Source organism: Emys orbicularis, chromosome 14 (assembly GCF_028017835.1).
Source record: "Emys orbicularis isolate rEmyOrb1 chromosome 14, rEmyOrb1.hap1, whole genome shotgun sequence".
NCBI lineage: Eukaryota > Metazoa > Chordata > Testudines > Emydidae > Emys > Emys orbicularis.
The window spans coordinates 23,374,444-23,446,532 of record NC_088696.1 but is presented as its reverse complement, the minus strand read 5'-3'; the positions used below and the strand labels follow the sequence as shown (position 1 = coordinate 23,446,532).

The 72,089-nt window shown below is 45.0% G+C and overlaps 2 protein-coding genes across 4 annotated transcripts; one reads left to right on the top strand and one right to left on the bottom strand.

The window, feature by feature from the left end:
• Positions 1-29,689: 29,689 nt before the first annotated feature.
• PLEKHF1 (pleckstrin homology and FYVE domain containing 1) lies at positions 29,690-30,511 on the top strand. Its single transcript, XM_065416843.1, has one exon. The coding sequence runs from the start codon at positions 29,690-29,692 to the stop codon at positions 30,509-30,511; it is 822 nt and encodes a 273-aa protein (XP_065272915.1).
• A 14,136-nt stretch (positions 30,512-44,647) lies between these two features.
• Positions 44,648-71,825, bottom strand: C14H19orf12 (chromosome 14 C19orf12 homolog). 3 transcript variants are annotated; one of them, XM_065416630.1, is made up of 4 exons: positions 71,767-71,825; positions 58,091-58,267; positions 55,042-55,294; positions 44,648-44,849 (listed from the first exon to the last, which is right to left on the bottom strand). In XM_065416630.1, exons 2-4 carry the CDS (start codon positions 58,248-58,250, stop codon positions 44,798-44,800), a joined length of 465 nt encoding a protein of 154 aa, XP_065272702.1. In that variant the 5' UTR covers positions 58,251-58,267; positions 71,767-71,825; the 3' UTR covers positions 44,648-44,797. The 3 variants fall into 3 exon arrangements, with proteins under 3 accessions (XP_065272702.1, XP_065272701.1, XP_065272704.1); XM_065416629.1 differs by lacking the exon at positions 44,648-44,849 and adding an exon at positions 48,112-48,192; XM_065416632.1 differs by lacking the exon at positions 44,648-44,849 and having other exon boundaries at positions 53,774-55,294.
• Positions 71,826-72,089: the final 264 nt, after the last annotated feature.

Genomic DNA, 72,089 nt, shown 5'->3' with positions numbered 1-72,089 from the left:
TTATCAGTCTCTGGCCTGGTCTAGTGGCTTATAAGACTTAGAAAGATTTTTTTGAAGAAATCTAAATTTGTGACTGAAACTGCCTGACCCTTTAGATTGAGCATCATTAACCATTTTGACTTTCTCTTTTTCTCAGCAACACTTACCTTCATGTTGTCATATAACCAGATCCCTGTCCCCTTCCCAACTGACTTCATTTTCTTGTGGGCAACATTTTCTTGAGGAACAAGCATTTAATCCATGAAAATGTCAATGTGTTTGCAACATTGCCCTGACCAGTTAGCTTTTGTCATGATGTCTTTCTTTATCCAGAAATCATTGATGCCCTGGTAGTTCTAGGTTTTGGTAGGTGGAAAACACAGGTTAAAAGTTGCTGATTCTGATTCTCGTGCCAATAAACTGTCAGGGAGCAGTGGTGCTTCACCATTTTCAGCAGCATCTCTATCAACTAGTTTAGGAGCAGCACTGATTGACTAATTTTCAAGCCAATTTCATCTTGTCCTTCTTTTCTCTTAATAGAGTGGTATTTCTAGTCGTCTGATATAGATTTGGTATCTGAGAATCCTGGATTGTAATCCCAGCTCTCACACAAATCCCTTCTGAGGTTTAAGGGAAGTCATTTAAAATCTCTGACTCATTTTCCCCTTCTGTAAAATAGGGATAATAATTGCCATTCTCACAAGAATGTTGTGAGAGTTAGCTAAGGTTTGAAAATCACTGGGGGGGATGGTAAAGTACTGAATAAAAGGATGGTAGTTACAGTGGGGTATCTTGAAGGACATGTGTGAAAACAGGTGCGAAACTCAGGAAACCCTCAGGACAACGAGGGAAGCAGATAGACTTTGTGTGTCTGTAATGTCTGTAACATAAATCGCTGGGTTAGGAGACCAAACATATAATTTAATAAAAACAAGGCATCCTACAATGAAGCTCACTTTCCCATATTTATTCCTCTCTAAACACAGCAGCGCACAGATTATAGGAAATGGTTTTACATTTAACTTCAACCCCAAGTGGTGAAGAAATGGATTGTATCTCACAACATAAATTTGCATCTACCATCATTTAATGGACGTTTTATACATGCTATGTACTACTGTGTTTTTCTGGAAGGCAAAAAAAAAAAATGAATTACTTGGGAATTTGTTTTTAATTAAGCAATAAGGCTCAATGGGGTACTGCTATCATGCAATAAAACCACTCCTGGGGTGTTGTGAGGCATTTGGTCCAGATGAGTGCCTCAAATCACCCCCAGATTGTGATTAGATGATTACTCCCTGGAGTTAATATTAGATGGTTCTCTCTAGAGTTGTCTTATTGCTATTATTAAAAAAAGGCTTTGATGTGGGGAAACTAAGTATCTTTTGTGCTTGAAGAAGATGAAGTTGGCAGTTTAGACTGTTGAGCAGCATGGCTGAGCTCTATGGCTTCCATAGATCAATTCACCTATTTAATATGCTTGAAAGACAATCACAATGCATTCCCTTGATCCAAGCAGATTTACAATTAAGTGACTTTTTTCCCCCAGGAGGTGGAAGGATGCAAAGAGATAAACTGCTCCAAAATAAAGCTATCCCAAAACAAGGGCTGAGGTATTTGATCCTGAGATATGTATTACTGGCTTTACTCCCTTGCAAAGAATAAATGAATCCTAATCGGTATTATGCTAATTGTATTAATGAAAGATAATGCATGCAGTAGTAGCAAGAAATTCTCCCAAGCTGGGTGTATTATGAGGGATGGAGCCTAAGGCATTAGAGGAAGCGCCTATTAAAGAAATTCAAACAGCCAAAAATGTGTAGAGGCAAACTAATGGGAGTGCCCTTTACAAATATTACCAAGGTGGGGGGGGGGAGGCTTGAAAAGGAAACATCTTATTTTGAATCAAAAGTGATGTCTCTTGCGTACATCTCAATACACCAGAAATAGAAATATCTGAAAACATGAACTCACAGAGACCCCATTCCTCTCCTGCAAGGGTGTGGACAGGATACTAAAGCAAGCACAGAGCATGCAGCATGTCTTTTGGAACTGGAACGCAGGGAAGATGTCCCACCGTCTCCTGGGATATATTCACAGTTGCAGGATAATGCTCTCTGTCCCCTCTTTGGTCTCAAAAAATGCCCTCTTACCCAGTGAGGGGATGCCACGGGAACTCGCTGAGCTCCCTAGAAAACTTTTCCCCTTCTACATGCTTTTTTATAAGAGGGGGTGATCTGGCCCTTGGTCAAAGAATGCTCACTTTGCTGATAGAACAGGTCTGTCTGCCTGGAAGAAGGGGATCAATGGGATAGTTCACTGCAGTCTGGTCCTATTGAATCTAGCTGGACAGAACAGCTGGTATACAGGGGATTCCTTCTGAGCAGGTAATTCTCAAGGATCTAATTCCAAATTTATAAAAATAATATAAAGGCACCACTACATTAAGGGCCTTAGTCTCATTTACACTAAGGCCCCTTGGCTGTCAGAAGTTGAGACTGGACAACAGGAGACAGCTCACTTGATAAACTGCCCTGTTCTGTTCATTCCCTCTGAAGAACCAGACACTGGCCACTGTCAGAAGACAGGATACTGGGCTAGGTGAATCAGTGGTCTGACCCAGTATGGCCATTCTTATGTACATCACTCTCTCAGTGTAAACTGGGCATAAATTTAACGGACACTCACTTTATGGCCCCTTAACACTGCCAAAGTGGTGTAAAGGGTCCTTACTGTAATTGAGAAGCAGGCCCCACGGGTCCACTATGCCTGGTTACCTTACTGCATCTACTGACCTTTCCCCAGCAGATTACAATGGGGTTTGCATGCAGTAACATTGGTTGTTTAAGGAAGGAGGCAGTGGGCCCTTTTGGGGACATAGGGTTATTTTTGCACTAAAAATCAGTTGTAGTTCTTGTAAACATACTAAGCCTTGAAAATTCAAACATTTCTATTACTGCTGTACAAACATTACACCAGGCTTTTAGTTCCAGGTATAAAGATTGGTGCTGAGCGTCTCTTGTATGGCTTGGAAGTTCAGTTCAATCCAGATACACACCCACAAGTTTGCTCATTCAAACCTTAACCAACCTTCCCTACCTAAAGAAATCCCTTTTCCCTCTCCCGCAGGCAGCTCTTTTACTCCTTCAGACTAAGATGTGATACTCTATAGCCCTCCTCCTCACTCAGGTCGGCATAACACTTCTATAGCCAGCATAACCTACCACCCCGTCACCTCCACAGTCAGGCTGAGACAGATCCCATTGGTCCAGGAGTCCACAAATCTCCTTCCACCTTTAAAGATGTATAATAGGGCGCTCTGTGACCTCAGCCCTGCCACATTTCATTCTGATATGCTGGTGGCATCACATCCAACTAAAGCTTTGCTTTTAAGGTTACCAAGATGTCAGCAGGGCACCTTGAATGTGTGCTCACTTTTCCTGTGTTGTACTCTCTGGACATGTCAGAGCTCTTTGCACATATGCTGTACGCACACAACTCAGTCGAGCGCTGTGGGAATGTGCAGCCCTCACCTCACTTTAACACAGAAAAGTGGGTGCTGTGTGGGCCCTCTTCCTGAGATGAATTTTACCTTCAGTGTGTGAGTCTCTTACTCAGGGCCGTCCCTGGGAGGGTGCAGGGCCCAGGACAACCCCCCACTCCGGCCCAGGCCCCATCCCCAACCCCCAACTTCTCCCAAGCCCCTGCCTCTTCCAGTCCCTGCCCTGCCCCGCCTCTTCCCATCCTGCTCCGCACCCTCTTTGCCCCCATTCCACCTCTTTCCCCAAGCCCCGGCCCCTTTCCGACCCCTCCCCTGAGCAACGCAGGGAGCCGGCAGGGCGGGCGCGGGCTGGGGCTGGGTCGCTCTCTGCTGCCGGCACCAGACCCCCTGTTAATCCCCCAGGCTGCCCTGGACCCCGTGTCCCAAAGTGCGGGCCCGCCCAAAGCTCTGCTCTTACTCTAACTCTCTTCTAACTTCTACACTGCTGCAATTAAAAACCTGTGGCTGACCTGTGCCAGCTGACTCGGGCTCACAGGGCTCGGGCTAAGGGCTGTTTAATTGCGGTGTAGATAGTTGGGCTTACGCTGGAGCCCAGGCTCTGGGACCCTGTGAAGAGGGAGGGTCCCAGAGCTCGGCCTGGCTACACTGTAATTAAACAGCCCCGCGAGCCTGAGACAGCTGGCATGGACCAGCCATGGGTGTCTAATTGTAGTGTAGACGTAAAGTGAAGTAAAGAGAGACTAGAAATACGTTCACCACATAAGTAAAAGGCATATCAACAGGCGACGTGAGGTTTCTGAATGAAACTTTTTATGTGTCTCTGAATAATCAGTCAATCACAGGTGAACACATATAGAAGTTTTTAAATTAACTGATTATTATCGCACTCTTGTACCCTGTGCTGGTTTTTTTTTTTCCAGTTTTAATATTTGAAATGCCTAATCTACCCAAGTTTTAGTGTTTGAAATACCTAATCTTTCATCATGATTTACCTTGTGCCATAAAAGCACACACTGAATATGAGATCACTGTTTAAATAAAATAGCAACACTGTGGGAAAAGAATTCAGAACAGGAACATGCACAGAATTATACTAGCTAAGCTGGGAGACCAAAGCCAGAAGATGCAGACAGTCCAGCTAAATTGTAAGTATATATCAACCTATTGGATCACCCTTTTTTATACACTCCTCTTTTCCTCACACCTATTTTATGTGCTGAGTGTATTTAGCACTGAACATAGTGATCACATCTCACAGTTCTACCAATTGCATCACTCTCTTTCTCTTCTCTACCCTTTCATCTCAAGGTTTCTGCAGAGGCTGGTCATGGGAAAGTGTCATTACTGGGCAGAAGCATCAACAAAAAGGCAGTCCTGGCATTCTGATCTGGATACTGTCAGTCGACGGCTCAGGTTCAGCAATGGGCTCACACAATTAAGGGCATTCTGCCCCAAGACCTGACAGTTTTATCCTGGGATTTCCTAGTTACGTTGGCACAGATCCTCAGAGGTATTTTGGCTCATAACTTGAAACCAATAGGAGTTAGGCACTTAAATACCTTTGAGAGTCTCTGGGGCATTGTCCCTGTGGAGCGCAGCTCTCTCAGCGGATTATGGATATTTGAGATAACCCGCTTCAAGCCTGTTTAGGCCCTTCTGGATTAAATCAATAACTTTGAATCCAGTCAGAAAATGAAAAGAAGCCACTGACCTGCAGCTATGTTTACATCTGCCTTTGCTGCTCAAAGAGCAATCTGCTTCCTGCTGTAATTGTAGCTTCCCTGTAGCATAAAGTAAATGAAGTTCCCATAATCTAACCTGGGGATGGTGAGGGTGAGGTAGAGTGCCTAGATGCTCAGCAGAGAAAGGCAGGCACAGTCTCCCAGCCAGCAGAGGAAGTCCTCACCACTGAGGCAATCGATGGGTCAGATCCTCTTCTGGTGCAAACTGGCATAGCTCCACTGACTTCAAGCTAACCGCAGTCTCTCTGTACCTCAGATCCTCATCCGCAGAATGGGGATAAATATACTTCCCCATCTCATAGAAGTGTGGTGAGGAGAAATTCATTACAGCATTGAAAAGCCTGTGAACAAGACCGTGTATAAACTCGTAAGGGGTTCCCAAATAGGGATACAATCTAAATGTCCGGAAACTGGGAGTAAATAGAGAACCTAGGCAAATACTCACTTCTGAGCCACTGGTTATTCTGAAATGGACACAATTTGGAGGCCTCTTGTTTATCTTTATGGTGTTTATGCAGTGAGGTCAATGTTACTAGAGCTCCAGCAATCACTCCGCATTTGCTATAATGTAAATCATTGGGGAGGCTTTGGACGTACACTCGTTTCCTTAGACGGAAAGTACACTAGACATCCTTAAGCTGGCTAGTTCATTAGCAAATGACCAGATCCCAGGTCACCACCACTTGAACACTTTGTCTTCAGAGTTTTGAAGGGAAGGGTAGGAAATCTGGTTCAGGATGTCAGGAGCAGACTGGAGGCAGGGCGAGTCCAGAATCTCGAAAGGAGCAAGTTCTGGCTCAGCTACTTTCCCTGCACTTCTGCATGCATTCTTGCATGTTCTTCCGACACTATTCTGCTACTGATTCTCAACTTGGCCAGAGAAGTATAAAGAAGTGGATTTTACTTGTTCATGCCTTTAAATTGTAAGCTGTTTTGAGTCTGTTATTTATTTGTGACCCATTCCTTTCATACAGTACTATCCATATGTATGGCATTATATAAAGTACAGTTCATTGAGGAGAATATTTATCCTCGGTATTTTAGGGTCAAAAAGATAGATGCACAAAGAGCTTAAACTATATATTATGTCTTGGATCCGAAACCCATTGATGTCAATAGTAAAACTCCCTTTGATTTCAATGGGCTTGGATCAGGCCTTATATAATTGTTGAGGTTAAGTGTATCATCTACTGTGAATAGAACAAGCTGTTTAAGCTGCTATTTGCTTCCTAGGGAAACCCCTAAAAAGCCTCTCTCCGTCTAGCTGCCTCATTATTGCTATTTGTCACCCAAAACTGGCAAGGGACAAATGAAGCACATGTTTCCTAGACTTTTTCAAGTACTGAACTGCACAAAACACTGCCAGTGCTAAGCACAAATGTTAGCAAAAGCAAAACACTTCTTCAGAGCCTAACAATACAAGTGTTTTGAAACCTTGCCAAAAATGCTGCTAAATACAAATGGTTTTATGATAGTTTAACACTTCGCTTTCCTATTTTTTCTTAGAATTCAACCCTCGGTAAGAACAGAATTTGTTATTTCTCTATATACCAAAGGAATATCCTGTGTAATTTACATAGTCATTCTTAATTATTATTCATTAATATTTAAGTTGCAGCAACACCTAAAGACCAACAAGATCAGAGCCCCATTGTGCCAGGCACTGTACAAACATTCAGCAAATGACAGTTTTTAAGATACTGATTTATCCAGCAGTGGATAGGGATGAATCACAACAAACTGTAATACTAGGATGATCCAAATGTGCAACCCTAGAAATCTGCCGATTTCTTTTTAATGAATGTAGGGTGATCCCACATATTTGATATAGCTTCCATAATTTCAACTTCAAGCGATGGAATATGGTCAAGTAGTTAGGCGCATGAGACTATGAGTCATGGACTTCGGGGTTCTATTCCTGAATCTGCCAATGATTCACTGAATCTGACTCTACTCCCCACTGAAATCAATGGCAAAGCTCCCATTATTCCCATCTTCAGTGGAAGTGTGATCAAAAGCTCTGCATCACCTTGACTATGTCACTCTGCTTCTCTGTGGCTCAGTTTACTTATTGTAAAAAAGGGTATAAAATATCGACCTTGTTCACCGACTGTGTTACGCTTAATTACGGTTTGTAAAACACTTTTAAGATCCTTAGAATAAAGCTCAGTACATGAGCGAAATACAATAGTAACATTTTTAAAAGGAAGACAGTGTATTGTTGATTCATCAGCCAGACCTACTCGGACAATAGCACTAGGAAAGATGGGACCTTCCCCTATTCAGGACAATGAGAGGCTAACTTCAAAGTCAACCTGTGTCAAAATTTACTTCCAGCAAATGGACTGGATGTGTCTGACAGAACATCAAGACTTCTTTATTTGAATTAATGATCTGTTGGAAACTGACATTTTTAAGACTAGAAAAGCTATTTTAGGTGATTTAAACATTTATTAGCTCTATTATTTCTGTGAGCTCTGCACAATTGGACTCAAAGACTTTTTAGCAAAGGGGGTACAATAAATATTCCCAATACAGATTCTGCCAACTCTAAAATACACTGATTCAGCTCTCATCATAGGAGTCTTTCCAATGAGTCCAGTGGGAGCCAGATCAGGCTCATGCAAGAGATAGGGTGGTGTGGTATAAAGGTTTTATTGGCAGTTGTTTGTGATATGTGCATAACTTACACATTGGCTGTGCCACTCATAAGTAGTATGATCATCCCAAATTCATGCTAATAAACCTTTATAATCACACTACACCCTACAGAATTCCTGATTGACAGATACCTATATGGCATTGTTTTTAAAGCTTGTTTTGTCTAATGTTACGTTTCATGAAGCAAATTAAAAAATAGTGCCCACTGGAGTTCTTAGGACCCTACTGGCTCTGAAGTCCTAAGTATGTTAGTTGAGTCTTTCCACTGAATTGTGCTGAGAATAGTTTTATAAAATGCCTGTTGTTTTTTAAATGCTCAGTTAAACGTACACTTAGCTCAGGATTTAACAGATGTTTTTGTTAACATTATAGACTAATCCTTTTCCTGCAGGCTGTTGTAATAACTTTGCTACTAGAAGATAATAAAGAGCCGTTTTCTCCCCTACAGAGTTTACCTTTGGCTGACTCAGCCTGAACAGCTGCAATTTCCTTTATTTGCTTTGAAATGATTGCAACCCACTTGGGCTGAAGATATTTCTGCTCTTGAGAAACCAGTGTTTTTGGAGAAAAAATGGGATGGGCAATAGATTAGATAGCTACAACTACAAACAGGTAAATGGACTTTAAAAGCTAGTACTTCAAGTTGTAGCTTTTCAGACTGGTCTCACAAGTGCTTAATTTTTAGGACTTTCTAAAACTGTGGGTTTATTTTTCCACTTGAGGCACTTGGGCCAAGTTGAACTAAGGAAAGGAAGCCAATTTTAAAGTGTGACTGGCTAACAGACCAGGAATGATATATACTTTCAGAGACAGCAGCCTCCATAACATTGTACAGCAGTTGGTTGAAGTGTTCCACTTTTGACTGAGGATGGAGAAAATAAAGATAATCATAAGTCACAGAATGTTCAGCCAAGCCAGGTGCTAGATCTGCTCAACAGTCCAGTGTTTAAAAATATTAACGAAACAAAAATGATTAGGGGTATGGAGCAGCTTCCGTATGAGGAGAGATTAATAAAACTGAGACTTTTCAGCTTGGAAAAGAGACGACTAAGGGGGGATACGATCGATAGAGGTCTATAAAATTATGACTAGTGTGGAGAAAGTAAATAAAGAAGTATAATTTACTCCTTCCCATAATACAAGAACTAGGGGTCACCAAATGAAATTAATAGGCAGCAGGTTTAAAACAAAAGAAAGTATTTCTTCACACAACACACAGTCAGCTTGTGGAACTCTTTGCCAGAGGGTGTTGTGAAGGCCAAGGCTATAACAGGGTTCAAAAAGAACTAGATAAATTTATGGAGGATGGATCCATCAATGGCTATTAGCCAGGATGGGCAGGGATGGTGTCCCTAGCCTCTGCATTCCAGAAGCTGGGAATGGGCGACAGGGAATGTTCTGTTCATTCCCTCTGGGGCACCTGGCATTGGCCACTGTTGGAAGACAGGATACTGGGCTAGATGGGCCTTTGGTCTAACCCAACTGGCCATTCTTAATCACACTTCAGAAAAATCAAAAGGGTTGAACATATTACAATTAATATGAGAAATCCCAGAGAAAAGTCATTCAAAACATTGAGTCACTGGGATAAAGGATATGAATAGGAGAAGTTAACAATGGATTCAAAGTGAGCTTAACACCTGGAAAAAGAAAGGCTTAAGCATTATAAACTATTACTGGCTAGACCTGAATTACATAGAGTCCTAGGACTGCTTTTGATATATTAGTCAGTGCACCGATTTCTGCCTGCTGCAACCTTTGCATATCTGACTGCAAGTATTATGCAAACAGCACTGAGCTAAGTATTAAATTGTAAGATCTTTCCAATTCTGTGGTATCATTCTGAAGGCAGTTAAACTCTGAGATAGTTTTTATTGGGGTTTAACATCAAACAATTCTCAATAATTTACACCCATTTCCAGCAAAAAGGCTGGCGAGGGAGGTATACATCCGTTTCCCACAAACTGTGGTTAAGAGAAGTCTGCCTTTTCAGTGCTTCTCTTTCTCTGGTGTATTTGGACAGCACCCTAATATCCTTCACCAGCCACAAAGAAAAACAAATCTCAGAATAAAACTCTAAGAGTGAAAAACTGAGCTCAACATTGATGCCTACTCTGTGCTGATGTAAACTGAGCCCGCTTCCCTCTCCCAATTTTTCAAAAATATATTTGCCCTTCAAAGATCCATTCCAGCAACGCTTACTCACAAAACTTCAGTGGGGCTATGTGCATGAGTAAAGATGTCAGGAACGGCGTACCATTTGAACCCACAATTAGTCAGTCCACTTTCAGCAGTCAGAAACACCTATGAAGTATGAAGAACAGTATCGAGATGTAAGGGCTGACAGACAAAAATTGACCTTGTAAGTTCCCATGATTACACAGATGTTTTAGCTTTAAAATATATAGAGCTATTTCCATATTTTTCTTACCAAAGAAAACTAAAACTTGTACAAGAAACATTTAATATCTTGAGAGATCCATCAGTTCTCATTATAAATTGGGAAAGCAAGCAAGTCTCTAAATTATAGAACAGCCAACATAATGGAGGTTATGCAGAGTCACCACAGTAAATCTAAATTTTCAGATGCTTTCATTAACTTTGGATGCCTCCATTTTTGAGTGCCCAACTGAGACACCTTAAAGGGGGATGATTTTCAGAGGTGCTGAACATGTAGAGTTCTGTATTAAATCATTGTCAGTATGGGAGAACTTTTAGAGTGACCAGATACTAAGTGTGAAAAATCGGGGCAGGAGGTGGTGGGTAATAGGTATATAAGAAAAAGCCCCAAATATCGGGACTGTCCCAATAAAATCAGGACATCTGGTCACCCTAAGAACTTCCTGTACTTAAAACCACAAGCTCCATTCAGAGGAGCATTGCCTGAAAACTTTCTCATGGGGAACACTCAACTCCCATCACCGCCCTTGTGTGCTTCAGGAGCGTAAGCAGGAGCATGAAGTGCTCCATCCACAAAAGCACTCACGAGACTGGTGGTGCGCTGGAGAAAGAGATCTGGTCAGACTGTGGTGAGGGGAATCACTGAAACAAGAAGAAACAAAGAGGGTGAGATTCGAGCCCTATGGCAAAATTCCCATTGACTATAATGGGGTCAGGATTTCATCCATGAGGTTGAGAGCAAAACAGAAGAGGGATACAAGACATTATTTTCACTGCATCCATACCTAAAATAGCGCCCAACCCCACAACATGCAAACTTCTCCAAGCCTTTGGAATGTATGTAGTTCCAGATCTTCTACATACCTCAGGCACTGAACCCCTTATCATCCTCTCTGAACCTCAGCAAGTCAGGCCATGATTTGCCCCATCTCTCACACACCCTGTGGCACGGAGAAAGGCTCCAGCAGGGTCTGCGCCGACACAGAAAACTTCCCACAAACTGCTTCTCTGCCTAGTCCCTCGGGACAGCTGGTGTCCCAACGTCCCTGCTCTCCGCGGCTAGGTGGCTCCCTTGCTCCCCAGCTGGTACCGTGATGACTCCTCCTGCCCCCCCTTACTCACAGCGGCTGGGTGCCCTGCCCTGCCTCACCGCCAGCAGCCGGATCCTTCCCTCAGCCCCTGCTGGCTACCGCCAGTCTCGCTCTCCTCCCACCTCCCCCTATTCTACGGGCCCTGGATCCCCGAACTCCCCGGCTGGGGACTCTACGGCCCCTCTGTGCCCCCCCCCCCTCCATTCAGCCCCCTGGCCGGGCTCTCACTCTGGCTTTGCGATTGGTCGAGGTCCCCCAGAGGGGCGTGGTCAGAGCGGAATGCTGAGTCGGAGCGTTCCAGACCCGGACGGTCCTGTTCCGGCTTCCGCGCGCTGATTGGCTGAGCGCCTTCCCCTCCTCCGGAGGAGCAGCGAGGAATGCTGCGGTGCGTTCCAGGGCTGGGCGGTGCGGGCCGCGGGCAGCCGGAGCGCAGTAGCCCCGGGAGCGAGCGGGGATCTGCGGTGTCCGCGAAGTCCCTGGCGGCCGCGGGACGGGTCGAGAGGCAGGGGATCCGGCTGGGAAAAGCACAAGGTAAAACTTGCAGGGGCGGGGCGGGTTGCTCCAGCGCCGGACCGTGTGCACGGGGAGAGGCGTTCGCTGCCGGCGGCAGGACCCCAGCCCGCCTCAGCTCCCCGTGCCCCCAGCAGCTGGATCTGAGTCACAAACAGCAGGAACTTTATCGCACCCCAGCTGACTTTCACGTGTCCCTGGCAGAGCCACGCCGGGGATCGCGCCTGGGCTGCATTTCACCTGGGAGCGCCCAGCGCTTAGATAGTGGGAAATAGGTAGCAGGGGTTAAGTCCGTGGAGCTGCGTTGTTGACATGGTTGTACTCACTGGCTCCCACTGGGAGTGGGATCGGGTCTATTTATACAGGTACTTCTCTAGTCCCAGTCACCCGAGAATCTGAGCACCTTGTACACTTTAATACATTTTTTTTCTCACAACCTTGTGAGGTAGGTAAGTAGTATTATCCCCAAAGTACAGCGATGGAACTGGCAGGGTCTGGCTCACCCTCTCTGTGATTCAGTGTTACACCCTGCACCACAAAAAAGTTCAGTGAAGTCAGTGAGACCGCTTGCATAGTAAGCTACTACTCGCTGTGAGTGAGGGTGACAGGACTGGGCCCTTAGAGCTTGGTACAAGGCCACGCAAAAATCTTCCCAGTCCAGTGTCACCCTTCCCCTGAGTCAGTTTAGAAATGTTTGGATTGAGCAACATGTTTGGAAATCTGTGCCCTACAAACATGAATGTTTACTACTGAACACGTTAGTCATAAGATCCAGTAATATGAAGCACAGAGCACATTTTAAGCACTGTTTAGCAGAGAAAATTCAGAACAGTAAATGCTCAAGAATCCTTCAGGGTATGATTTAGTCCAGCATTGCTCCTGGGACTTCCTTTGTTTCTTCTCACTGTCCTTTAGACTGTAAACTCTTTGTATTTGTGTCTTCTACAACACTGAGCATGTTGTTGGTGCTTTACAAATACTGAATCATAATAACAGTAGTAATAATCCTTCTATAATGCCTCTGTAATGTGATTGCACTGTTTCTAATCTCTTTTCTTAATGCATATGATTAGCAGTAATGTACTCATCTGTAAAATGGTATAGTAATACTCACCTAATTCACATGTTTGTAAGGCACTTTAAGATCCTGGATTAACAAGAGCTATATATATGCTAAGTATTTACTATCTTTTTTTTTTCTTTTGGAAAAATAGGCTTAGTCCCTCTAAAATACATGACCATGTTTCAGTATCAATTGCAAATTTTGTAACTTTTTGCCATTTAAGGAATTATGCATCATGCATTTTATGTGGTATTGTGACCTGCACAGACAGCTTTCAGGTGCCGGGAGAGCAGAGTCTGTGTGGAACTCAGGAAATCAGTATTATAACTGAACCAATATAGTTTGAAATGCTTTGATATGAAATCAGGAAACTGTTTAATTGCAACATCTAGAGTTATATTCTGATTTATTTTATTACTTTTTCACGTGCAGTTATGCCCCTGCATCTCTCTACTCTTGCAGAGTGTGCACCTCTAGCAACTTAAGTGGTTTGTAATACCATCCTGGGGCATTTGTTTAATACCAAGATGAAAGAGAAGAGTGCTAACTACTGATTACTAGCAACACTTCCTGCAGCACCTTTGTGTTACATAGAGAAGATGCCTCAAAGAACTGATTAGATTTTTAAGGCCAGAAGGGACCATTAGATTGTCTAGTCTGATCTTTTGTATACCATAGGCCATAGAACTTTACCCAGTTACTCCTGTATTGAGCCTAATACACTTTAGTCAGACACAAGTTATGTTCTAGAAACGGATCCAGGCTTGATTTGAAGATTTCAAGAAATGGAGAGAGACACCACCCCCACCCCTTCATACTTTGTTCTAGCGGTTGATCACCTCACTGTTAAAAACATGTGCCTTATTTCTTATTTGAACTTGTCTGGCTTTAAGTTCCAGCCATTCATTTTTGATATGCCTTTCTCCATTAAGTTAGAGTCCTTTAGTCCCCAGTATTTTCTCCCCATGAAGGTATTTATACCTTCATCCGCTGAAGTCATATTAGCTAGTGACAAGATCACAGGCCAACGTGGCCTGATTCCAGCTGGTGCTTTGTTGAAGGGTTCCAGAGGGAGACATGCCCAGATCTCTTTTATTGGAAGGATATCAATTATGACATGGAGGTTTCTGAATGGACAGTGGATGTGTGGTCATTCTCATGGACTCCATGGGGTCTTGGAGTATCCCCTGCCTGCACTCACAGCTGTTACAGCACAGAGGGGGAGGTGCCACTCCTGACGCTTTTACTTCTCCATAGGAAACCCACCAGGCCTCTGTGGTTAACACTTAAAGGTTGCATAAGTCATTTGTGTATATATAGCCTTGAAAAATGTGCTCAACATTTTTAACCAGAGTGAAAAATACCTGTGCTGCACTGTTCTGAGGCAGCATTCCCCAAAGCCATGCTCCCTTTCAGTTTAAAGGACTAAAACAGCTGTGCACTGTGTTTAATTGTCATGTTGTTAATGAACTATTTAATTTTTTAATATATAATTTACTACTCCAAATGATTGAATAGTGGAAACAAAGAGTTCAGTGTATTTTATTAACTAATATATATTAACCAGCTATAGAGCACGTTGAATACCACAAAAAAGGTGTTTGTCAAATGCCAGGGAAACTAGAATAGTATGCAACCATCCCCACTTACTACACCTCTCTTGCTTTGGCTGTAGCTTCGTTCCGTTTCTTTCCTTTCCTTCCTCCTACAAATCTGTGTGTACACAATACTTCTCTCACATGGCTATTCCCATCAATTGCAGCAGGCTGAATTGGGCCCTGTTCTATAACGAGAGAAAGTTTTTACTATTTGATGGCTGTTTGTAATGAGTTGATGGACTGGTGACCACATTACACAAACCCACCATCACAACTGGCACCTCTGTGTACGTATGTATGTATATGCATGCCCACATTTTACTGTTTATTGGTAAATATACTGTAGTGATTTAACTAGCGCCATAGCATTTATTTTAATAACTAATATTTCTCTGAGCCATTGTAACAAACTTTGATACAAGCAGAACAAAAATAACATTTTCCCAAATTAATAGTCTGGATCAGAAATTACATCCTGAGTTTTTAATTTGCTTGTTACTTTATTATTCCTAAATTATGGTGTCTCACTTCATTGGTGGGAGGAAAAAAATACAATATTGCATGTTCCCAGAAGTCTGTTTTATTTATCAGTAAAAAAAGCCCTAAATTCATGCAGTGCCTTCTGTTTGTACAGAAAACTAAATAATATTTTAAATTAATCACAATGTTATTAAAGTAAAATTGGTTTTGCAGCCTGATGCGTAATCCATAAACCAACGGTAATTTACAGTTTATCTGAGAAGTATACACTCACTTTAATAAGCCGTTTATTCCTTGGGGAATAAGGTGGGAAGTTAACTTCTTTTATCTTTTTGAACTGATTAAATCAGAGCAAATTTTACCATAGAGGCAGAAATCCATGGGTGGGATCATGAGATACCAGGGATGTGTAATAAAACTGTTTGCCCATCTGACCCCATACTGGCAACACACTAACAAGCAGTGGTTTGGAGGATTTTTTTTCTTTCCTTGGGTAATTAATGGTTCTACTTTCAAAAAGTAACAGGTTAGGGTTCTGGGGTACAAGAATATAATCTCCAGATCCAAGTATGCCACTAGACTGGTATTTCCTTTAGTTTCTCTCTCATTTGGGAGTGGAAAGGGTGTTTACACCCAGTCTGCTTGTCCCATTGTTCTGGTGTAACAAAATTTGCAAGTGTTCTGTGCTGTGTAAGAGCCAAAATAAGCATGATAGTTAAAAATTTTCCTAAATGATTTAGGAGCCTAAGTCCCACTGACTTGGAGTAAGGTGCTTATGAAAATTTTACCTTGTGTTTCTGGCAGTATATCCTTAATCTGGGGTTACATTGTCAGTTTATTTAGAAGTGTAGGAAGTATATAGAATTCTCCCTCTCTCTCTTTCCTTACCATCCATGCATTCCCACTCACTACGAAACTTTACCATTCTTCTAAAATAGAGGATTAACCTAAAAGTCACAGACTAATGTGGAAGGTTGAGGTTCCACTGTCCAGGTCCAATGCCTAATGAGAAGCCAACCAACCCCTCAACATCTGGGAAAGAAGAGGGCATGGTGGGATTCTTACCAGGGCATTGTCCTGAACCCTGCTCCACCTTTCGAATTAGCTGCTAAACACACTACACATACTCAACCCTTCTTAAAGCACTTTATACCCTAATAGTCTCACAGAGCCCCTCTGAGAGAGCTAAGGCTTATTTTACCCATTGTACAGATAAGTAAAGTGGGAAAGAGAGGAGGCGATCACATGGTGAGTCAGTAGCAGAGCTGGGAATAGAACCCAGGAGTCAAGCTCTTATACTACCATGCAGTGAGATTGCCATAAGCAGGATCAAGAGTCTGTGTAAAAACTATCCAATTCTGCATTGATAATTCCAAAATTATCTGCAGTATTTTCTTATACCCTGAATTCCCCCACACCAGTCTGCCCTTGTTTCAATCTCTCCTCTATTATTTCTATTTCTCTTTTGGCTGTGTATCGTTGTGTCTCTCTTATCTCCTTTGTGCTCAAAGCTCCTCTCCTAAGGTTTTGTTTATACGTGTCCAAAAGTAGGCAAGACTCCAGATCTGGAAAATCAGTGTACATGGCATTTATCCAAGGGCCATGCTGTGCCCTCTGTGCACAGTCGTTCTTCTGTTTAAACCTTTCATCCATTTATTGTGCAATGTCTGTGTAGGCAGGAGGGAGAACAATGTTTGCAGGTTGTAGACTCGTTGTAATGGGAAGTGCAGAAGTTAAATCCTGGCTTTGCCATGCCTGCAGGAAAACCGCCTCCGGCTGGAGGAGTCTCATCTGCTCCGACCAGCTAAGCGGTGACACTGAGACTGTCTCTCCACTCTCTCCAACACAAAGGGAAGACAGTTATTCCCATAATGCAACATTCAAAATATTTTTATTTAAAGGGAAAAGTCACTAGAACATTACTTCAGAAAATGTAGATTAGTTGCTCCCTTGGGCCTTCTGGCATAAGTTGCATGTAAGTCCCATTCTAATATCGCTCATGAGCACCACCTTGAAATAACTAGGAAAGGCTGCCTCCAGCAACAATCTTATATGTGGGAGTGGAGTAGATGGGTACGGAGTTTCAGCTGTGTTCTTAGTGGGATGGGCCTGGAGGCATTTGTATCCCATTAAACATCCCTGACACAATTATTGCTCTTTCTTTTTCCTCCGTTTGTACTTCACAGAGCAGAAGTCATGGTCTGCTAATATTTTATTTTTCAGAGAAATTTTCCAACGACAGACAGATTTTTCCTGTGTGACCTTTAGAGGAAGAGTGAATAAAATCTCTGCTATTTTTGTGCTACTCTCCCTCACTCATCAGTGTATGGTAGAGGTTGCAATTGGATTTAGACTACACTACACATTGATGAATAGATGTGCTTAATGCAGTGTGAATCCATCAAATCTACTCTGTCTCAAAGCCTTGAAGAAATACTGTATATCCTGATATCAAGGATCAGGGGGTAGCCGTGTTAGTCTGTATCTACAAAAACAACAAGGAGTCCGGTGGCACCTTAAAGACTAACAGATTTATTTGGGCATAAGCTTTCGTGGGTAAAAACCTCACTCCAAAGTCAGCACTAATTAATTCCGTTCCCAGCTGTGATTGAGTATTTGGGAATTTGTGTGGGGGAAGGAGGTTGGGAGTAGCTGAAAACTGATGTTATGGTGAGCCTTGGTTTAAGCTACCAGGACATCACCAGAGCTAACCTCCAGGTTAGTGGTTCAAATCTAGCTGAGGCAAGGTGCTCCCAGCCTGAGAGATACTAATTCAGTGTGTTGGAACCCTTCCCACAGCAAAACTGCCCTGGGATTCCCCTCCCATCTAGGGCATGGTGGTCACACACCTGTTCATGACTCCCCTGGTGGGGTCAGAGCTCCTGGGCTGGGAGCCTACACACTAGTTATTGTCACACTAGATAAAAGATCTTTAGAGTAGGCTTCACTTTATACAGTTGAGAACCCTTCCATTATAGCGACTAACAGACTGTAGACTCTCAACAGTTCTAAAGGCAGTGTTCTCGGTCTCCTGGCTGTGTTATATCGGTTTGTATGCGCTCGTTGTGTGTTTGTGTGTATTGGTAAAATACCAACCCTGCACTGATAGCGTGCTGAGCTTGAGACGTATAAGTAGTTGCAGGAAGGTGAGGGGGGAATTAAAGTCTAAACTTCCCACCTCAGTATTAACCTCATTGCACCAAGTCATTGTAACAGGGTCCATCCATTGCAGCAGAAGAGAGGAGGAGTCTAAGGGCTTATCTGCATTGGCAAATTGACTGCAGTAGCTCCCTATGTGGGTTCTCTGTTCTGAGAGAAGAGGGATTTGATTCTAGAGTAAGGGCATGGCTACACTTGCAGATGTAGAGCGCTTTGAGTTAAACCAGCCTTCGGCGAGCGCAGTAGGGAGAGCGCTGCAGTCTGTCCACACGGACAGCTTCAAGCGCACTGGCGTGGCCACATTTGCGGCACTTGCGGCGGCACTGGGAGCGGTGCATTATGGGCAGCTATCCCAGCATGCAAGTGACTGCAACGTGCTTTTCAAATGGTGGGGGTGGAGTGGAGTGTGACAGGGAGTGTGTTGTGTGTATGTGGGGGGCGAGAGAGTGGGGTTTTGGGGGGCTGAGAGTATGTCAGCATGTTGTCTTGTAAGTTCAGACAGCAGCAGACCGCTCTTTCCCCCCCCCGCCTCTCTCTCTCACAGCATTCCACAGTAATGGTTGCTTTGTCTCGGAGCAGATAAGCAGCCAGCTGTCAGAAACAGAGATTTGAAAGGGCATATCCGCATTCCTGCAGTGATTCCAAAACAATGACAAGAGTGGCCACTTGACTTAAGGGGATTATGGGATGTTTACCCACGAAAGCTTATGCCCAAATAAATCTGTTAGTCTTTAAGGTGCCACCAGACTCCTTGTTGTTTTTGTATATCCTGATAGAAGTGAGTCAGAGGGTCATTAGAGCCTTCTCTGAATTCAAGGGAGGTCATGGGTTTGTCCTTTTTTGGTTGCTCATAGCTTGCATTCACCTCATCATGCCTGTGTGGGACATGATCCCAACAACGCGCAAAAGGTAGCTATTGTGGGTTCCATCATTTATTAGGAAGAAAGATTGCCAAGGAAAACACAGGTGCTCCAGAAGAAATGTTGGCTTTCCCTCTGAATCCATACAGAGCCAATGCCCAGTATAGCATTTGGGGCACCTTGCTGCTGAGGCACTGTATTTACATGTCTGCTAAAGACACGGTCCTGGTCATCTGTGGTCAGCCAGATTCAGCACCCAAGAGTGCCCATTTTACTTCATGACAACTGGTGGGTGCTTGGAAAATATGGCCACTTTATCTAGGTTCCTAAGTGGCAGCTGAGCTGTTTTGAAAACTTGGCCCTACGCTTCCTGTAAACAATATGGTTATTAATAGCAGTCTCCTGGCCACAATCTAAACTGGAGAACTTAATTCATTGTCTCCAGTAATTTTAACTGGCTGCTGCTGCTTTTAGAAACTGCTTAGTGTCACTGTATGATGTTTAATACTACTCTGGAGGTGGTTGTGTTCTCCCTATCACTACCCTGAAAGGGTGTGTTGAGATGAAAAATGCTCTATGAATGTAAATTGTCTAGAATTTTCTCCATGTAGTTATCTATCACTGACGCTAAGAAGTCTAAGCACCGTGTGGCTTTTAGATCTTTTGAAACCTATGTTTTTGAGATAATAAGTAGTTATGTATTAGCCGTTATAAGAAACGTTAACAGAAACAAGGACCTGTGCACATCCCCTGTGAACTCCGAGCTACCTCTGTCTAAAAGGAAGTGATTCAGTTTATGAAGTTTCTTGTGGATTATTACACCTAGACACAGAGACTTGGGGCAATACCAGTAACACAAACAGCATTTTAAATGTGCAAGTGGAGGAAGGTTTTACGTCATGAGCGTGAAAATATTTAATTGACCCCAAATTAGGGACTTAAAGGAGTTACTTTCACATCACTTAACCCGGTACTTTTAAAATAAAAAAATGTTGAACAGGGGAGTAGCGTTGTGGAGGTGAGAGGGAGGAATGAGTATGCTATGATCTAGTTCCTTTAATACTATTCAGAACGTTTTCAGAATGACGTGTCTTGTAACTGGAAACACAAATAACAAAAGGAACACTTGGTGTGATAAATGCAGGGGTTGGGTTGTGTGGGCTGGGTTGTTTGGGGTGTTTTTTTGGTCTTGTCAGTCCAATAAGAGGAGGATCACAGGGGATAGCTCAGAGAATTGATAATAGAGCACGCAGCCTTCCACTTCTGGAATTCTGGTTCGGTTCTAGCCTGGGTTTGCGGTGATCAGAGCTGTTACCATTTGGGTGGTGAGTGGTATCCTTGAATTCAATTAATTGTTTCATTCCAATGCCTAGAGCAGGGGTGGCCAACCTGAGCCTGAGAAGGAGCCAGAATTTACCAATGTACATTGCCAAAGAGTCACAGTAATACGTCAGCAGCCCCCATAAACTCCCCCACCCCCCAGTGCCTCCCGCCCACTGGCAGCCCCGCAGATCAGCGCCTCCCCCTCCCTCCCCGCACCTCCCAATCAGCTGTTTCGTGGCGTGTAAGAAGCGGGGGGGGGGGGAGCGAGGGCACTACAGGCTGAGGGGAGGGGGCAGGAAGGGGTGGAGTGAGGGCAGAGCCAGGGGTTGAGCAGTGAGCACCCCCCTGGTGCATTGGAAAGTTGGTGCCTGTAGCTCCAGCCCCGTAGTCGGTGTCTATACAAGGAGCCGCATATTAACTTCTGAAGAGCAGCACGTGGCTCCGGAGCCACAGGTTGGCCCCTCCCGGCCTAGAGGAAAGTGTCTGTCTATGCAGCCTTAGTTGGTAGCCGCATCAGAGAGGCCAAGAATTGAGTGGGTGTGGAGACTGCACTGCCCTTTCACCACTTAGATCACTGCACGAGCAGCCTTTCCACCCATTAGTAGCAGGGAGTGCAGCTGCACTGGGGTTAGCACCAATAAATGCTAGTGTAGATGGTGGTAAAAACAATTGCACTCTATTTACACTAGCACTTAGTACAGATGGACCAGTTGCTAATAACAGGTTACATAAAAATTGCTAGTATGGACACACTTGCAAAGGCAACCCCTTTTAGGGTAGGGGTCTGTCTGTACAGACAGAGCTCTAGTTTTTATGCCTGTCTATTAAGCACATTTCATGAGTGACATTTAAAAAAAAGGGGGGGGGGAATTGTAAGATTGTATTGACTTCTATGGACTGGTCTCCACACAGTTTTTGTATCCATATAATTGTTGGTTAGGGGTGTTGTTTTTTTAAACACTGATATAGTTATCCTGGTACAGCTCCTAATGTGAATGCAGTTTTGCCAGTACAAAGATGCCTTAGAGCAGTATAGCTAATTCCCGTTCTTCAGTAAATATTTCTTTTATGTATTTTGGGGAAAAAGCTTGATGCAGTCTCATCGTATAGTGATAACACTCTTTCCATTCCACTAGTATCTCTGGAGGATGCTCATCAGAAGCTACTGAAGTTAGACATTTTTAAACCAGCAGGTCCAGAAAACTTGTATCCAAGAGTTTTAAAAGAATTGGCTGAGGAGCTCAATGGACTATTAATGTTGATTTTTCAATAAGTCAGAGCACTGGGGAATTAGAAAAACTATTGTTGTGCCAATTTTTAAAAAGGATAAAAACAGGGTAATTAGGCTTGTCAGTCTGACATAGATGCCGGGCAAGATAATGGAACAGCTTTATATGGGACTCTATTAATAAAATAAAAAAAAATGGAGATATACCTATCTCATAGAACTGGAAGGTCATTGACTCCAGCCCCCTGCCTTCACTAGCAGGACCAAGTACTGATTTTGCCCCAGATCCCTAAGTGGCCCCCTCAAGGATTGAACTCACAGCCCTAGGTTTAGCAGGCCAATGCTCAAACCACGGAGCTATCCCTCCCTCCTTCAAAAGGAATTGAAGGACAGTAATACAATTAATTCAAATCAATCTGGGTTTATGGACAATAGACCTAGTCAAACTAATTTTTATCTTATTTTGATGAGATTACAAGTTTGGTTGGTAAAGGTAACAGTGTTGATGTAATATACTTAAGAACTCTGTAAGGTGTTTTTGACTTGGTACCATACAACATTTTGATTTAAAAAACAAACAAACACCAAAACACTAAACATGATGCACATTAAATGGATTAAACCCTGGCCAACTGGTTGGTCTCAACATGTAATTTTAAATGAATGGGGACTCATCCTCAAGCTGGTGTGTTTCCAGTGGGGTCCCGCAGGGATAGGTTCTTGGCCCTATGCTATTTAGCACTTTTATCAATGACCTGGAAGAAAACATAAAATCGTCACAGATAAAGTTTGAACAGGACACAAGAATTGGGGGACATGGTAAATAATGAAGAGGAAAGGTCACTGATCAGAGCGATCTGGAGCTCTTGGAAAACTAGGTGCAAACAATATGCATTTTAATAGGGTCAAATGTAAACTTATACATCCAGGAACAAAGAATGCAGTTCATACTTCCAGGATGGGGGGACTCTATCCTGGGAAGTGGTGACTCTGAAAAAGGTTTGGGGGATTGTGGTGGATAATAAGATGAACATGAGCGCCCGCTGTGATGCTTTGGCCAAAAGAGCTAATGCAATGCTGGGGTGCATAAACTGGAGAATCGTGAGAAGGAGTAGAGAGGTTATTTTACTTCTGTATTTGGCACGGGTGCAACTGCTGCTGGAATATTGTCCAGTTCTGGTGCCCACAATTCAAGCAGGATGTTGATAAATTGGAAAGGGTTCAGAGAAGAGCCATGAGAATGATCAGAGGATTAGAAAACATGCTTTATAGTAATAGACTCAAGCAGCTCAGTCTATTTAGCTTAACAAAGAGAAGGTTAAGAGGTGACTTGATTACAGTCCATTAGCACCTACATGAGGAACAAATATTTAATAATTGGCTCTTCAATCTAGCAGAGAAAGATATAACACAATCCAGTGGCTGGAAGTTGAAGCTAGACAAATTCAGACCAAATAAGCGGTACTTTAAAAAAAAAAAAAAAAAAAAAACAGTGAGAGTAATAAACCATTGGAACAATGTACCTAGGGTCATGTATCAGAGGGGTAGCCGTGTTAGTCTGGACCGGTAAAAAGCAACAGAGTCCTGTGGCACCTTTAAGACTAACAGATGTGTTGGAGCATAAGCTTTCGTGGGTGAATACCCACTTCATCGGATGCATGCAAAGTGTCCTGTGGCACCTTATAGACTAAGGGACATATTGGAGCATAAGCTTTCATGGGTGAATACCCACTTCGTCAGATGCATGTATTCACTCACGAAAGCCTATGCTCCAACACATCTGTTAGTCTTAAAGGAGCCACAGGACTCTCTAGGGTCATGGTGGATTCTCCATCATTGACCATTTTTAAATGATGATTGGATGTTAGAAAAGTGGATGTTATATGTTAGATTGGATGTTTGTTGGTGCTAAACCATGTGACAGCTCCCAGCCAGCCAAGCAAACTCCTTAGGACTCTCCCTACCTTTATTTTGCCTAGCAGGGAGCACTTGGTGCTCCCAGTCCCCGAACCCCCTTTGCAGTATCCTGTCCCTGGACACTAACAGAAATTACCAAGTCTGCTGTCTCAAAGAGATCGAATACACTGCAGCCTGTTGGCTCAGCTGATGTTGCACACCAGGTATGCAATTTACATTAGAGAAGGGAGACAGGAGGGAAGATAATTATCTGGAAGAAAACAAAGCAAAGGGAAAAAAACAGGTTAAGACTTTAAAACAAAATCAGTAAGTATCCATGATTTGCTATAGAGTGTTAACACATACATTGCACAATGATATTAATGACCAGTATGTCACTGGCTTTCCTTTGATATCTTACACATAATTCTTTATAGATCAGTATCATGAGAGCAATGAGCTAAGTGTGGTGAGTTTGTCAGGCTTGATACAAGTCGCTGTTACATGGGCAGTGAACCCTTTGCCAGTGGGCATTAAGGGGGCTCTTGTGGTCACCGGGCCCTTCTGGCTTTGGCCTGGTCTACACTACGAGTTTAGGTCGACTTTAGCCGCGTTAAATCGAATTTAGCCTGGACACGTTCACACGACGAAGCCCTTTCTTTCGACTTAAAGGGCCCTTTAAACCGGTTTCTTTACTCCACCTCCGACGAGGGGATTAGCGATAAAATCGGCCTTAGGGGGTCGGAATTGGGGTAGTGTGGACGGAATTCGACGTTATTGGCCTCCGGGAGCTATCCCACAGTGCTTCATTGTGACCGCTCTGGACAGCACTCTCAACTCAGATGCACTGGCCAGGTAGACAGGAAAAGCCCCGCGAACGTTTGAATTTCATTTCCTGTTTGCCCAGCGTGGAGAGCACAGGTGACCACGCAGAGCTCATCAGCACCGGTAACCGTGATGGAGTCCCAGGATCGCAAAAGAGCTCCAGCATGGACAGAACGGGAGGTACGGGATCTGCTCGCCATATGGGGAGATGAATCAGTGCTGGCTGAACTCCGAAGCAGTAAACGAAATGGCAAAATATTAGAAAAGGTCTCCAAGGCCATGAAGGACAGAGGCCATAACAGGGACGCACAGCAGTGCCGCGTGAAAATTAAGGAGCTAAGGCAAGCCTACCACAAATCCAGAGAAGCAAACGGAAGGTCCGGGGCTGAGCCGCAAACATGCCGCTTCTACGCGGAGCTGCATGCCATTCTAGGGGGTGCAGCCACCACTACCCCAACCGTGTGCTATGAGTCCCTCACTGGAGAAACACATAGGGAAGCGGGTTCAGGGTACGAGGAAGATGAGGATGAAGATAATGTAAATAGCTCACAGCAGCAAGGAAGCGGAGAAACCGGTTTCCCCAACAGCCAGGATATGTTTATCACCCTGGACCTAGAACCAGTAACCCCCGAACTCACCCAAGACCCTGGGGGCACACAGGGGACCTCTGGTGAGTGTACCTTTGTAAATATTACACATGGTTTAAAAGCAAGCGTGTTTAATGATTAATGATTAATTTGCCCTGGCAATCGCGGCCAGTACAGCTACTGGAAAAGTCTGTTAACGTGTATGGGGATGGAGCGGAAATCCTCCAGGGACATCTCCAGAAAGCTCTCCTTCATGTACTCCCAAAGCCTTTGCAAAAGGTTTCTGGGGAGGGCTGCCTTATCCCGTCCGCCATGGTAGGACACTTTACCACGCCAGGCCAGTAGCACGTAGTCTGGAATCATTGCATAACAAAGCATGGCAGCGTATGGTCCCGGTGTTTGCTGGCATGCAGACAACATCCATTCCTTATCGCTCTTTGTTATCCTCAGGAGAGTGATATCATTCACGGTCACCTGGTTGAAATGGGGCAATTTTATTAAGGGGACATTCAGAGGTGCCCGTTCCTGCTCTGCTGAACAGAAATATTCCCCGCTGTTAGCCACGCGGTGGGGGGGAGGGGTGAAGTGATCATCCCAGAGAATTGGGTGTGGGGGGGAGGGGAATTAGTTGGGTTTGTGCTGCACGTTAACCCTGAAACCGCAGCCCCTCCTTTTACATTGCAAACCCATTTTAAATGGCCAACCCAACGGGTGCTTGGTATGGTTAATTAGAGCAGTACTGTTTTAAACCATCCCCACATGTTAACAAGGTTAAAAAAGCCAAAAGACTGTCTTACCATGGCTGCCTGCAAGCTGAAATCTGTGGCCTGGCACTGCGTGAGTGATCTCTCCCACCAAACCGGCAGGCCCTCAATATAAGAGGAAAAATGCGACCTTGTAACGAAAGCACATGTGCTGTGTGATGTGAACAGCAAAATTTAACGTGAAAGAGTGTACCCATTGTTCTCTAAAATGTATCTTTTTTAACCACCTCTCCCTTCTCCTCCACCAGCTGCAAATCTTTCTCCTTCACAGAGGCTAGTGAATATTCGAAAGCGGAAGCGAAGGACGTGTGATGAAATGTTTACAGAACTACAGACTGCCTCCCACGCTGACAGAGCACAGCAGAATGCGTGGAGGCAGTCAATTACTGATTATAGAAAAGCCCAATATGAGCGAGAGGAGAGGTGGCGGGCTGAATCGCGGGCTGAAGAGCAGAGGTGGCGTGCTGAATCGCGGGCTGAAGATGAGAGGTGGCGTCAGCTTGCACACAGAAGGCAAGAGTCGATGCTCCGGCTGCTGGAGCATCAAACTGATATGCTCCTGCGTATGGTTGAGCTGCAGGAAAGGCAGCAGGAGCAGAGACCGCCGCTACAGCCCCTGTGTAACCAACAGCCCTCCTCCCCAAGTCCCATTGCCTCCTCACCCAGACGCCCAAGAACACGGTGGGGGGGCCTCCGGCCACCCAGGCACTCCACCCTAGATGATTTCCCGAGCAATAAGTGTTAAAGTTTTAAACTGCAGTGTGTCCTTTTCCTTCCCTCCTCCCCCACCCATCCCGGGCTACCTTTGCAATTATCCCCCTAGTTGTGTGATGAATTAATAAAGAATGCATGAATGTGAAGTAACAATGACTTTATTGCCTCTGCAAGTGGTGCTTGAAGGGGGGAGGGGAGGGGAGGGTGGGGTGGTTGGTTTACAGGGAAGTAGAGTTAACCGGGTGGGGGGGGTGTGGAGATTTCATCAAGGAGAAACAAACAGAAGTTTCACACCGTAGCCTGGCCAGTCACAAAACTAGTTTTCAAAGCTTCTCTGATGCGCACCGCGCCTTGCTGTGCTCCTCTAACCGCCCTGGTGTCTGGCTGCGTGTAATCAGCGGCCAGGCGATGTGCCTCTACCTCCCACCCCGCCATAAATGTCTCCCCCTTACTCTCACAGATATTGTGGAGCGCACAGCAAGCAGCAATAACAATGGGGATATTCTTTTCGCTAAGGTCTGAGCGAGTCAGTAAGCTGCGCCAGCGCGCTTTTAAATGCCCAAATGCACATTCCACCACCATTCGGCACTTGCTCAGCCTGTAGTTGAACAGGTCCTGACTCCTGTCCAGGCTGCCTGTGTACGGCTTCATGAGCCATGGCATTAAGGGGTAGGCTGGGTCCCCAAGGATCACGATCGGCATTTCAACATCCCCAACGGTTATTTTCTGGTCCGGGAAGAAAGTCCCTTCCTCCAGCTTTTGAAACAGAACAGAGTGCCTGAAGACGCGAGCATCATGTACCCTTCCCGGCCAGCCCACGTTGATGTCGGTGAAACGTCCCTTGTGATCCACCAGGGCTTGCAGCAGCATTGAAAAGTACCCCTTGCGGTTTATGTACTCGGTGGCTTGGTGCTCCGGTGCCAAGATAGGGATATGGGTTCCGTCTATCGCCCCACCACAGTTTGGGAATCCCATTGCAGCAAAGCCATCCACTATGGCCTGCACGTTTCCCAGAGTCACTACCCTTGATATCACCAGGCCTCTCATTGCCCTGGCAACTTGGATCACAGCAGCCCCCACAGTAGATTTGCCCACTCCAAATTGATTCCCGACTGACCGGTAGCTGTCTGGCGTTGCAAGCTTCCACAGGGCTATCGCCACTCGCTTCTCAACTGTGAGGGCTGCTCTCATCCTGGTATTCTGGCGCTTCGGGGCACGGGAAAGCAAGTCACAAAGTTCCATGAAAGTGCCCTTACGCATGCGAAAGTTTCGCAGCCACTGGGAATCGTCCCACACCTGCAGCACGATGCGGTCCCACCAGTCTGTGCTTGTTTCCCGGGCCCAGAATCGGCGTTCCACGGCATCAACCTGCCCCAGGAACACCATGATTTCCACATTGCTGGGGCCTGTGCCTTGGTTTAGGTCCATGTCAATTTCCTCATCACTCTCGTCGTCGCGCTGCAATCGCCTCCTCGGCTGGTCCTGGTTTTGCTTTGGCATGTCCTGGCTCTGCATATACTCCAGGACAATGCGCGTGGTGTTCATAGTGCTCATAATTGCCGCGGTGATCTGAGCGGGCTCCATGATCCCAGTGCTAGCTATGGCGTCTGGTCTGAAAAAAGGTGCGAAACTAGTATGTGAAGGACCAGGGGAAGGAGGGAGGGAGGGAGGGAGGGAGGGAGGGGCGAGTGACGACATGGCGTACAGGTACAGGGAATTAAAATCAAGAAAGGTGGCTGTGCATCAGGGAGAAACACAAACAACTGTCACACAGAATGCCCCCCACCCCCCCAGAGATTCAACTCCTAAGCCTGGGTTTAGCAGGCCGTTGATTTGACGGAGGGAGGGGGGAAGGAAATGAATACAGAACAAATCTATTTTTTACATCTTAAGACGACGGTGCAGCATGACTGATAGCCCTCGGCATTTTCTGGGTTCTTGGCAGCAAATACTGGGCGCTTGGCAGTTAGCCTTCAGGCCTATTGCACGATCTGATACCCACTGCAGTATGATGACGATGGATACCAGTCATAATATACTATCTACTGCCAAAAGGCAAGGGGTTGCTGCTGTGTAGCAATGTAGCCCCACGTCTGCCAGCCCCATGTCTGCCAGCACCCAGATTGCCCTCGGCCTCTTCTGGGTGCTTAGCAGAAAATACTGGGCGCTTGGCAGAAAATAGCATACTACGACTGATAGCCATCATTGTCAAGACAGTTCGATAGGACAGAGCATGTCTGCCCAGGTGCCCATGATTGACAGCCACTGCTGTACGACGAGGACGGTTACCAGTCGTAATAAACCATCTACTGCCAAAAGGCAAAAGGTAAGGGGCTGGTGCAATGCAGCCCTACGGCTGCCAGCCCCACAGCTACCAGCACCCAGATCGCCGATGAAGGCTACCAGTCATGCTGCACCGTCTACCGCCAAAAGGCAGTTAGCTGCTGCTGCTGTGTAGCAATGCAGTCCCACGTCTGCCGGCACCCGGATGACATATGGTGACGGTGAGCTGAGCTGAGCGGGCTCCATGCTTGCCGTGGTATGTTGTCTGCACAGGTAACCCAGGTAAAAAGGCGCGAATCTATTGTCTGCCGTTGCTGTGACGGAGGGGGAGGGGCCTGACGACATGTACCCAGAACCCCCCCGCGGCACTGTTTTGCATCATTCGGGCATTGGGATCTCAACCCATAATTCCAATGGGCGCCGGAGACTGCGGGAACTGTGGGATAGCTACCCATAGTGCAATGCGCCGGAAGTCGACGCTAGCCTCGGTACTGTGGACGCGGTCCGCCGACGTAATGCACTTAGAGCATTTTATGTGGGGACACACACAATCGGCTGTATACAACCGATTTCTATAAAACCGGCTTCTATTAATTCGATCCAATGTCGTAGTGTAGACATACCCTTTGGAATCTATGAATGGGAATAAGCTACACTGGTATAAGCACTTTTTTATCCTGGTATAATTGTGTCCACAGTAGGGAGTTTTATACCTTATCCAGTGTGTGATATAAGAGAGTTGGGTAACTGAATTCTGATTCCTGAGATGGGCAGTATCAGCCTGCTACAGAATAGATCAGACACTTCAGTGGGTTTTACTTTTTATTTTAAGGAGTGCTTTGATAAGTCATTGCTGGGTAGTACCACCCAGAAAACTGAAACTCCTCTCCTGGCTCTTTGAAAAGCTACTTACTGCTGTTTAAATTTGCTGTTCAGTTTGGAAGCTAGGGTTGATGCAATTGTTTGCTGAACCCAGTTTTATAACTTTATTTCCTCCCCCCCTGCTCTAGAGTGAAGGAAGGAGATGGTGGACCATCTGGTTAACACTGAAATTAACAGCCAGCGCATTGCTTCCGTGGAAAACTGCTTTGGGGCATCTGGACAACCCTTAGCTGTGCCAGGAAGAGTCCTTCTGGGTGAAGGCATTTTGACCAAAGAATGCCGCAAGAAGCCCAAGCCTCGGGTATTCTTTCTTTTCAATGACATCCTCGTGTATGGGAGCATAGTGATAAACAAAAGGAAGTACAACTCCCAGCACATCATACCTCTCGAAGATGTCACCTTAGAGACACTGCCGGATACCTTACAAATGAAGAACCGATGGATGATTAAAACTTCGAAAAAGTCCTTTGTTGTTTCTGCAGCCTCCCTCACAGAAAGGAAAGAATGGCTCAGTCACCTTGAAGAGTGCATTAGGCATCTGCTGACAAAGACAGGCAGGCAGCCCTCCACGGAGCATGCTGCCCCCTGGATACCCGACAAGGCCACTGATATCTGCATGCGCTGCACGCAGACCAAGTTCTCCACGCTCACTCGCAGGCATCACTGTCGGAAGTGTGGCTTCGTTGTGTGTGGGGACTGCTCCAGACAGAGGTTTCTGATGCCACGCCTGTCCCCCAAGCCGCTGAGGGTCTGTAGCCTATGCTACAGGCAGTTGATAGCAGAAAAGAAGAAGGAAGCAGAAGTTGACCTGAGACAGCCAGAGCAGATTGACTCTTCCATGACTAGTTATGAACCATCTAGTGGTGATGACAGTGATAAATCTGATGATGACAAAGTGGAACGGTGGCCGGGAGACGCAGAGTTTTATGCCTCAGAAGTACCTTGGTCATCTTTCCATAGTTGACCTTCTTACCCTTGGCTTAAAGCCTGAGGAGCTAAATTCTGACTTCTGATCCATGCATAGCCCTCAGTATTTTCAGTGGTGAGCGTACATTAGAGGGTGAAATTTAGCCCCTCTTTATCTTGTTTACTTTCATGTGTTTTCCTGATTTAAGTCAGTCTCTAGTGATTTAAGAGAACTAGTCTTGTGTCATATTACTCTCGCAGGGCATGGCCTACATCAAGACAGTGTGATATAGTGGGCAGAGCACTGGACTGGGAACCAGTAAACCAAGGTTGTGTTCTCTGCCCTGCCATTGGCTTGTTGGGTGATCGTGGGCAAGTCACTTCCCCTCTCTGTGACTCAGTTTCCCTATTTGTAAAATGGGGCTAATAATGACATTTTTTGCTAAGAGCTTTGAGATCTACTGATCTCTATACAAGAACTAAGTATTATTGTTATTGTCTCAAATATACTACTCACCTGGGGGTGGACCCTTTTGTTGATATCAGAGGCCCATTGATGGGGTAGCTTGTGCTGCTACTGCCTGTGCTGTACCTCCTCTGTAGGGAAGAGAGGACTTCGCCTCCAAGGCTGGGATTTGTCATGAGCACTAAATACATATAAAACGATAGAACTAGAAATCTGAAGTACATGGAAACCTGGGCTGGTGCCCTTTGACCTCAGTATGGTAAGATACTGAAAAATAATCAGCAGGAGACCTGGGTTAGACTTTTAGACTGCCTTTTGCTCCCCAAGCTACCTGAAGCTAAGAGCCCTGGGGAAACGGTGATCTCAGGAACGGGAAGTCTTGTGTGGCTCTGAAGCGAAACCTGCTGACTTCTCATGAGCATCATTAGCACTAGGGTTACCATATCTATGAAATAAAAAAAAAGGACCCTCCACGGGCCCTGGCCCCGCCCATTTCCCCACCCCAGCCCCGCCCCAACTCCGCCCCTTCCCAGCCCTAACTCCGCCCCCTCCTCCCTCCCACTCCCAGCCACGGGGAAAGGGCTGCCCGAGCGCTACCGGCTTCACGGTTTGCCGGGCAGCCCCCAGACCCTGTGCCCCCGGCCGGCGCTTGCCTAGCGCAGCTGGAGCCCGGGAGGGGAAGCGCCCAGCCGGGGGCGCAGGGTCTGGAGGCTGCCCGGCAAACCGTGAAGCCGGTAGCGCTTGGGCTTCGGGCAGCCCCCTTGCCTCCGGACCCTGCGCCCCCAGCCGGGCACTTCCCCTCCCGGGCTCCGGCGGCGCAGGGTCCGGAGGCATGGGGGCTGCCCGAAGCCGGTAGCGCGGGGGCAGCCCGGCTCTGTTTAAGAGCCGGGCTGCCCGAGCGCTACCGGCTTCGGGCAGCCCCCATGCCCGGCTCTTAAACAGAGCCGAAGAGTCGGGGAGGAGCAGAGCAGCCGCGGCTGGAGGCTCTGCTCCTCCCCTGACTCTTCGGCTTTGTTTAAGAGCCGGGCTGCCCGAGCGCTACCGGCTTCGGGCAGCCCCCGTGCCTCCGGACCCTGCGCCCCCAGATGGGCACTTCCCCTCCCGGGCTCCGGCGGCGCAGGGTCCGGAGGTATGGGGGCTGCCCAAAGCCCGTAGCGCTCGGCTCTTAAACAGAGCCGAAGAGTCGGGGAGGAGCAGAGCCGCCCCGGCTGGAGGCTCTGCTCCTCCCCTGACTCTTCGGCTCTGTTTAAGAGCGGAGCTGCCCCAGCGCTACCGGCTTCGGGCAGCCCCCGTGCCTCCGGACCCTGCGCCGCCGGAGCCTGGGAGGGGAAGTGCCCGGCCGGGGGTCCGGAGGCAAGGGGGCTGCCTGAAGCCCATAGCGCTCGGGCAGCTCCGCTCTTAAACAGAGCCGAAGAGTCAGGGGAGGAGCAGAGCCGCCATTTTCCCGGACATGTTCGGCTTTTTGGCAATTCCCCCCGGACGGGGGTTTGAGTGCCGAAAAGCCGGACATGTCCGGGAAAAAGAGGACGTATGGTAACCCTATTAGCACAGCACTGGAGAAGTCCTCCCTCCCAGCCAGAGAACAGCCATTGTGATGACAGAAGGTAATGGGAGAGTTAAGGTTTATATTAGGGGTGAGGTGAGAAAGAAGAGGCTGTCTCAACTCAGCAGAATCACCCCACCCCTGCCCCACACATATATATTTCCAGGTCTCAAAATCAGTAACCCAGCCAGATTCCACTGCCCCAGGGATGGAAGAACCCCAGCCTGGTGGGTGATGTAGCACAGGGTGGTAGAGCTAGTGCAAGAGGTGGTGAAGGGATGGGTGGATGGTCAAAACTAAGGTCTGATTCTATGAGGTGCTGAAATTACTCAATGCCCAGTGACTCACTTGCTCATTAAGGCCCCAAGCATTTGCTGCAAACGTACGTTGCATAACTTCAAGCGTGAGCAGTCCTGCTGACTTCAGAGTTATGCACATGTGAGTGTCTTCAGGTTCAGGGCATAAAATTATATGCTTAATTAGAATTGAATTTTGACATTAAAGTTAATCTCAAGTGAGAGATTGTGTCTATTCAAATAGCCTTTCGTCTCATGTGTAACTAAAATCATTTACTATCAGTGAAAATTAGACAACAGCAATTGTATTGCAGCAAATAACTGTACAACAAAAGCTCAGTTGCTACCTTTTTTGCATATTTTATATTGTGTATTTTATACTCTAGAGCAGGAATTTAGTTAAAAGTAATTTTCAACATAATTTTTTCCTTACCATAGTCCAGTCTGTCTAAACACTGAATTGCATGCCAAATGACCAGGTTGGGTTGGTTTTTTTTAATTAGTTCAAAGCAATTATTCTCATGGATTTTATTTTTTCCTTTTTTATATACTGCCAATGTCCAGCCAGTTTGTATTATTCAACCAATTGTCAATAAAGATATGGCCGAGGAGGGGAAAAAAAGTGACAAAAAAGTAAATGTGCTGTTATTTAACAAAAAAACAAGCATTGGGTCATATGCTTTGATCTAAACACATCCAGTCTAGGGTGAATTCAGCAGCAACTCTTCAGTCATGTACTGAACATTCGGGTTTTCTATTTACTACTTGAAAGTGAATATTACTGAAAAATATCCAAGTCTGCGGCTTCCTTTCTGTTTATTCCATTCTTTCTCAGCAGACTAAGTTTTCCCAAGACTCTTGCTACCCCTGCAGTAATTGAAGTGGTATTTTCTGTGGGGGGGGGGGGGGGGGGGGGAGGAGATGGTGCAGAAAGGGCCAACAAACCTCATGACCAAAACACATGTTTCTGGTTTTTAGAGTAATAAAGAACATTGAGTCCTATTTTTTTCCATCCCGCTTCAAATTCTAGTTCATAATTATGAACAGTGGCAAGTGCATTTATAAAGCCTCCCTCCCACAAGTGAGTATAGGCTTCACAAACAAAATAGGACCTTAACAAAAATAAGTAATTACAAATATCAAATACGAAAGCCCAGAACAGAAGCCCCAAACTTCCCTAATGTGAATCTAAACAAGATACTGGGGTTGAAATATACTTGGCATTTGAGAGCTCTACACGTGCTATGAGTGCTTATCTACATTAGGCCTTTTTAGGCTTTTTTCTACAAAATTTCTCACTGCTGCTAACCCTGATTCACCACCACCGGTAGGCACATTAGTGTAGACAAGAGTTTCAGATACACAGTGCACAAAACACCAGGAGCCATGCTCACAATGGGTCTCCCATGATCACTGCCACCAGTGGATCTAAACTAGTGGCAGCAAGGAGGAGACTGTTCAGGCTGAGGAGCCCTGGCACCTCACTTATTTGGTAAGTATTACAACCATTGCTGGGCAGGAAATTTCATAAAACTTTTGTTTCTTTTAATTGTCTGACCAGCTAGTTGTGACTTGGCCAAGTCCACAGAAAGGGTGGGTGTTCAGAGCCTGGGGATTCCTGGCTCCCAGCCCTGTGAACACACAGGCTTTACAGCGGGGTTTGTACTAATACAATACCACCTGCATTTTTAACGTGACTAGCTGTTTGTTCATTTTGTTTTTGTTTTGGCCTGATCCTATGACTGCTCCATTTAGAAAGAGCTTCCTGTTTTGGAATTAAATAAATCCTTCTGCTGGCTTGATTATGGAATTTTAAACAGGGGAGAGTGGCAATGTGCAGGTTATGTGTGTTAATTGCATGACAACTGAACATAACTAGGGCCTATGTTAATCACAAATACTGACCTTGAGGGAGAAAGTATCCAGGTTTGTTTTTTGGGGGAGATCTTCCTGCAGCACTCGCTGGTGGCTGCTATGCAGTGACACTACTCTTGCTGAGACGGTTACCTGCCCCTCCAACTCCAGTGCAAATGCCCCATTTTGCAGCAGTTTTGGGGAAGTGTTGCCAGATGTTGAGTTCTACTGACCCACTGCAGTGCTTTCGGAAGAGCACTGCACGGTGTACATGATGTTAGAATGGTGACAGCCAGCTCCACACACAAACTGTGAGCTAAAGCAGGGAGGACTAGAACCAGCTGACTACACCTGGACTAAAGTGGGTGCAAGAGCTGCAGGACCAGAAAGACAAGCTATAGGAGAGGTGCAGAGCTGCAGGTAGAAGGGTTGTCAGGCAAGGGAAGGTACCAGGGCAAGGAAGTAAACAGGAGAGTAAAGTCTGGGCACTCAGAGAAGTTCATGCCTGTTTCAATAGACACTGGAGCAAGGGGGGGGTGACAAGCCGAGCGAAATGGAGACTGAGTGACTAATTGGCATCCAACCATTGAGAGAGTTGGGAGACATTTTTGGCATGAGAATGAGCTGCTTTTCTGGTGGACGTGGAGGGGGTAACCTTTCTTTTTTCTGCAGCAGTGTAAGGGGTGTCCCTGAAGCTTTTGAGAGCAAAGAGAAACATTCCATTTGTTGAGCAATGCAAAGAAATGTCAGCTCTGGGGCATGTGACCTACTGAATGTGTTGGAGGCTTTCCAAGCAAAATGACAGGAAAACAGAGCTAAAGTTCATGGAATGTTGAAAACCACAGCTTCAGCTCTCCAAAGTCAATAGCAATATAATGAAGTGAACAAAGCAACTAGCGTAGCAGCCTGCTACAAAGGCAGCAGAATGAAAGGTAAGAGTGACCGATCTGAGTTGTGAGTAAAGTGAAATGAAAGGCTCTAAAGAGCTGCAGTAAATTAAAGACATGTTCTAGGCTTCTAGATTCTAGAGGGTGCTGCCTGGACAACACACACTGTGTGCCACAGTGATCATACTGCGGACTGGGAGCAGCTTACAAGCGTGTGAGGGCACCCCAGTAAGATCAGCGCTGGAGAATGGGTATTTGAGTAGCTAAGTCGGAGATCTGGCCTGCCATTCAACATTGGCTCTGCAGCAGCAAAGAGCCGATCTTTCAGTCAATGTGGGATTTATTTATTTATTTTTATAAAGAAGGAACTGAGAAGGCAAATCTAGCATGGAGGGCCAATCTATACTGAGCCTTGAGGCTCATCCTAAAAATATTGGTTCTGCTTGTCTGACTCTGGTCTAAGTTTTGGTTCTTTAATATGTAAAGAAGAACAAAGTTGCTAAAGCCAAATTTGCTCTCATTCACCAGAAGCTCTTGTATATTTTGTACATGAACCCACAGCGAATTCCCCTTCAAGTGGGACCTGAGTGCTGAATACGTATGATGGTTCCTTAATGCCTGTTGCTGTAAAAATAATATTCTGCTTATAATCTAGAGTGGCTCTGTGCTAACTTTTCCCTCCTGCCTCACAATTGTCCTGCACACCCCAGCTCTACCATGCCTGGGGCTTTCCTCAGCAAAGATACAGATGACTCGCTTGCACTACACTGAGTGGGGCTGTCTGATGTGGATGACTAGGGCAACATTTCCAAACTTTAACAGCCTGCTTGGAATACTATTTACGGGAACAGTGCAAATAATCATTTCACATGATCGTCCGCACCAGCAACAACCAAAAAGCAGCCACCCGTAGCAGCTTGGTTTCAGATGGAAGAAATGTCTCAGCTGAGTGAGGCAGATGCTCCACTGAATTAGAGTAGCTTTGCACCTCTCTCATCAACAGAAAGCTGCCCTAAAGCCAGCTTAGCTACCTTGCAAGGACTTCCTAAGACTTCCTCAGGTGCCATATCCATGCTATACCCTCCTGAACCCCCACAGCAGCTGGACAACCCAGCAATCCCTGGCTCCCACTGGCAGTTGGTGCAAGCTAGAGCAGTCTTCAGAAGGGTTTATTAGCACTGGGGAATATTTTGTCCAAAAGCAAGAGACCATCCTTTAGCAGCTGATGTGCGGATCCTTACATACTATTAATTCTGCTGCACCTGGCCCAAGCCAACCACAGCCCGTTCAGCAGGGGCAAGAAGAGGTGTGCTCACTTAAGCCCAATCTCAGGCTGCAGTTTTCAGGTGTTAGGATGGGTGTGGAAGGAGTTAAGCAAGGCTGCGTCAAGCCAGATTATACCAAACCGCTAGGAACTGAGTTACCTAGAGACCTCCTGTGATCGGTGTCGGTCCACCTACCCGCTAGGGGGCGGTGGGGAGCTACGAGGTCACTGGCCGGCCTGGGTTACGCCTCCGCCAGCGGGGAATTAGCTGCGGGAAGGCCGCCAGCCAGAGTCTGTAGCGCGCCCCTCAGGCAGGGGAGCGGCGGCAAAGGTCAATAGCGCGCCCCTCAGGCAGGGGAGCGCCGGCAAAGGGCAGTAGCGCGCCCCTCAGGCAGGGGAGCGCCGGCACGGGTCCCGGCGTGGCTCGGCCGGGCAGGGGAACGCAGGCCCACCCTACACCACTGCGTTCCAGCCCAGGGCCCTGACAGCGGCAGGACGAGGGTCCCGCCACTGGATCAGCAGGGTCCTTCCGCTATATAGACTCACCGCGGTGCAGCTCTGTCCCTGGGCTACTTCCTACCCGATTGCTCGTCCGAATCCCTCTGGTCCCGTCAGTGCGTCGGGGTAGTCCGCTGTTGGCAGCTCCAGCTCCCCCTCAGGCTCAGGCTCCTCCAGCTCCTCCCGGTCCTTGGCTGCTGGCAGCTCCAGCTCCCCCTCCGGCTCCTCCAGGTCCTCTGGGTACTCGGCAGCGGGCAGTCCTGGCAGCCCCAGTCTGTCCTCCAGGTGAGGTTTCCACTGGTCCAGGGCCTCCCCTGGCGTGGCAGCAGGGTCTGAAGGGAGTAGCCCACGGTCTGCATCTGCCTCCCTCCCTAGTGCTGCCCTGACTGAGCTAAGGGCCCCGCCCTTTATACTTCCTGTTCCACCCCTCCCCTTCCGGGGGGTGGAGCGAGCTTGGGCTGGCCCCGCCCACTCAGGCTGAGAGAAAGGCCCTTTACCCTCAGGTTCGGAGGGCAGCCACCCTGGCTCCCTACACCTCCCAAGAGCTCCTACCTTCACACTGCCACATGGACCACTTGGAGTACAAGCAGCATGGTCAAATATGCTCTTGTGTGCACAGCTTGGTGATAGAGCTGAGATCACGCTGCAAGTAGAAGTGCATGAAAAGGCTCTGGTTTGTATGCTGGGTGCTTTTGCCCCCTCACCCCGAAGCTGCCACTTCTTTCACAGGGAAGCAAGAGCATGCAACAGCTTAGGACAGGAAGTGAAGCGACATAAATAGTGCTCTGTGTTTTTTGCTAATGCAAAACAACAACAAAATGTATGCCACCGAGCCAGGTCCTGCCCCCAGCATGATGGAGGGGTGGCTGGGCCAAAGCTGAGCCAGCACTGCACCCCTATACACCAGGTCACAGTGCCCACAGCTGGCAGCCAAGTTCCACAGGACAAAAGCTGCAGCTGTGGGGTGAGTGCAGGACAGGCTTGTTCTGCAACCAGTGCTCAATTTGTGCCAGGACTGAGCCCTGGCACTTGTAGGCTTGGCCATTCATAGCCTCCGCACCGCTGGGCTTGGCCATTCATAGCCCCAGCACCTCTGGGCTTGCCGCATCAGTTATAAAAGTAAATCGTTGCTTGAGCCCCAGCACTACTTTCATTACAAATTAAGCACTGTCTGCAACCCCCACACCCAAGGGCTTCCACCCCGCAGGGGGCAGGACGAAACAAAACAACACATTCCCATAAAGTAAAATAAAGAATTATAAAAAATAAAAAGAATGTCACAGGGCTCTGAAAAGGTCTCCAGTACAAACTGCTGGGGCAAACAGTCCCAGAGCTTGAATGACAGTGAGCAGCCGCAACTCCCATTAAACCCAGCAGGAATTGTGAGTGTTCAGCTGCTCTTGCGACGTGGAAATAGTTAACCCTTGTGAGCAGGTTGTCCCAGCGAGGCTGCCAAAGCCGCAGCTGGTGCACTACTGCCACAAGTTCAAGGAACTTGTCTTTACTTTGCAAATTCTAGTCAAAATGAATTATGTGCCTCTTTCTCAAGAGGACGAAGATTTTCCATCCAATACTAATTTTTAGGGGAGGGCAAAAACAGGACCAAACATCAGACTTTTGTTCTTTCAAAAACTATTACAATTTGGTGCCTTCTCTTGGACTCATGAATAAACTGCATACGCTGCAGTATAGTAATTATTCAACACTTGGCTTTCACCCCACTGCTAAAGATCACTTTGTAACTCACTGCGGGGAGGATCAAAAGCACACATCCTCCAAGGCAGCAAATCCTTTTTCTTCTCCTAACTAAATATATTTCAACTCCTGTTAGTATAGTTATTTCATCACACCACATGTTTTGCTTTTATATTTTTACCCATAAAAACGATTTCAAAATGTTTTGGTGTGACCACTTACACAAACAGGCTTTGAAAAAGGAAAATGTTAGCTCGGGTGGGCAGGCCTCTCATCTTCCTGACAGTGTAACAAGAAAGAACTACTCACATCCCTGTTATCAGAAGAGTTACATCCAAGGTAGAACAAATGCGCCTATGTATTTTTCATATACGATGCATCTTCCATTAGCAGCTGAAGATTCTTTGGTCTTGTGGTTAAAGCATTAGATTGGGTGTTAGATCTGGGTTCTGTTCAAAGCTTGCCACATAAATAAATGGACGGAAGTAATGAAATCAAGCTCCTTAACTTCTTGAGCACCAACACACTAAGGTGGTGGGGCTCATGACAGCGCCTGCGGCCCCCGGTGCCACGTCAGTCTGACAGCAGCTCAAGGAGCAGCTGGTAATTGGCCACTATAATATTTTTAAGTGCAAAGCCCTTCATTGTGCAGTATTATGTGATGCATCCAGACAAACCAAAATACAAACGTGCAACATACACAATATACCACAGGCATTAAATACTGCTCCAGAGAGCTGTACCAGGCATTGGGGGATTGGGGCAACCATCCACAAGCCTGGACACTTACGCAGGGAGTGCTGTGGGTAGAAGCAGCATGCTGTTGTAGCTTGCACTGACTCGGCTGCCGCAGTGCCAGTGGAAGTGACACAGTTTTCTGCTGTAGATGCAGGCTGGCAGGCCCAGGATCATACTGGAACAATAAATACTCCAGACACAACCATTCTGAATACTCAGTCATTCCGCAGCAAATTCCAGATAGCCCAAACAAACAGTCTCTAAGGCCACACTTCACTCCAATGGCAAGTAAGTTTATAGCCAGTTCAAAACAATGGACTTAAGTAGAACGTCTCCCGTGGCAGGTGGGCCGCAAAGGAAGCCTTTATCATGTGTGGCCTTGTCTGCAGAAGGCCCTTTTCTGGAGTAAATTCCCACAGTGCTACTCTGCTGGCGGTTGTAAGGCTGGGAGCAATCGTGCAGCCATAACACTGGCTTTGCAATGGAGCTACAGAGATGCATCGTCACCAAGACTTCGCACAAGAGCAGCAGTCCACCGGCATAGGTCAGATTGCAGGATGCAGGCCCAGAGCCTATAGGAGGCATTACAATCTGGGTGCAAAAAGTGTAAGTATTTATCAAGGGTGGTGCCTGACTAAAGCCGCCCTGCCCACTCATCTACTATGTGAAGTGTAATCTGTGACGTCACCGATGTTCATATAAAACTGTAGTAACAGCCATTAAAAAAGCCGTTCCACGTGGAGCCACATCATAGCTTTGGTTTACGTTGATTTTTATTCCATCGTGGCACAATGTGTCAATAAAGTGAAAAATCCAGCAGAAATGCTTAGTACTGCTGCTTGAGAGAGCAGGGGGCTTAGTTTTTTCTGTCATTAGGGTATTGCTAATGAGGAAATAGAAAATGGCCTATCCCTGCTTAAAATCTATTACCTTCTGTTGCATTGTCTTAGCACACGGGTCTCATTGCTGTCGCAGCCTGGTCCTTACCTCTCTATAAAAGTGTAACAGGGTAAAACAGGCGTCGTCGCACCTGTTATGTCTTCAGACAAAACAGCTATTCTTGTTTCAGGCCAAAGTCTTAAAGAAACATACCATGATGCCCCAGGAATTTTATATTTTATAAAACTTTAGTGATACCCACACACTGAATATTAAACACAGAAGAGCTCCCTTCCCAGATCCGTTGCTGAGTTCTATATTACATTCTAGGATTTAAACAGGAGGCCAAGATTTTCAAAGGTGATTCATGATTTTAGGTGTCCATCTCCAGACACATTCGAGGGGTTAATTTTCAGACGGCTTAACACTTTCTGAAAATCAAACCCATTTAATGTTTCTCAAATTGGGAGCCTAAAATCAGGACACCCAAAATCAATGGTCTCATCTGGAAACCTTGACTGTAGTCCTGTCAGGCTGTTTCTCCCTCCTGCAATATTCAAACTTTCCCTTTCTCCCCCACTACCACCCCAAATCTCTCTGCCTCTAGTTTTAAAGGCTATATTTTCCTGGAGCTGGGCATCCACAACTCTTTCCATTTATGCTGGAGTGCGGAATATTCGTAATTTCCTAAAGTACCATGTGAATGGCAGAACACATCTACCTTAAAACTGAATGAACCTTGCATTGTAAACATTTGTGTGATCTGAGGGTTCACTAGCACTGTCCATTCATGGAGAGGTAGCAAGAGCATAGTTTGGTAAAAGCAGATATTTGGGGCATTGTAGATATCAGTAGTTAGCTCTCATACATTGTGAAAAGATTTAAAGATGCTGATTTACTCAGAGAAAAGAACATATCAATGATCACATGACCAGGGAGCATCTCACTTTAAGACAAACCTCTCCTTGGACTCGTATAAGCAAAGAGTAATACAATGATGGCCTCTCAGTGTCATGTTCATTGTATCTGGGCTTCAGACAGGCATATGAGCTTTGTAGTCTTGAACTACACGACTATTTGGATTCAGATGGCATGGAAACATCAGGGTAAAGGACTTCTCTACTTAAAACAAGCCATAAAGGTATTGAATATAATTCTTATTTTCAGGCTGACTCTGAGAGCCAGCTGGAGGACATTATATAAGAGGTCTCAAGTGACTAGTGAGGTCAATTTTTCCTATCATTTGTTTAATTACACGCTTGTACAATGGAAAACTTTCAGGGAGGAAGAGCAGGCACAAAAGCAATGGGTGGGTTTTCCTCTCTTACAGGAAAGACATTTCCTATAACATCAAATGTGTTGCAATATCCTTGTAGTTTGATTGTTTTGGACAGGGTGTGTCACATTTTACATACAGTAGCGTATGTGCTGGAATATTAACACCACAGAAGTGACATGTATGTTAGTATGTGTCTATGACATGCATGCCAGTCTGACCAGAAGAGGAAGGAAAGATTGTGGAGAATGGAGTTTCAGGGATAAGGAGGCTTGGCTGGGTTGAAAAGGTTTGAAATCATGCAGTCAAAACACAGTGTTCACATACCCCCCTAAAGTGTCACTTTACATGTACAGAGGTTTATGAGTCTGCTATAGTGTTTGAACTCTGGATCCCAGGTTGTTTAGCTCAGGCACTAGAGGTTCATAGTTTTAGATCCAAAGGTCACCGGTTCAACCCTCTCCACTGATACCCTATCTGGATGCCTTGAGCCATAGCTGCATTAGATCTGAGCCTGGTAAATGGTGCTATATAACTGTTAGGATGAGAGTGGGAGGAAAAGAATATGCACACAGAAGCTGGGCTGTTATAAAAACCGGGAAGACACTAGGAATGCTAGATTTACTCTGTGCTGTTTCACATAAATACCTGAGGTTTATAAAGACATGCCAAAACTAACCAAAAAACCTGTGGCAGTTGCCCTGATATGATGAACATAGGCAGCCCGTGATGGGTTAATTCATTCCCTTATTTCTATGTAAAGGCCCAGTCTGATTTTATTTCCAAAACAAAGCTAAAAGTATGCATAATAGAAACACACACTTGCCTTCCTCACAGGGCTGCTTTGAGGATTAATTAGCTAATATCAGTACAGCACTTTGAAGATGGAAAGCAGTACAAAAGTACCCATTATCCTGGCTACTATCTATTAGTAGGATTAGAACAAAAAGTCTAATCTTCATCCCTGACTTCAGGGGGATGTGCCACAGCCATTGGCAACATGCACAGTTCCACAGGGCCTGGACTGTGGACATGAAAGGCCTGACCCGGGATTAGGCTCAGCAGCACCACAGGCTCCCACAGAGCCAAACTTCAGAAGGGGAAAAAAGCCTCAAATATGCAAACAGCTGCTATGCAATGGAAGGATGGTCACCACAGGTATGGCACAAGCTTCCCAGACTGAATGGCTCAAGCTAGAGAGCAAGAAAGCAAACTCCTTTTATGGGACTACCAACAGGACCCAGCCAAAACCGGTCACTGAAGGGCCCAATCCTCCACTACCCTGCTCATTGAGCAGTCATGGACACCGGTGCAAAGGGGGTGTACAATATTACCAGAGCAGATGGGAAGCATTTTATACCCACTTTGCACTGACGTGACTACACAAGGTTGCAGGGCTACAGAGAATCAGGCCCCTGCTGAACACAAAGTTTAACTAACTGACAAGATTGGAGTGGGAAGCTGGAGAGGACTTTGGAAAGGTGATTCATGGCAGTTTGCCTACCTGAACTGGTCCTGAGGGCATGTAAGAAATTGCTGGATTCTCTTAAGCCAGTCTAGCAAGTCTCATTCATGCTAGGAAGAGCACGGTTGTGTCTTTTTATAACTTGGAGGACTAGTTTATATGGGGCTGAAGGACAGAAAGAGCTGTAACGGTGAGGAAGGAAGTTTGGGAGAGCCTCCGAAATTTTGGCCTTAGGGTCGAATGTTTAGATGAAGGGAAGAGCTGGCTAGAACAATGGTAGACATGAGTTAAAAGTTGAGCCTGGGTAGGAGCCATGGGCTGCCCTATCCAGGCAGGAGGATCAAACAAAAGTTGCGAGCTGGATTGAGGGTAGTAATATGTAAATATACATTGGCCTTTGGCATTTTCAGCTGGGTGAAAATGAAAACTGAGCTGAACATAGAAACAAATGTAAGGGAAAATTACCTACAGTGCTGCTTTTCTGAAGATACCCTTTAGACAGAATCCACACTCCTCTCTGTGAGCTCTATAGCGCAAGACTGGCAGAACTTCAGCTCTTAAAAAATGTTGACATCTGAGGGAAGCAGTATCAGGGTTGTGAGCCAGGTGCCCTTATTGGCCAGCTGCAGCAAAGGTCACCTCCAGTATCCTTGTTCTTTAAATCTATAAGTGTTCATCGGGTTGACTCAGCCCAATTTGCATGATTAATATGCCATAACTTCTTTCAAGACATGGAACTTCTGTGTGAAATACATTACAGCTGAGATAAAAATATAAATCCCTTAAGGACAGTTTTATTAGATCAGTTTTGAGCCAGAATTACAATGATTATTCACTCCCATCATTTCATATAATAGCAGGTCATGTTATGCTGTCATCAAACTATACAGCAGGAGAATATCTGACATACGCATATTCAGAAGAACCACATTAACTTAAGATAATGGTTCCACTTTTTTACCTCTTGCACACAGACTGTGGAGGAAAAAAAGGTTAACTGAAAGGATCTAAAAATGTTCAAATTCCATTGTATAGATTCCTTGAGGCCTAAGTGTAGAGGGGTCCATACTGGCTTAGATCAAGTATAATATCCATTTAAGATTGGATATAGTCTCTCAGGAAACAATAACCAGCCTTTGCAAGTAGTTGACTTATGGTCTACTCGTTTTTTACCCCTCTTACTAGTATGAGCCTATGCTAACGTTTACATATTCTTCCATGTCTTGACATCTTGATTGTAGAACTGGAGGGAAGCAAATAGCAAAACAATAAGAAGAACAAGTTCTTACTAGCACTCTTCATCAGCAGATCTTGAAGTGCCTTACAAAGGAGGTCAGGAGCATAATCCCCATTTCACAGACGGAGAAACTAAAGCAAAGTACACAAAGAAGGGAAGTGACTTGCTTGAAGTCACTTGGCAAACGATCAACAGAGGCAGGAATTGAACCCACGTCTTTCAAGTCCAATACCTGTGCCTTATCCACTAAGCAATGCTGTCTCCTTTGATGAGGCCCAAAATGTGAAGAGAGAGATCCCTGTTGAAATGGAAACCACACTGTTCATTAATAATCACACAGGCAGAGAAGTTCAGATACAGGATAAATATGTTTTCACCAAATTTTGAGACTCTTTTTTAACCTTTGTATAAACTCTTCACATAGAGCAGCATGGTTCTGGTGACATCTGAGCCATCAAATTAAACTGGAATGTCGGAATTTTTGCAAACTTTGGAATGGAATTTATGTATTTCCTATTATGCTCTTGTAGAATTCATAAATCATATTTAATGGGAAGTATTAGCACATAGTTACTGCAATTATGTGATGAATGTTTGATTTCTGGCTCACAGCTTGAGAAATGCATTGGATTTCTGTGATCTCTAGAAAGGTAAAGAAGAAACCTCCTGTTCTAATTAAAGGCTAATAGCTTTAGTTCACTGCAATGCAAAGACATTAGTTTAAAAAAAAAAAAAATCATCCCTATCAAGCTGAAAGTCTGCTGTTAAATTAGACTTGAGCTATACCCCAAATCTGCATTCTCCTTTATTATCAAGCAGTGTCAGTCTCCCCAGCTAGCTAGTGCTACCAGCAGGAGTGCCTCTACAGTAGAAAAAAACAGCAACAGCCAGCAATGGGACAGCTGCACTGGTGCTAAGCTGTTAGTGTAGACAGAGCTCAGGGGTTACCACCGCTCTGTCAGGACAACCTATTCAAAGCAATAATGACACAGTGGTAAGAGCTCTCCTCCCCCCAGCTCTGTCTATACTAGTGCTTATACCATTGCTACCACTAGTGCAGGGGTTCTCATAACAAAATAGTGGTGGTCTCAGAGTGTGGCCACCAACTCTTGCTGGTGGCTGCTCCTAAAATACTTAATTAACTTTAGGAAAAACAATAGACATGTCCAAGGGCCAACCCATCTCTGTCCCTACCTCCCATGGCCCTTCAGCGAGAGCCTGCCCCAGGGAAGGTGGGTCGGGAATTCACTGGCTGCCTGTGGAGTCCCAGGTTCCCCATGCCCCAGCTGGGCGGGAGCAGGGGAGCTGCCCAGGGGAGCTCCCAAGCGATCTAACGCCACAGCCACCTCCACTGATGAGCCACTTCCGGTGCCGTACACACCGGCCCCAAGTGTCTCCAGAGGTGCTGTCTGGAGCCCCCAAGGAGGCTGCACGGTGCAGGGCGCCACTCCCTGCTGGCAGCACCAGTGCAAACACCAAGGTGGCGCATCTCGCTTCCCTTGTTAACAGCGATTCAGGAGCAACAGCTGGGCACTGCAGGGAGGGGCTACTGCTTTCCAGGAGGGTAGACTGGGGGTGGGTGGGGGCTGTGACTCAAGCCATTCAGGGGGTGGACAAACCTTTAAATTGTGCTCCCCACTATCAACATATACAGTTGGGGGAGAGAGGGAGATGCAATGCCCCCCATGCCTCTCCTCCAATCTCCACCCATGCTATGGAGGCTGCTGTGGCCGCCTTTGAGAAACGCTGCACTCGTGCCCTTGCAGCACTGATGGCAATTGCTAGAATAGGGATACTAATTTTTCTAGTGCAGACATGAACCGGTCTCAAGAGCATGCGTGCATTTAAAACATTCATCCAGTCACTGCGTCATCTGCCAAGTAAGTGTCAGCTGAGAGTGGGGTTAATAGCTTGGCACTGCTTGCACTACACTGCGTCCTTCTGCCAAGAGAGGAGCTGGCCCAGTTTTTCAGAGTCCTTCACCATGGGAGCGTTCTTTCCTAAGAGAAGCTATGAAAGGTAAGCAACAGAGTGTAAAGATTGCAACTGCCCAGCGTGTTAGTGCACCAAAGTGTGCACACAGGTAAAACTGCACGTTTGCGCCAGGATAAGACACCACTGAAAGTCAGATCCTCTAAGGATTCGCCAGTCTCCTAAAGGGTAAAGCAATCAGAGTGCTAATAATCACAGATTGTATCAGTGGAATTGTTGTTTTTTTTTTTAAATCTGGGAAATAATCTAATATTAATAGTAAAGTGATAACACTGTGCCCTTCAATAGCTCCTTCCAAACCTGGACCTCCTGGCACTCTATAGCCAGCAATTAATGATTAACAATAAGAATACCAGAAGGCCATATTGGGTCAGATCAGTGGTCCATTTAGCTCAGTATCCTGTCTTCAGATGGAATGAACAGAACAGGGCAATTTATTGAGTGATCCATCCCGTGTCATCCAGTCCCATATTTTTGCAGTTGGAGGTTTAGGGACACCCAGAGCATTGGGGTGTGTCCCCGACCACACTGGCTACTAGCCATTGATGGACCTATCTTTCATGAACTTATCTAATTCTTTTTTGAATCCAGTTATACTTTTGGCCTTCACAACATCACAGTCACAACCCTCTGCGAAACAGGTCAGTGTTGTTATCCCCATTTTACAATCAAGGAAACTGAATGAGGAATTTAAATCACTCATCCAAGGTCACACAGCAAAGTATTGCTACATCAGATCAATTAGCTGCCTTCAAAACTTTACCCCAAAACAATTACAAAAGATTCCTCCAAACTGCTCAGCTGTTCAAACAGGGAAGGACTTGGCAATACAAGCTGCATGGGGGCAAAAAATGAGCTATCCATAACTTCTAGGAAAGACTGCCATTATGTCTCATCATTCAGTCACTATGATAGCTAGTGCAGGGGTCGGCAACCTTTCAGAAGTGGTGTGCCGAGTCTTCATTTATTCACTCTAATTTAAGGTTTCGTGTGCCAGTAATACATTTTAACGTTTTTAGAAGATCTCTTTCTATAAGTCTATAATATATAACTAAACTATTGTTGTATATAAAGTAAACAAGGTTTTTAAAATGTTTAAGAAGCTTCATTTAAAATTAAATTAAAATGCAGAGCCCCCCGGACCAGTGGCCAGGACCCGGGCAGTGAGAGTGCCACTGAAAATCACGTGCCATAGGTTGCCTACCCCTGAGCTAGAGCAACAGCATAGGAGGACAGCGCCCCACTGTGGCAGCCAGAATTCCTACTTGTGCAACATCTGGAGGACATGATAAATGCAGAAGTTCTGCAAATGTTTTTCAGCAGCAAAGCCAAGCTAAGCTGATTGTACGTGGTGTGGGAGGGACAGAGAGGGTCCCATAGAAACAGAAGTGTTCGAAGTGAAATTAATCAGCCATTTGCCTCTTCTCTCTTTGAGACTCTGAGGTTTTTCCATACTTACATGGCAAGGGTGATGAATGGTGATGTGACTAACACCAGACAGATATTTCCATATCACTCTGTCCTATGAGCACCCACGCCTTACTGCTTGTGTCTGCTGGTGAGAGCACAGGACCAGGAGTCAGGATTCCTGGGTTCAAATCTCAGTTCTTTCACCAACTTGCTGTGTAACTTTGAGACCTACTTTCCACCTATAAAATGGGGATAAGAATTGAAAAGCTGCATTTTTGTCTTAGGCGTCAGATATTCCAGACTCTATATTTTTACAATACCTCCATGGACTTTATACGGTTTGGAATTTTTAGGCATCAGTGGTTGAGTGTTCTCAAATCTCACTGAAAACACAGTCCTGCCAAGGCAAAATCTGAGCTACATGTAAGCGTCATAATTAGAGGGAATTTGTTACCATGTGTGTCTGTGTGCATGGAGTTAGCATTTCTTTGGGATGCTTTTGAAAAATAAGTCACTAGGAGGATCATTATAGGGAAGTGTTCCTCCAAAGCCCATATCTGAGTAGCCCCAGGAGGCTCAGTTCTCTCCCAGTGTTACTATTCAACATTCATATGAAAGTTATTGGGACAGATGGTGAGACAACAGAGGCTAAAATTCCAGCAGTTCACAGCTTAACACCCAGCTCTCTATCTCCTTTATGTCAAATATAAATAGAACCATCTCCCAGCTCTCTCAGTGCCTAGCTACAATCAGCCCCTGGAAGATGAGCCGCTGGTTAACACCGAATCAAGACTGAGGTGATGGTCATAGGAAAACATAAATCCTTTGAAAAACCTGCCTCTTCTGTAACATTCCCCACTATCAAGGGCATGCGCCCTCAGATTACTTCGCAGTACTGATGCCCAAACAGACATGCTGTCAAAAAGAATCCATCTTCCCTCTGCTCACTACCAAGAGATTGTGTCCCATGCTATGGGGCTCTATCTTGGCTAGAGAGATCCATACACTATGCCTGGAGGAATTTGCACCAAAAAATTAAGAATGCGGTGTCCTTCCATGACTTCTAATACAAACACAGACAAACAAACGAGCACACAAACCACCCTATAAATGAATACAACTATTTACCCTGCAGCCTGGGAAAAAAAGAAAGAACGATTGTTCCTGTTCTATTTTTTTAAACACATGGGGAAGCACCGGGGGGCGGAGGAAGAGATTAACACACTACAGAGATCTAGATCACTTGAAAACTGGGTGCAAGCAAACAATATGTATTTTAATATAGGCCAAGGTGAATGTATACAGCTGGGAACAAAGATACTTTCAGGATGGGGAACTCTATCCTGGGAAGCAGTGAGTTTGAAAAAGATTTGGAGGTTGTGTGGATAACCAGCTGAACATGAGCGCCAAGAGTGATGCTGTGGCCAAAAGAGCTAATGCGATCCTGGGATGCATAAACTGGGAAATACTGAGGAGTAGAGAGATTATTTTATCTTTGTATTTGGCACTAGTGTGACCGCTGCTGGAATACTATGTTCAGTTCTGATGCCCACCATTCAAGCAGGATGTTGATAAATTGGAAAAGGTTCAGAGAAGAGCCATGAGAATGATTAGAAGACATGCTTCATAGTGATAGAGCTCCATCTTGTTAGCTTAACAAAGAGAAGGTTAAGGGTAGACTTGGTTCCAGTCTGTAAGTACCTACATGGGGAACACACATTTAATAATTGGTTCTTCAGTCTGGCAGAGAAAGGTGTAACAAGAACCAGTGGCTAGAAGTTGAAGCTAAACAAATTCAGACTGAAAATAAGGTGTAAATTTTTAACCGTGAGAGTAAAACCATTGGAACAATTTATCACGGGTCACTGATGATTTTTAAATGAAGATTGGATATTTTTCTAACAGATCTGCTCTAGAAATTATTTTGGGAAAGTTCTCATGCACCCACTGTTTAGAAAGCAGAGCTGGTTAGGGCCTATAGAACACCACTGCTCCCGAAGCCTTCGCAGAGGGAGTGGAAGGAAAGAGGCAGTCAACAGATAGAAGCATTTCTCTCCCCCCCCAGCTTTCTGCCATGTTGCTCTGTCAGGGATGGATCCAGCAATGCACCAGGACTGTGGTTTTAAAGGGTTTGCGTATACCTCCAGCTTTGTCAGACCTGACTTTCTGTATGTTACTTTGAAACCCACAACCATTAACAGTTGTTACCTCAGAGGGGAGGGAGTCTGTCAAGGATTAGGTCTTAGCGTAAAAACACCAGTTACGAAGATCTGACCTACGCTGATGGAAAGCTGTCATACACGACTAGTATAACCGTAGTCAGTCAGTAACCCAATATTTAAACTTGTAAAGTAATAGTCAGTTAACTCTTACACCTTAGGCTCACTAAAACTAATGAAAATTGAACAATAAATACACCTAGGCAAAACCAAAGACTGAACAATTATCTTTTAGTGACTTTCCAGCTTCAATGATGATTAGGCTTGGAAGGATTTGAATTTTCTCGGTAAACATCAATTTCACCATACACACACACAAACCAATGGAAAAAATATTTCCTTTGATGATCATCGAAATTTACAGATAGGCAAAGTAAGAAAAATGCTACTTGAAAACTTAAGAGTTTCATTTAAGGAAGTTTACTTTGAGTATTTTGACATATGATGCTGATAAGTTATGTTTTAATGGTTTTTGAATCTCATCGTCTACTGTCAGATAATTATTGTCACACCGCTCCAATTTCTGGTAACTGTGAACATTTTAATTGATAAAAAACAGCAAAACTGCTCAAAATCCATAATTTTGCACAACTATGAAAAATTTAAGTTGACAAAAATAAAAGTGTTAAAAATAAACTGATATCTGTCAAAACTTATAAAAAAAATAAAACCCAATTCTGCCAAACCTACTTATGATCAACGATTCTTTGTAAATTGGCAGCAGCTTAGATCTGTCCAGTTATTTAGTTGGCTGTTACTTAGCAAGTATGCTAAGTCCAGTTGGGTTTATTAGTCATTATAATGGTAAAACTGACTTCCCGCGCAACTAAAATCACACAAATTCACCAATCTCTACAGATGGCATATACATTTCTAAATAGCCAAGATGGGTAGGGATGCAACACCATGCTCTAAGTGTCCCTAACTTCTGATTGCCAGAAGCTGGGAGTGGACAGGGAATGGATCACTTGAGGATTGCCTGTTCTGTTCATTCCCTCTGAAGCATCTGGCATTGGCCATGGTTGGAAGACAGGATACTGGGCTAGATGGACCATTGGTCTGACCCAGTATGGCCGTACTTATGTTCTTAATAGTCACCAATAACCAAATTTATCACAGACATAAGTCAATGCAAGTCATTGGTAGGCTAATATTTGTAGCCTTGTAAAGAGTTTTATGAATTAATAGCAACAAATAAGATATACTGCAGTTTCCTGAGGGAAGGAATTAGAAAGCCCAGAGATCGCTGTGTCCATATGACAATAGACATGGATTTAAGAAAAGCTTCAATTTCCCCCCACTAGATGGCGTATCTCAATTACTAATCTGCATTGGAATTCTGAACCTTTTAAAAAGCAAGATCTTTCCTCCCTTTGCTACAATTTTCCATCATGTTTGCTTTCCACTTTAAAGCCAGACAGCTTTAAAAAAAAAATAGGGGGGAAAAAGGATAATTTTAGCTAAAAATACACCATCTGCCTGTGGAAAAAAATCTAGCTTGATTCTGTCACATCTACAACGAACCAGGTTAATATCCAGCATTGGAGCAGATGGTTTCTTTATATAAATATGCCCATCTCCCCATAGTGACTCTTCTTCAGCTGCTTCCTGAAACTGCTGGCACTGCTTTACCTTGTTTCCTAGGTGATGACTGTCTCTTACACTCAGCCCAGACATTATGCAGCTGGAATGGATTTTAGAAGTTGCTATCTCCTGCCCATGACTGCTTCCAATCCCTACAAGGGATGCTGTGGTGGACAGACATCTCTGTGCCAAAGAACAGCAACAGATGGATGTTAATAAATTAGCTTACAACTGCCCTTTTGCTCCAGATGATCAAGTTTGCGGAGGAGTTCTGAACCCAACCAAATAAATATAGCTGCAAGCTCAAGGCTGCAGGATTGTAAGCGGGAGGGCTAAGGGATGAAACTGGATCTTCTGGCAACGTTCAGCGAAGTTCTGCTAACTTGGATTGGGACAAACATTTAAGTGGGGCTACTTTGAAAAGGGACTCTGTAAAAATGGCATTGAGGGCTCCATTCTCCATATCAAGTGTTCTCAATTTACAAGTAGAAAGGTATTTTTCTCACTGCCAACCCCAGAAACTCAGGTTGGGCAGAGATTTGAGCTGCATGCTTTGCTTCTTGTGCACTATCAAAAGCAATAATATGCTCTGAACGCCAAATTAGGTTTTTGGCCCAGTGGCACCCGTGCAGTCTCATTACATTCAGGAGTTTATTTGCATCAGTGCTTCGAACTAGACAATGATGCTGAGAAGGAAGAGAATTCAGCTCACTTCCTTTTGGCGCTGCAAGAGGTTTTGATTTTGGTCATCTGCTCACCTAAAGACGACTCATCTATGTTCACTGCAAGCCAGTGTTATTGTGATTAAGTTATAGGCAACACCCTGGTGTGTTCAGCCATTGGGATCACTCAGTCATCTGAACATTCTGACATCACAACAGAGCCTCTATTAGAGCACCCTATTGTCACTGCGTTGGGAGCAGAGAGAGATGGAGAACAGGTTGAGATTATTGAAATGCAGAATAAAACAAAGTGATGTTCTTAGAAAACTTCAATTTGTCAGATGCAAAACGACAGCCCTGGAGCCCAGCGTAATCCATTAAAGATCAGTCACACTCTGCCCCAACAGTATGGGGGAAAAGAGGAACCTGAGGGTAGTCCAGTCTACAGACTGACCTTTTCCAGCTGCTAGCAAGGATGCTTGTAACGGGTTCTGATTCCCAACAACAGTCAACTGAAGCTAATATGATTTAAGTGTTGTCCTGAATCAGAGCCATCATGAGGACACCTGCCTACAGGAGGCAGTGGAACCTAGTGAATAGCGTGCTGGATTGGGCCTCAGGGGACCTGGGTTCTGCCACTAATCGGTTGGGTGACCTTCAACAAGTCACTCCACCCGTTCCTTAGTTTCCCCATGTGTAAAATGTAAAGCATGTTGAAGCCATAGCCATTTTTGTTAGAACAAAAGAACTGAAGCCAGCATCTCATTTTACATGGACCACTTTACAATCAGATGTCAAATTACCCTGAAGTTACTACTGATCTTGGCTGGATTTAAATTGATGATCCTGACGTGAAAGGCTTTGTGTCTCATGAACTATCCAATCATTGTCATCTGCAATCCCTCTTTGGCAATGTCTCATTTTAAGTGTTGTGGCTATGAAGGCAACTACTTCAATTTACAGTTTTCTACAGCTTGCCCAACTTGTGCACAATGATAGTTCTAAAACAGATACCAGATTGTATGAAAACATGTAAGATTACATTTATCTGAAAATCTTTGAAGATGCCAACTGTTGCATTACAAGTACCCTGCAAATTAAACTGTACTCTCATGCTTTGGTATTATTATGCACTCTGACTGGTCCAGTTATAATCCACTTCTGTTCTGCTTTCCAGTAAAGTGGAAAGAACTACGGTACTAAAGACAGCGACACACAACCTAGCCCATGAACTCTGCAGGGGAAGATCAATACAGGCTTACTCATAGCATGTTACATGTGTACAAAGTAAATTAGGTAAACCCAACACATTTGGTAAGCTGTCAATAAAAAACACCTTTCTCCAGCCAGATTCCAAATTTTAGAAGCCTGACAAAAAAAAGTCTTTATTTTGATTTTGCTACTAGGCAAAGAATATAATATAAAAACAATTTCATTTCTTGTACGTTTTTACATATAAAAGAAGGCACCTTTGTACATGTGAGCTTGTCTTACAATGTTTCAATATAAATAGTGGAAAATCAAAAGATAAGCATAATTCCATCTAGAGTCTGCAGCTTCAACATGTGTAGGAAACCATCCCAAATCATTATTCAATAGATAGTTTGACATAATAAAACAACGCGCCTCATATTTGCTCATATTTCAATTCACAGTTTTGATGTACTTGATTTGTTTTTAAAGCAAAACACATAAAAACATGATACTCTGCCAGGGTGCAGGGGTACATTCTTTTCGATCACAAGACATACATACACTGCACTACTGCAGCACAGAAAAAGGTTAGTTCTGGCTTTAAAGATAATTAATTTGAATTGAAGATTTGTTGATTATACTACTACACCTTGAAAATACTTTAAAGAAATGATAATTAACACCTGCGGTTCAGATTCAACAAATTTCAGTCAGAGCAAAGCATTTTTCTTCTACAAGCCAATGCTGAGATGAAACCCCAATTCTGCGATTGGATGGGAGATGCCAGCCACCACGTTAGCAGCCTTCTAGATCTAGCCTTTCCATATAACGATAGCAGGAGCAAACTAGCTACGCACATTTTGTCCACTGTTGCAATAAGGTTCAGCTAGGCATTTGTCAGACTTGTATGTGAATAAAAGACTCAATAATTAGCATAAAGTTGTAGCAAGCAATGAAGAAAAGTTTGAGAAGATATTTAACTTCTCAGCAGAAGTCCCTTCATTCTTGCAACCTTTACAGTCCCTGAGTAGACAGTGGGTAAAATTTTCAAGAGTGCCTAAGTGACTTAAGTCACTCTTAAAAGTGGAACCTAGGAGCCTAAGTCATTACAGTGACTCTGAAAATTTTTCTGAGTGATAGTTGGTGTGAGAAACATAGCTCCTTTAATGCTTTATGATCTTGATTTCAGTTTTCAATACACAGTAGCTTAAGCGGCACAGCAAGTCAGTTTAAGATAATACAATACTATAATTCTAGATTCACAAAAACCAAAATAATATTTATATCTGCCTACTGCGTTTACTTAACTTTATAATTAGCTGCACTAACTAGTAATCGTTATGTTAAATAAAAGATCACAGTTGTCAAAATAAAATTCCCTTCATTGTAAAGTGAAAACACACACTCAGAAAAGGTTTAATCTCCATACCGTATTTCTGCTCTTAGCTCATGTGAAAGATAATTTATTAACACTGCTGCCAACTTCTGTTGGAGGGCGGCATTGCCCATTACAAGTGCAGTCAACTGTGCAGCATCAGTCCAGTCTAAGTTCCGGATAATAGCAAAGGCATCATCATAGAGCTTCTGTTGCTCAGCAGGAGGTAGTTCCAGTATAATCTGAGGGATTGGCTTAAACTGTCCAGCAGTCATCCAAGCACCAAATAAACCACCAACTGCACCCCCTAGAAAATCAATGAAGAGGTAATTAGTCAGTCTCCACTTTTTTATTATTGAATTTCAAATCCTACCCAACAATAACCAGGCTTCAAACAACAACACTGGTGCTGCTATCTCTATCAGAACTCAATGAAGAGAGTTGGGAGGCCAAGGCACATTTACTTTCATGGTTATATATAAAACTAGTTAAAGCCAGAAAGAGTTTCCATGATTTTAAGTCAGCTCCCATCGCAAAACAATTCTTAACACAATCAGTACTAATAACTTAAAGCCCTAAATCAGTGAAAAACAATCATCCTTTATGGCACTGACTGGTCTCTTCAGGAGAAGACAGAAGATCACAGATTCTGGATAAGACAGATTTTTTAAATAAAGCCCTCTGGTCAAGGAAACCAGGAGACAAATCATACATTGGTGGCCAAAGTTAATTTACTTCTCTCTCATTACAAATCCACAGCACGGTACATGTTTTCTGCCTCTGTTAAATAGGGCTTATTACTCTTGTTCCTTCGTAAAGTCCCTGCATGGCTGGTGCTTATATGATGCCAAACAGGAAACAAACCCAGCAGTTTGGGGAGTACTGATTTAGAGACAGTCACCCTATTGATTACTGAATCAGCACTTTCTCACTGGTCAGGCAGTACCATGGATTCCAAAACATGCTCTTATCTTTTGTACAGAGCTGATCTGTCCCATCCCAAGAATACTGGGGTGGGAGATCCTATGGGGCTGTCAAGGTGGTCGCTGTGCCTACCCCCGGGGGAAGTTTCAATAGTAAATGCTATAATGGGTGCTCCCTTTCAAAAGAGAATCAATCCCAAGCTGTAAAGTAATTCTCTAACATAAAACAGCAAATGTAAAGTCTTTAATAATTGACACCACCACCAGGAGAGTCCTGGTTAGCTTAGCTGCCTCAGGTTTGCAAACTGGATTCAGAACCACACTCCTCAGCTTCCAGAACCCTCACACTCAGGGACTGCTTCTAGAACATCATTAATATGCCCATTTACCCATTTCACACGACAAACATTTTTCAATTTGCAAATTTTACTGAGCTTGCAGCTCTTCTGGTGATGCTAGTGAAATGCTTGAAAGCCTATAATGGCTGCATTCATCTGCATCAAACCTTTATGAGAACATCAATACCTGATTTAGAGAGCACCACATGCAAAAAATCAGATGTGGCCCTTAGACTGGAAGGCTTCTTACACAATCATTTGGTTTTCTTCAGTTAACATTCACCAATCCACTCCCCTCAAAGGGATCCAAGCAACTGATCTAAGCACTGGAAAGCAAGATAAACTGCACATTTCTTAGGGGGCAGATGCAGTAGGGAAACTCACCGTATGACTTCCTCACAGCCAGGGATAATGATAACCCTCCTATTCAGTTTACAGTAAAAGAATAACACAGCCAAGGACCCATCTACACCATACTTTGTGCATATCCCTGCTAAAACTTAATCAAAAGTGCCTCCATAACCAAGCTAAAACGTTAGAATGTTCAGGACAAGTGTTAGTTCAGTCACAAGTCACTTACTTCTACAGTGTAAGAATCTAGATAAAATCAGAGTCCTCTGACTCAGTTACAGTTGTATACAGACAGGGACACACACAAGCACTCAGTCTCCCTTCCAAACAATGCACTTGTTGCATTGTCCCTAGCAGCAATGTCAGGAAGACAGTCACTTAAACTGGGGTATATAGGACAATGCACCTTTTAGTTTTAAGGTAGCTGTCCCTTTTTATTTTATTTGTGGCTGTAACAGGTTGGTTTCATTTGATGATTTCTATAATTCCAGTTATTTAAGTATATGGACAGCTACATTCTTCTTAGTACTTCCTACTGGGCTGGATATTATAAATTTCTTACAACCATTTGGTTTTACCTATTTCTTACTGGAAAGTTTAGTAGCATCTTTGTTACAAGACTTTTTTTCTGATAATTAAGATGCGTGTTTGTAATGCTGGTAGCTTTACAGTTACTCTTTGCATCTCCGGCTGTGCTGTTACATGTTTATTTTGTATTTCTCCAATGCCCTTTTGTGGCATTAAGGCTATGAATGAAGTCACTTGGGCCCCAATTATTCAAACACACGAGCAGATGTACAACTTTACTCATGTAAGTATTCCCATTGAGGTGTATGGGACTTCTCATGTGAGTAAACTTACATGCGTGGCTCAAGTGTTTGAAGGATTAGGGCATAAGTGACATCAGTAGTAATCTAGCTTTAATGCCACAAAAGGTTATTAATAAAGGAGATATCTGGAATTTTCTCTTCTGTATCTCTCATTGCTAGTAAGCTCAGGGCTTTAATATAATTTTTGTTATACAGAGAAACGCTAATTGACAGGGAACATGGTACTCTGAAAAAACTAAAATACATCCAGCATGACAAGCAGCACACTACAAAATGTTAAATAAATAAATCTTACTGTCAGAAGGATATTTTTATTAAGGAAGGATCCTCACTCCCCTAGATATGGTTAGACTGGGAAGATTTCCTCCCCCTCACTTTATACCCAAATTAAATAAATTTCCTTAAGGGGTAAAACTGGGAGTCTCCAACCCATTTTTCTCTATCTACCAAAGGTCTGTAGGAAATGATCTAACAATAGTTCCTCCAGGGGGCTCCATATCAGCCATGAATTTAAGCCGAAGCACTCGGCTCAGAGTATTATGAAAACCTGCTTTACCTTCTATTTAAACCACATCGCACATCAATTCTTTAATTCCTTAGTTCAACAGCTCATCTTATTATGAGCCAAACCATTTTTCCTTATATGGTAGTGTGTATTTACCTATGGCTATTCCAGGTGGACCCCCCATTAAGCCCCCGAGAAATGCTGTTGCACCCGCTACTAGCGCTCCTTGTCCAGAATGCTTGACAGCAGCCTTCATCTTCCTCTCCTCAGAGATACGGCACAATAGGTGTATCACATCATTAACGTCGAGCGGCATCTTGGCTAGTTAGCGCCCTGAAAAGATATTTTAAGGTCAAGTTTATAAAAAAGGATCAGTTCTTGGAATAACATTTCTTCTTCCAAAAGAAAACAGAGACCAAAAGTTTTGCAAGTAGCCAATGAAGCAAATGAAACAGGAAAGTAGGTGACAGGTGTTGCATACTTCTAAAATGTATTTGGTTTTGTGCAGATTTTTTAATCTGGTCACAATCACAGCAATGAAACATTTTTAAATGTTCTGCCTAGTTGTACAGTGTGTTGTCTTTAGCCTTGAACAACTGTCATGTCCATTCAGTGTTGCGAACAACTACATGTGAAAAAAGAAACAGGCAATGACTCAGTTTTACATCAAGACAGGATTAGCAGATTATAATTTACAGGCATCCTTAATTCTGGCATTTCCTAACTTCGCAACACTAATAGCATATTTTTCAATGAAGGTTTGTGTGTGTGTAATATACATTTAACAAGTCAATTCCTTACTTTCTTGTAAAGACAGGCCCTTAGATGTAGAAGTGGAAGTAAAGAGTGTCAGAGAGAAGTGAGATTTTTTTTCACCTTAACTTTAAATTTGAAAGCCATTTCATAATGAAGAATTCGATCCCTTTCTGTAACATTTAAAAGAGCAATGACAAATGTTCATATTGTGCTAGCACACAAGAGCCCCAGTCTGGGGATTTGACCTTATTGAGTTAGGTGCCGTTAAAAACAGACCAACAAAAAACAGTCACTGCCCCAAAGCATCTTACAACCTAGGTGTTGATTCACTGCAGCTGCCTCATCCAGGCCATGAGTGAGGGCGTGTGTGAAAAGGAGCCCCCAGAGCTGCAGGAGGATGCCTGTGGTGAAAGAGGTAGATGTGGAGGGTTGTAGATGTGGAACTGACAGGGGGTTAGGGAGTAGGTGAGATACGAGGCTGAAATTAATATCAGGCCAGGAAGGTACAGAAATGACATGGGTTGGAGCGTGTGCCTAATTAAACGACACGGGTGAGGGCCAAGGGCAGATGTAGGGCTCAGGGGGCATTATAATTAACATTTGTAAGTTTTGGGAGGAAGCCGCTGAGCCACCAGCAACACTTCCTGCAATTTTAGGCAAATATTAAATCTTCTGTTTGCCACAAGATGCTAGTGGGTATGTATAAGGCAGGGAAAATAGTTTAATGTATATTTTTAAATATCACTGTTTCTCTGACCATGTGTTCTTTGTCTGTGTCTAAATAATAAAGACGTTTCCATGCACTACTGTATTGTATATATTGCTCAGATGCACTGTACTGACACACATTGCTCCTACATCTACATCTATTCTTGATTGTCTCCTCAATGAGACTGTTGCATAGAGAAGTAGACTGAAGACTGAACTTTTCATCCTGGTGCAGTGATAAACAGTAAAAATAGTTTCTAGATGAGGAGCAACAGCTGGCAGCAGGGTGGATAAAAATCAATGATTGATTTAAAAAAATCTGATTTTTTTGATAAAATGCTTTTTGAGGAAAAACCTACCTAAAGATAGTTTTAATTAAAATACATTATAGCTCAAAGATATCTCATAATGGAATAGGGATTATAAATTCTAATTCTATAATATGAGAATATATTCATGTAATGTTTAAGAAAAGTTTTGTAAAGGAGTTCCAATAGTTCATGGATTAGGGACCCAATCTTATAGGATTCCAGGGGCTTCTGTATAGATTATTTAGGTTAATCTTTCTATCTACCCAATGGGACTCAGTGCTCAGTCTAGAAGCTACCATCAGAGATGCTTAGTTTTGCAGTTCTCAAACTGTGGATTTGTGTCTCCAGAGATAACATGCTTGTTAACAGCAAAAATGTTTTTAAATAAATATATAGAGGTGAGAAATAGACCTCAACCCTATTGTCTCTCTGCAAATTTGTGTACACAGAATCAATCCCTTACCTCTCTCTAAAATTGCAAAGTTTCAAAAAGTTCAACGAATAGATGATTGTTGGGGGCGGAATAGATCTGGACAAGGAAAAGAAGTCTGGAGATAAATGTGAGAAGGGAGGGACAGGCAGTAGAAACAAAAGTGAAACTGTTTGAGCAGTATATTCCAGAAATCTTCAGGTCTTTCTGAAGGTTGTAGCCTTCATTGATTTGAGATCTACCGTACCATTCTCTCACTAGAAGGGAAAACCTATAATGGCAGCAGGCCATAAAAGAGACCCAGTTTGGGAATAAGAACCGTTCAAGAAATATGTTTGCTGATGGTATTTTAAAGAAAGTCACACCAGTGAACTGGTGGAAGTCACTTAAGCACTTGGATTCAGAGACTGTTGAAGTGATAATCTCACTTTTAACAGCAGTAGCTTCTTCTGCTGGTGTAGAAAGAATATTTTCTTCCTTCGGACTAATTCAGTGCAAATTGAGAAATCGTTTGGGACCTGAAAAAGCAGGAAAGCTTGTTTTTCTTTTCCAGATTATGAACAAAGAGGAAAATGAAGGTGAAGACGACTGAGTTAGCTGCAGAAGCCAATATTTTAAGTTTATCATGTTGACCTGGCTGACAAAGTCAATTTAATGTTTGGTTTAAAAAAAAAAAAAATTAATTTAACTATTTTAGTTAAACAATTTTAACAAAAACAAACCCGATTTTAAAAAACTTGAATGTTTAATTAAATTCAAAAATTTATGTTTGTTTTGTTAAAATATTATACGTTTGCCATTGAAGAAAAAAATCCAGAATACACAAGGTTGTTGTTTTAGTTAAAACATAACAATTTAAATGTCTGTCTGGTGATGTTCTCCTCCTAATACAGCATAGCAAGAAAATCCTCCAAATATTAATGATTAACGTGTTGAATTGGAGATAGATATTTATGAAGTCATTGGGAGGTAAACTGCTTCGCTTACCTTTGGTAAATGAAATAACCAAACAATCATTCATTTTCTGATATAGCTGTAAAACTAATCTGAAAAGTTTTCAAAATAAATCACTTTAAAAATGTATAGTGTGTACCTTCTAAAAATGAAACCTACATCTATCTCTGAGTTGTGAAGAATATGCATTAAGGTTATAACAACCAACAAGAATGCACTTTTATGTAGAAATCCATGTTAAATCGTGTCTTCCTGACTAGTGATTTAAATCAATTTGATTTAAATAAAATCCACCCTGGCTGGAAGGGTGAATAATATGAATGATCAGGTTTCATCTTGTGAAAGTTCACTGCTGAATTCAAGGTAACCAAATTTCACCCTGAATGAAGGCCTGAGAATTAGGGATACAGTCTGGACTGATACGGAGCACCCTCAACTACTGCCAACTTCTCTTGTTGATGGGCAGGAGGAGAGCACAGAAGCACATGTATATACATCCTGCTGACCTCTCTGCAGCATCTGGTACTATCAGTCATCCAATAGCCCTGTCAAACTCCCAAGGACCTCAGGAGTGAATGGAAACACCTTGAAATGGCCTTCCCCTTAGGCCAAATCCAGAGATTCATGGAGGACACCTGTTCCTCTAACTCCAAACCCCTCACCCTGAAGTATTCCACAAGACCCCTTGATAGGAAGCTATTGCAATGCTGATGAGATGACAAACAGCTCTCTAAATCTCCTTTATGTCCAATTTAAACAGCACACAGCCCCAGACGTGCATTTTGGGCGTCTTTTTGGCCTCCTCAAGGATTCCGTCCTGCGTGGCCATACTATGACAGTCTGCACCCCTATGTTCCTTCCTTTTTCAAGGCTATGATAAATTCTATACAAAGTATGCCTTGTGAGGTATCATTTGAAAACTCACAATTTGCTGATTATTATTGTCCTGGTAAAATGTGTGTAGCAAAACTGTATGTAAAGTTAGGAGATTCTACTGTATGATATTACCAGGAATCCTAGAAATCCATTTGCCACCCAAAAAAAAAACAACCCCCCGCAGAAAAACACAAAATTTTAAGTTTTACAGAGAATCTTTAGTGTTTCTATTTTGTGAAAAAATAAAAACATACATTAACTATTAACTAAATTTTATTGAAAGTACAAGTGCCATTTATTCAATGCATGCAACCTCCCCCTCTTTTGGCTGATTTTTGAAAGAGCTTTAAATTTACAATGGAACTCCATTTGTCCAATCTAATTGTGACCAGGGCGAGATTGGATAATTTGGATAATCAGGAGAACTGGCAAAGAGCTTTCTATCCCTTATTTTAAGATGGGGGGGGGGGGAGGGGAGAAAGAGGTGTGGATGCACCTCAGGTGGCCCCGGGCAGCAGAGCTGACAGCCAGAGCCCCAGCAACCCAGGGCTGATAGCCAGAACCCCAGCCACTGTCAGCTGGTGGTTCAGTTAATATGGAGAGCTGGATAAATGGGGATCTACTGTATATCAATAAAACACTGTGTTCAACTGATACATATACACACACACACACACACAATATATATATATAGTGGCTAGAGAAACTAAAGTTCATCATTTCATTTTAATCAAGGAAAAACATTTTTTTAAATCGGCGTATTTTGGTTTTTTTAATCTTGGAAAACTAGGATCCCTGGATATTACTAAGAGCAGCCACAAACCAGTTCCTCAGCCAGGTGTCAATGAAATCAAATAGACCACCACCTGATTAAATGGCCATTCTTTGGCAGGAGAAAGGGTGAGAAAGAGAAATTTACATCTTGGCAAAGAAACCGATGGAGGTTCCCATCCCTACAGACTCTTTGTCTCCCAAACCCCAGCTGGAGATAATCCTCAAGGAAGAGGAAAAGATTAAAAAAACAAAAAACAAAAAAACCCCAAGGGAACAGACACCCAAATGATCTCTCCCTTCATCTCTACTCAACATCGATAACACTTGAAGAACACAGGAAATAGCTTTGGACTGGGAATAGAGATCCTGACTGAAAGGAGTTCAGACAGTAAGACTGAAAGACACGTGGTGCTTTGCATTCACTTAAGTTAGGTATTAGTTGCATTTTACCTTTTATTTACTTGTACCTAATTATGACTTTTGCGCCTCATTACTTGTAGTCACTTGCAATTTATCTTTCTGTAGTTAATAAATTTGTTTTATTGTTGTATCTAAACCAGTGTGCTTGGATTGAAGTGTTTGGGAAACTTCAACTGGGGGGACGGGATTTGTGCACATCATTTTCTATTAATAAAATGACGGACTTCACATGAGCTTGTGTAGCCCAGGAGAGGGCCGGACAGTACAAGACACACATTTCTGAGGGAAACTCTGGGCCTGGGAATTTGCTGGTGTTGCTCTGCAGTGTAATTCAATAGTGGCTGGCTAAAGCACTAATACAGCATAACTAGGGCCCTACCAAATTCACGGTCCATTTTGGTCAATTCCATGGTCATAAGATTTTAAAAATAAATTTCATGATTTCAGCTATTTAAATCTGAAATTTCACAGTGTTGTAATTGTAGGGGTCCTGATCCAAAAAGGAGTTGGGGGGGGGTCGCAAGGTTATTGTAGGGGGGGTTGTGGTACTGCTACCCTTACTTTTGGCAGCAGTGCTGCCTTCAGAGCTAACCAGCTGGCGAGCAGCAGCTGCTGGCCAGGAGCCCAGCTCTCAAGGCAGAACCATCACCAGCAGCAGCACGGAAGTAAGGATGGCATAGTATGGTATTACCACCCTTACTTCTGCACTGCTGCCTGCAGAGCTGGGCCCTCAGTCAGCAGCTGCCACTGTCTGGCCGCCCAGCTCTGAAGACAGCAGCGCAGAAGGGTGGCATGGTATGGTATTGCCACCCTTCTGCACTGCTACTAGCAGGATGTTGCCTTCAGAGCTGGGTGCCCGGCCAACAGCTGCTACTCTCTGGCTGCCGAGCTCTGAAGGCAGCACCGAAGTAAGGGTGGTAATACCATGACCCCCCTAAAATAACCTTGTGACCTCCCTGCAACTCCCTTTTGGGCCAGGACCCCAATTTGAGAAACACTGGCCTCCCCCCGTGAAGTCTGTATAGGTATAGGGTAAAGGCACACAAAAGACCAGATTTCACAGTCTGCAACACATTTTTCATGGCTGTGAATTTGGTAGGGCCCTAAGTATAGTTGGAAGTAATCTGCATGGAGGCTGTGTGTGGGCAGACCAGGAGTGGTTGCTCTCACAGAGAAGCAGTGTAAAAGACACCCCAGGTTGGAGAATAGAGGGGGACCCAGCTGTTCAACAGTCCAGATGGCACCCTGGGTATGTCACACATACCTAGCTGAGAAACACCTCTCCCACCATCATCTTGGTGTCTCAAAAGAGCTACATTCAATGGAACAATTCAACTGTTGACCAAGTGGGGAAGCTTGTTAGCGAAGGAGAGAACTTTTCCAGGAGCTGGATCTGTGCTATGGAGATCACTCTCACAAAAGATCAGAATGACCACAATCCTCCCCACTTTCACAGCCAAATGCTAAACTAACTTCTTCAAATTAGCATTCCCTCAACAATTTCTTCTCACAGGCCCACAACCAACTCACGCAAGCAAGCAAAGAAAAACTATAAACTAATCAAGCTATTTCTCCTCCAGTTTATGAAGGGGAAAAAAGGAGAGCATTACTGTTATTTCTATTTTTAATTATGTGTTAGGCACTCTAATACCATGGTGATAGAGGTCATGCAAGTATCTAAATAGATAAATCAGGCCCTAGTTTAGCAATATTGGCTTGGAGTTCATTGTTACCATGTCTTTTTATTCCAGGAAATATTAACGGTGGAAGAAGGCTCCAGTGGTTCCCAAGAGAACCCCAAGGGTTTAAAAAGTTGCATATTGCCAGGCAGGCATTCCCAGCATACATTTCAAGCATAATTTGAGAAATTTGTCTTTCGAAATTGGACTGAGTATCTAGGGTAATACACAGAATTGACTAATCTAATTAGAAATATAAGACCTGACCACCTCCTCACCCCTGCAACTGACCCAATAATACATGCCAGCTACTTAAGTCAGATAGTAGTTCACCTGAGAATATGACTAATATAGGTGTCTGTCTTCTGTCAGTCAACAGGCTGACTTTCTTAAACTATTCCTTAAACTAAATAAATTAAAATAAGAAACTGCAATTTGTAAAGGTTAGCTACCACAGAAAGTGAACTGTGACATCCTTTAGACCACACAGGCAAGTAAACACTAAGAGCAACGTTATCTCACAATGGTATCACATCTCAAGCAGTACAGATGATGGCACCACAGTTCTAAGGTTTCTCTGATAGAAGGAAAGAGAAGCTCTAACACTCGGGTCCAAGCAAAGAGGAGATTAAGGGTGCAGAGAAAGACTGCTCTCACAGAACCAGAAAAATTGTACTACAATAATGAAAACTCTGACAGTACTGCCATATTTGAAGTCCATCAGGCATGGCTATAATAAAGACTGAGTAAAAAAATATTAGCATTAGCATAGTGACAGCAGAGGTCAGATCTCAAGGTCTGAAGCAGAAAAGAAATATGGAATTCAAGCAAATCTAGATATTCTTTTTCACGGTGAAACATGGGAGCTCTTTGCTCCCTCCACAGTAAGACTGTGATTATAAAGGATTTTAATACTTGTTCTCTCTCTTTTTGGGCTTGACTGAGCAAGGTGCTCAGCACAATGGTCTCAATCCATCAAAGTGCTAAAGCTTGTGCTTACTTTTAAGCATTAGTGGCCCCAAGGAAATCCTTAAAGGTACTATGAAAAAGCACTTATTTCTGCTCTGTCAAACAACTTAGCAGATTAGTTTTGTGACGGTATTGTGACGGGGCCAGTGTGGGGCGGGGGTAGGCAGGGAGCCTGCCTGAGTCTCGCTGCGCCTGCCGCCGACTGGGAGCCACCAGAGGCAAGTGCTGCCCAGTGGAAGACCGGGCCCCAACCCGCAGCCCTGATCACCGAGCCAGCACCCCATACCCCCAGCCCCCTCCCAGAGCCAGCACCCCATACTCCCTTCTGCACCCTGAACCCCCTCCTGAACCCCAAGTCCCAGCCCTGATCCCCCTCTCAGAGCCAGCACCCCATACCCTCTCCTGCATCCCAATCTCCTGCCCCAGGCTCAGCCCAGAGCCTCCTCCCACACTGCAAACCCCTCGGCCCCAGCCCAGAGCCTGCATCCCCACCTCCTGGCCCCTGCCCCAGCCCGGTGAAAGTGAGTGAGCGGGGCGGAAGGGTAGATCCTGGGTTGCCCTTAGATTTTAAAAGTGATCTTGGGCGTAAAAAGGTTGGAGTCCACTGCTGTAAGGTGACAGTAAAAGTTGGACCGAGACTCACTGGACAATTGCTGGCAGATTCAAGTCAAGTCAATATCTAGTACAGGCCTGCACAACATGCGGCCCACGGGGGTTGAGTAGGTGGGTTCACTGTGTGGTCCACGGGGGGGTGAGTAGGCAAGCGGCGGGTGAGGGAGGGGGGCTGAGTAGGCGAGCGGGCAGGCAGTGTGGGGAGTGAGTAGGCGAACTGGGGGAAGTGGAGGGGGGGCTGAGGAGGTGAGTGGGCGAGCAGTGGCGGGGAGTAAGTAGGCGAGCCGAGGGGGATGGGGGGCTGAGGAAGCGAGCAGGCAGGTGAGCCGGAGGGGTGGGGGGCTGAGGAGGCGAGCGAGCGGGCAGTGGTGGGGGCTGAGGAGGCGAGCCGGGGGAGGGGGGCTGAGGAGGCGAGCGACGAATCGGTGGCTGACCTGTTCTACTGATCTGGTCTGGCTCCCATCCCCTCTCCCAGGGCCGGCTCCAGGCACCAGCAAAACAAGCAGGTGCTTGGGGCGGCACATTTCTAGGGGCGGCATTCTGGTGTTGGCCATCATAGGCGCCGACCCCGGGGCATGGGGAAAAAGTGCCCCCGCCGCCCCAGTTTGCCACCCCAGCTCGCCTCCGCCTACTCCCCTGAGCGTGCCGCCGCCGCTCCGCTTCTCCCCCCTCCCTCCCTCCCAGGCTTGCCGCGTGTGAAACCGCTGTTTCGCGCAGCAAGGCTGGGAGTGAGGAGAAGCCGAGCGGCGGGGCGCTCGGGGGAGGCGGTGGAGGTGAGCTGGAGTGGGGAATGGTTCCTCTACCCCCCCGTTACTTCCTGTGCAACCCCACCCTAGCGCACTTCCGCTCCGCCTGCTCCCCTGAACGCGCCGCCGCTCCGTTTCTCCCCCATCCCTCCCAGGCTTACCGCGCACAAAACCGCTATTTCGCGCAGCAAGGGTGGGAGGGAGGAGAAGTCGAGCGGCGGGTGCTGCGGTGATGAAGCGGAGGTGAGCTGGAGCGGGGAGCGGTTCCTCTACCCCCCCGTTACTTCCTGTGCCCTGCCACCCTAGCTCATCTCTGCTCCACCTGCTCCCCTGAATGCACTGCTGCTCCGCTTCTCCGCCCTCCCTCGCCTGAGTTGGACCGGCGCTGGGGGGGGGGGTTGTGTTTCGGGGGGGCTGGGTGGCGCAGGGGGGGGGGGGTTGGCAGCACTTGAGGGGTTTCGGCCCTCAGCTGTTTTCTTTGGAGTAATATGGTCCTCGCCGCTTTACAAGTTGTGCAGGCCTGATCTAGTAGAAAGCATATATAGGGACCTATGGTGATCTTCAAATTGTATCCTGATTGAAGTAAATAATAAAAACTAAAGGCAGGCAGGGGAACTCAACAGCCCTCCCCATTAGATCAGCTCTAATTTCTATATATCCCTTTTATGCATTTCCAATATACGTAGACATTTTAATTTCATAATCTATCCATAAAATGGCTGTTATTACAGAAGCTTTTGAGACATCTCCCCTAGTAACTCTGAACAGATGACTGGCCTGGTTGTTACACAATCACCATATGATCCCAGAGACTAGACTGTTAGCCACAGTGACTCAATAGTCCACATAACCTCCATGGTTATCTGAGGGCAGAAGTCCACAAACTGCTGTAGCAGAAGCCGCAAATAAAAGAATCAAAGAGTAAAAACATACCTATCTACAAAAGGAGGATCTTCCTCTCTAGAGCCCACAGGTACATTCTGCTGCCTTGAGTGGAACTTGTGCACCTAAAATTCCTAAATCATTTACTGTAACCTAGAAACCACTTGGCAAAGAGTCCCCTGTTCTTTGCAAATAACACTCACCTCAGACCACACACACTCATTGCATCAAACATATCACACAGGATATTTATCCATGAAGAGTAACATGTAAAATACCTACAGACAGCTTGAAGATATTCATCAAGATTCAGAATCATTGCAAGATGTATGTACAGGTAACATTTAAAGTATAATGTATTTATTCTGAAAGTATGCTTTATGCTCTTGGAGTAGAAGGGCTTGTCTACACTGGCAATTTACAGCGTTGCAACTTTCTCGCTCAGGCGTGTGAAAAAAACACCCCCGAGCACAGGAAGTTTCAGCACTGTAAAGCACAAGTGTAAACAGTGCCCCAGCGCTGGGAACTACGCAGCTCGTTGAGGTGGGTTTTTTTAGAGCTGAGACCACATAAGCCACGTTAAAGCCCCAAATTAGTCACCAGTATCTGGATGATGACTCATTCAGGCAAGAGAGAGCTGTCATCCTTCCCTAATCAACCAGTGATGTAATGAAAGGTTCTAATGCCTCCCCTTGCCACATCCCAGAACAGTCAATGAGAAAACCAGCAGAGACAACTAAAAACAATTAAAAGCACTTGGGGGGAGGGGGAGAGGAATTAGGAGACTGCCTAAAAACGAAAGAAAAAAAACACCAAAAAAGCTCACCTGTTCTAGAGAATTGGCAAGACTCTCCTTGCTGCAACACATCAGATTAACGTCTATTAAGTGCTGCATCCTCACCTCCCCACTACACCAGCCAGACCAATGGTCCATGTAGTCCAGTGGGAGTGCTTTCTAGTAGTTAGAGCAGCAGTTTGGAGCCAAAACACATGGTTCTATTCCAAATTCTACCAAGGTCACACAGCTCACCAGTGGTAAAGTTACATCACTTATTTGTGCCCCAGTTTCAACATCTGCAAAATAGGGATGCAACCTGTGATGGGTTGGATCACAGAAACCCCCTTGGAAGCTGCCACCTGATGTGCCAAGACTACCGCTGCTTCTGTTTTCCCTGCCAGCTCAGGACACCAGCACCCTGTCTTGCTGAGCCAGACACTCCCGTCTGCTCCAACACAGACCCAGGGTCTGAATCACTTGTCCCAAAGCTGCAAGTTTACCTGAAAACAGCTCACAGAAGTGTGCTTGTCTTTAGCACTCCAATGCCCAACTCCCAATGGGGTCTAAACCCAGATAAATCCATTTTACCCTGCATAAAGCTTATGCAGGGCAAACTCATAAATTGTTCGCCCTCTATAACACCGATAGAGAGATATGCACAGTTGTTTGCTCCCCCAGGTATTAATACATACTCTGAGTAAATTACTAAATAAAAAGTGATTTTATTAAATACAAAAAGTAGGATTTAAGTGGTTCCAAGTAGTAACAGACAGAACAAAGTAAGTCACCAAGCAAAATAAAATAAAATGCGCAAATCTAGGTCTAATCAAACTGAATACAGATAATCTCACCCTCAGAGATGCTTCAGTAAGCTTTTTCTCAGACTGGACACCTTCCAGGCCTGGGCACAATTCTTTCCCCTGGTACAGCTCTTGTTCCAGCTCAGGTGATAGCTAGGGGATTCTTCATGATGGCTCCTCTCTCTCCTTTGTTCTGTCCCACCCCTTTATATATCTTTTGCATAAGGCGGGAACCCTTTGTCCCTCTGGGTTTCCACCCCCCTCACTGGAAAAGCACCAGGTTAAAGATGGATTCCAGTTCAGGTGACATGATCACATATCACTGCAAGACTTCATTGCCCACTTGCCAGCACACACATATACAGGAAGACTCACAGGTAAACACAGCCATCTGCCGACAATGGTCCTGGTTAATGGGAGTCATCAAGATTCCAAACCATCATTAATGGCCCACACTTTACATAATTACAATAGGCCCTCAGAGTTATATTTTATATTTCTAGTTTTAGATACAAGAGTGGTACATTTATACAAATCGGATGATCACACTCAGTAGATTATAAGCTTTGTAATGATATCTTACAAGAGACCTTTTGCATGAAGCATATCCCAGTTACGTTATATTCACTTATTACCATATTTTTCTAAAACTATCCCAGTTACATTATATTCACTTATTATCATGTTTTTATAAAACCATGTAGGCTGCACAACATCACACAACCTTTTGTCCAAATCCATCCCTCACTACTTCTGAGGTGTGAGTAATATCTTGCACATGCACAAACTATGAAACCATGTGATCATAATGTAAATCTCATCCTCCATATCCACATGTTCCCTTCTCATCTTGTGCCTAAAAGTCTGACTCTAAGCTATTTGGGGTCAAGGAATACATCTTCTTGTGTCTTCTGGATGCTACAAATTTATAACAACTTGAAATCTCTGATCAGCCAAAATGATGGCTGTCAGTTTACAAACCTTGTGGGTGAAATGGCAAAGGAAAACATCTTAAGGACCCAGCAAGCAACATCTTGAACAGCCAAGGAACACAAAACTGCACTTATTATACATCAAATAAGTTTTCTTTAATATTCAAGTCTAAGGTTTTAAGTGTGTTTGGAATGTGATCTTTAATACTTTCTTGGGGCTTGACAAAATGTTAATAAATAATCTCATTTCAAATAACTACACCCACAAAAAGTTAGGTTTTGGTTTATCTATTTGAAAAGGACATTTTCATGCCTACTATGAAAAAATCCAAAACCAAACATTACAGCTCCACTTTTTCCAGCCCTTGGGAACGTCTAGCAGGAAAATCTCCCTCATCACGTGAAAAGAAAAACAAACTCCCCATCCCCAAGCCTTTGGAGCTGTGATTGAGGCCAGACACACCCTGTTCTACACCAGCCAAAAAGTAACGGGGAAGTGCACAGCCCTAGAGGCTGCTAAAGCCGATCCGGCAGGGCTGGTTCTTGGAATCAGTGGTTGCCCAAGGGCTGTGGCCCCCATACCAGGCGCTCCCTAGGGCGGTGGCACACACACATCTGGCCAGCAGTTTACACCCCGAAAATGGGGTCACCGCCCGCCCGTCGCGATGTGCGCGCAAACCACCTCCCGACTGGGGGCGGCGGAGGCTCCGGCAGGCCCCCGCGAAGCCGAGCAGGGCTCTGGGGCCACGGACCGGGGGGGAGGCGGAGCGCGCCCTGCCCCTGCGGGCCGGAGCCCTTGGCTGTGCTCAGCAGCATGTCAGCCGGGACCATCCGCTCCCCCCCGCACCCGGGGCCGCCCGCAGACGCGCAAACCGCGGCTCCCAGCGCAGGGCGCTTCTGTCTCTTTCGCCCCCGCCCACTAGCCCCCGGCTCTCTCTGCGCCCCTCCCCGCCCTGCCCCCAGCTCTCTGTACCCCCAGCCCTGTACCGCCCGGAGCCCCGGGCTCTCTGTACCCCCCGCCCGCCCCAGCAGCCCCGGGCTCTCTCTGCGCGCGCCCTCCCTCCCAGGAGCCCCGGGCTCCCTCTGTCCCCCCAGCCCTGTATCCCCCGCCCCAGCAGCCCCGTACCCCCAGGAGCCCCGGGCTTCCTGTCCCCCCAGCCGCTCTGCGGCCCTGGGCTCCCCTTGCTGCAGCTCGGGCCACCTACCTTGGTGCGCAGAGCCGCGAGGCTAGAGAAGGCCGGGCCGCCGCAGGACACGGACGCGGAAGGGCCCAGGAGGTTTCAGTTGCGGGAACGGCCCGGTGCGAGCGGCGCAGCCACTGGGAGCCGGCCGGCGCGGGGGCCGAGGGGAAACACGTGGACGTTGATAGGTTGTGTCTCGTCCCCGCCCGAGCGCCCTGGTTTGCTACAGAGGCCGCGCGGGCGGGCGGAGCCGGTCGCTCCTGCCCTTGAAGGGACTCGGAAAGTAGTTCAGCCGCGGGTGCCCTCTGCTCTCCCCACAGATGCTGGAACTAGGGGTGCTACCGCAC

Excerpts from the sequence above, each read along its gene's own strand:
- PLEKHF1 (XM_065416843.1), top strand. The coding sequence starts at position 29,690 with ATGGTGGACCATCTGGTTAACACTGAAATTAACAGCCAGCGCATTGCT.
- C14H19orf12 (XM_065416629.1), bottom strand. The coding sequence starts at position 58,250 with ATGCCGCTCGACGTTAATGATGTGATACACCTATTGTGCCGTATCTCT. Across the intron at positions 55,295-58,090 it reads TCCACCTGGAATAGCCATAG|GGGGTGCAGTTGGTGGTTTA; the intron begins GTAAATACACAC and ends TTGATTTTCTAG. Across the intron at positions 48,193-55,041 it reads GAGCTAAGAGCAGAAATACG|GTGGAAAGTAGGTCTCAAAG; the intron begins GTATGGAGATTA and ends CCCATTTTATAG.